The 62,810-nt window shown below is 43.8% G+C and overlaps 4 protein-coding genes across 5 annotated transcripts; 2 read left to right on the top strand and 2 right to left on the bottom strand.

Annotated features, from left to right (window-relative positions):
• The first annotated feature begins 25,354 nt into the window (after nucleotides 1-25,354).
• On the top strand, nucleotides 25,355-28,904 carry LOC103127902 (ubiquitin-conjugating enzyme E2 E1). Its single transcript, XM_060184030.1, has 3 exons — nucleotides 25,355-25,516; nucleotides 26,800-26,947; nucleotides 28,124-28,904. The coding sequence occupies exons 1-3, from the start codon at nucleotides 25,370-25,372 to the stop codon at nucleotides 28,219-28,221; spliced, it is 393 nt and encodes a 130-aa protein (XP_060040013.1). The 5' UTR covers nucleotides 25,355-25,369; the 3' UTR covers nucleotides 28,222-28,904.
• LOC103127901 (cytochrome c oxidase subunit 6B1-like) lies at nucleotides 25,975-26,393 on the bottom strand. The gene has a single exon (XM_007538791.3). It carries the CDS (start codon nucleotides 26,391-26,393, stop codon nucleotides 26,133-26,135), a length of 261 nt encoding a protein of 86 aa, XP_007538853.2. The 3' UTR covers nucleotides 25,975-26,132.
• Nucleotides 26,212-49,111, bottom strand: NKIRAS1 (NFKB inhibitor interacting Ras like 1). 2 transcript variants are annotated; one of them, XM_060184029.1, is made up of 3 exons: nucleotides 48,911-49,106; nucleotides 36,082-36,323; nucleotides 26,212-26,481 (listed from the first exon to the last, which is right to left on the bottom strand). In XM_060184029.1, the coding sequence occupies exons 1-3, from the start codon at nucleotides 49,002-49,004 to the stop codon at nucleotides 26,443-26,445; spliced, it is 375 nt and encodes a 124-aa protein (XP_060040012.1). In that variant the 5' UTR covers nucleotides 49,005-49,106; the 3' UTR covers nucleotides 26,212-26,442. The 2 variants fall into 2 exon arrangements, with proteins under 2 accessions (XP_060040012.1, XP_007538852.2); XM_007538790.3 differs by lacking the exon at nucleotides 26,212-26,481 and adding an exon at nucleotides 28,912-31,140 and having other exon boundaries at nucleotides 48,911-49,111.
• An 8,776-nt stretch (nucleotides 49,112-57,887) lies between these two features.
• Nucleotides 57,888-59,683, top strand: RPL15 (ribosomal protein L15). Its single transcript, XM_016195102.2, has 3 exons — nucleotides 57,888-58,070; nucleotides 58,826-58,962; nucleotides 59,321-59,683. Exons 1-3 carry the CDS (start codon nucleotides 57,899-57,901, stop codon nucleotides 59,624-59,626), a joined length of 615 nt encoding a protein of 204 aa, XP_016050588.1. The 5' UTR covers nucleotides 57,888-57,898; the 3' UTR covers nucleotides 59,627-59,683.
• The last annotated feature ends 3,127 nt before the right edge of the window (nucleotides 59,684-62,810 follow it).

The raw sequence follows: 62,810 nt of genomic DNA on the forward strand, positions 1-62,810 counted from the left end.
TTATGCAAGCTGTCCATTTTTATGGTTCAGTTCAGTGAGATGTATATAGGATAGCATTCTGGAGACTGAAGTTGAACTGGAATTTTACACACTGTTCTGATTTCCAAATACACTGTGTTTTGGTTATTATGGTTCTATAAAATAAACTTTAATGTCTTTGAATGCAATGCAAAACATTTCATATAACTGAAATATATAAACATGAAAGCCTTCTTTCATGGAAACAAATCCACTACTTTGTAGTGGAATTATTTTCTTAATACTGTTGCTAAGGATCATTAACTGTTAAGACAGCAAACTTAGGGGCCAGGCAGTGGCGTACCTGGTTAAGCGCACACATTACAGTGCGCAAGGATTGGGGTTCAAGCCCCTGGTCCCCACCTGCAGGGGGTAAGCTTCACGAGTAGTGAAGCAAGTCTGCAGGTGTCTCTCTGTCTCTCTTCCACACTATTTCCCTCTCCCCTCATAATATCTCTGTCTCTCTATTCAAAATAAATAAAGATAAAAAAAAAAAAAGACAGCAAACTTAAGGTTTCCTACTAAATTCCTGATTTTGCCCTTCCTCCTTTTTCTCACATTAATGTCCATTAAAATCAATGCATGTGTGAGAGTGTGTGTGTGTGTGTATTCCCAAAATACTTCTCACTATACCACTGTAGAACTAATTCCTGCAAAATGATAAAAAATCACACTGGTTTTATCTCTGTGTTCTGACAGATTAGGAGGGAAAGGATTTTATAATTAGGAGAAGATAGTTAGAAGTAAGAGAATATGAAGGTTAGGATTAAGGTCATCAAAAACTGTTTTTAAAAAAGGCAAGACCCGGGAGTCAGGTGGTAGCGCAGTGGGTTAACGCAAAAGCGCATGAACTGGTGAGTACCCATTCATTGGGGAAACTGACGATCCTTCCTAGCCGACTGAATCCACATGGATCACAGTCCCTTTCAAAGCCAGCGACAAGCAGCTCCTGACAGCTTTCAAGCTGTTGGTCCTGCTCTTCCAGTCCTCCAACTTAATGTTGAGGAGCTGTCCTTTGCCAAACGCGTTCTTATTGGTCAGTTGGCGATACAGCATCAGGCAGATGTCATTCCATCACTGGGGAGCCAGAGACGACCCGAACTGCCCCTGCGGCTACAGACAGACTATGACCCACATAGTCAACGACTGCCACCTCTCCAGATTCAAAGGAGGTCTCGAAACTTTACATCAGGCTCAACCTGACGCTGTTGACTGGCTACGGAAGAAGGGCAGACGCTAGAAGAAGAAGAAGAAGAACCCTGGTTCGAGCCCCCGGCTCCCCCACCTGCAGGGGAGTCGCTTCACAGGCAGTGAAGCAGGTCTGCAGGTGTCTTCTCTTCCCCTCTCCATTTCTCTCTGTCCTATCCAACAACGACGACATCAATAACAACAACAGTAATAACTACAACAGTAAAAACAAGGGCAACAAAAGGGAATAAATAAATAGATAAATATTTTTTTTAAATATACCCAGAAGATGGCTTAGTCGTGGTATGCATGCATAAGGCCCTGGTTTTGATCCCCGACACTGCTTTTTCCTTTTTAATTGATTAATTAATTTTTTATGTGAGGGACTTGTATCTCTTCAGGCTGGTCAGGTCTTGTTTGTGATTTGGAAGTTCTTATTTTATTTATTTACTTATTTTCCCTTTACCAGAGCTCTGGTGGTTCAGGGGATTGAACCTGGGACTTTGGAGCCTCAGGCATGACAGTCTGTTTGCATAACCATTATGGTATCTACCCTACCTGGTTTGAAAATTCTACGTGGACTTTCTGCACAGAGATACTGCTTTGAGTGTGTGTGCATCTCAGGAATGAGCTTTGCCCACCTAATTGGGAGGGAGGGAGGGAGGGAGGGAACCTGAGGACAGTCACCTGAACCCCAGCTCCAGACCAGACTTCATGAAAGCTGCTGTACCACATAGGACCGGGGGCTTGAGACGTTAACTATAGTAGGTAGTAGCAGTTTCTGGAGTTTGACACACCATTGCCTATTATGAGGCTTGATTTTAATTTGTCTTTTTTATATTTGTTTTCCCTTTTGTTGTCCTTATTTTTTATTGTTGTAGTTATTTTTGTTGTTGTTGATGTCGTCGTTGTTAGGACAGAGAAAAATGGAGAGAGGGGAAGACAGAGGGGAAGAGAAGACACCTGCAGACCTGCTTCACTGCCTGTGAAGCGACTCCCCGGCAGGTAGGGAACCAGGGGCTCGAACAGGGATCCTTACACCAGTCCTTGCGCTTGGCGCCATGTGCGCTTAACCCACTGCGCCACCGCCCGAATCCCTAATTTGTCTTTCAAGAACATCAAAAGCAAAACCACTGTCCAGGCTTAGGGAGAAAGCATAATGTTTATGTAGAACTACTTTCATATCTGAGGCGCTGAGCTCCCAGGTTCAGTCCCTAGCTGATATTACCACAGACCAGGGCTGAGCAGTACTCTGGTAAAAATTAATAATTAACTCACTGTCACCATCCATTGATGTTTTACCAAAAGGGGGGGGGAGATCCTTTAGTTATGTCTTTACTTACTTATGAAAGAAAGAGGTTGAGAGAAACAAAAAAGCAGAGCAGTGTTCCACTCTGGTACATAGTGGTGCCAGGGGCTGAGACTGGCCTCTAGGGCCTCATTTACAGAAGTCCTGTGCTCTAACCATCAAGGATAGCTTAGAACAAGGGACAGTACATACAGGATAAGTTGAAATCTGTGAAAACATTACTGGGGTCAGAAAAATACACAGTGATCTTGTGTGATTGATAGGTTTTTTTTGTTTTGTTTTTGCCACCAGGTTATCACTGGGTCTCAGTGCCACACTATGAATCTACCACTCCCTGTGGCTCCTCCCCCTCCCCTTTTCTCTACTGTGCTTGATAGGACAGAGAAATTGGATAGGACAGAGAAATTGGATCGGGGGGGTGGGGAGATAGGGAGAGAGAAAGACAGTTGCAGACTTGCTTCACTGCTCATGAAGCAGCCCCTACAGGTGGGGAGCTGGGGGCTGAAGTCCTTCCACATGGTGATGTGTGTGCACCACTGCCCGGCCCTGTGATAGACTTCTGTTCCTGAGACTCTGAGACCCCAAGTTCCATCCCTAGCACCTTCGTGTGTCTGTGTGGGAGTGAGCACTGCTCAGATGAAAGAAAGGTAGAGAGGGAACACGATACTTTGATTCTTTTAAGTTCTGTACTGTATGTAAATACTGATGAGTATGTTGCTGAAGCTGTTCCTTTGGGGGAACTTACTTTAAATATTTGTCTTCCTTTCCCTCCATGTTATCTCCCAGGTGAAAGAAAGGGAGCTCTTCATGGTTGCAGATGTGTAGTCAGACACAGGGTTGCCCACGTGAGATTATTTTGGGTCTAATTCTAAGCCACCCTCACATCCATTCCATATTGTAGATTTTGGCTTGTGCTGTCGTGAAGCATTCAGATTTATTTTATATTCTTTAAAAGGGCATTAGGCTTTATTTTATTCCTCACCCTCAACTGTCAGGGCCACTGAGATTTTGCTTTTACTTCCGTTTTGAGAAGGCAGTTCCCTGGAGCCACGTTCTGGGTGTAGGTTTTTCACAGAGCAGTGTGACTCTGACACCATTCCTGCTCATGGGGTAAGGGGCAGCCTGTGCTCCCAGACGGAAACTCAAGAGGCTGTATGTCGTAGCTTTGTGGGTGGGAGCACCTTTCCCAGCTTAGTTCTGTCCCAGTGAGGTTTCTGTGTTGTCTCAGCCTCTGCCGTCACACCTGCTTCTCCTCCCGCAGCACTGCTCGCTGCACCTGAGTAGCTGTGGTTCTTGCTAAGGAAATCTTCATTGCTTTGGTTTTTATCTTCCCAGCAGTCTTTTTGCTGTTATGCTTCATGACTTTCTGAGGGACTCACTGTTAGTCAACAAAACACTAAATTGTTTAAATGGTGACTGCTTTTGGCTAACAATTCTGGTAGAGTCAAATGCAGCTAGTGGCCAGGAAGCACTGGATTTTAACAACTACCCCAGTGATTTGTTAGTACTCATTTTAACTCTTGTAGATGTGGTGTTGCATGTGTGTGTGTGTTAAAAGATTAGTGTGACACAACACAGGGAAGTGTGACACAACCAGATAAATTGATTTAAATTTTTTTATTATCTTTATTTGCTTATTGGATAGTAAGAGACAGCCAGAAATTGAGAGGGAAGGGGGAGATAGACAGGGAGAGAGACAGAGAGACACCTGCAGCACTGCTTTACCACTTGCAAAGCTTTCCCCCTGCAGGTGGGGCCTGGGGGCCCGAACCCGGGTCCTTGCACATTGTGACATGTGTGCTCAACCAGGTGCGCCACCACTTGGCTCCCAGATAAATTGATTTAAAAGTATTTACTTTGCTGACATGTATTTCCTTCCATTCTGGCTCTACTTTTATATATGAGAAGTCATAACCGTTTATATAATGCTCTTAAAAGATTAGACTGTGGTCCGGGAGGTGGCACAGTGAATAAAGCACTGAATTCTCAAGCATGAGGTCCCGAGTTCAACCCCTGGGAGCACATGTACCAGAGTGATATCTGGTTCTTACTCTGTCTGCCTAGCTTTCTCATGAATAAATAAATAAATTCTAAAAATAAAAGATTAAACCATATAACTTATTCTGTGATTTTTATTTAGTAATAAGAGAGGCAGGAGGAGAGGGAACCAAAGCATCACTCTGGTTTAATAGCCCAGTATTTTATTCACTGCACCACCTCCCAGAACACTGAACCTTATAACTTGTCGAAGTGAACCTGAACATACCTGAAATAATAAGCAAACTATATTTTCAAGTATCTGCATATAGCAGCAAACAAATCAGTTAAGTGTATAACTAATGCGGAATACATTTTTTAACTAAAACCAGGGTACATTGATCATTTGTTACTGTATTAAGCACACGGGTGGGTGTGTGTGTGTGTGTGTGTGTGTGTGTGTGTGTGTGTATTATGGTACCAGAGGAAATGCTGGTGCTGTGTTGTGTCTCTGTATTTGAATGGAAATATAGCCCAGAGCAGTGAAATTATACTTGTGAGTCTGAGGAGAGAAGGAGACACACACACACACACACACACACACACACACAATGTGTGCATCATTACATATTTAGCAAATAATGACTTAAGTAAATAAATACTACGCTGTGCATGAAAAGGTGTTGAGTGTTTCAGGAGGTGGCACAGTGGATATAGAATTGGACTCTCAAGCATGAGGTCCTAAGTTCAATTCCCAGTAGCACATGTACCAGAGTGATGTCTGGCTCTTTCTTTCTCTCCTCCTATCTTTCTCGTGAATAAATAAATAAATTCTTAAAAAAAAAAAGTGTTGGAATGTTTCCTTAATTCTTCTGGAAGACTGAGTAGGCCGGCGACAGCTTAGATTCCTTACTGCTGGCTGAGAATTGAACATAGACATCTTATTTGTGTTGTGATAATGTATTCAAAGAATAGAAACAGCTGTGTGTCCACTGTGAAAAGGAGAGCGAAAGACAACCACAGACCTGCTTTGCAGCTTGAGAAGTGTCCTCCCTACGGGTAGGGAATTTGCCTCGAACCCAGATCCTTGCATGGGTCCTTGCACATAGTATCACGTGCGCTTGACTGGGTGTGCCACCTCCTGGCCCCAACCATGGTTGCTTAACCTGCTTTGTTCAAGGAAGTCTCAATATATGTAGTTTTCTATTTATGAATATGTTGATGTTCTCAGTGTTTGAGCTTCGTACGTCTCAGAATCAGTGACAATCTTGCACGTGACACCAGTAGACAGTGCAAAAAGCTATTGGAGTCTAAATTGCTTAGTAGGCATTTTAGGTCTTAAGTGATCTGTTCTCGGTTAATCTTTACAATTCTGTCTTCAGCTACATTATTGCAGAAAATAACTCTGTCTCCAGAAGGTCTCCATTTTGAACACCCCCCCCCCCAACAAAAACCACTTAGTTTTCTAAGCACAACTTAGATAACATCATACTTCCCAGTTCTCCTTGGAACACATTTTTTAATTTGCTTTTCCCCTTTTGTTGCCCTTTTTTTAATTGTTCTTGTAGTTATCGTTGTTGTTGTTGCTGTCGTTGTCGTTGTTGGATAGGCCAGAGAGAAATGGAGAGAGGAGGGGAAGACAGAGAGGAGGAGAGAAAGACAGACACCTGCAGACCTGCTTCACCGCTTGTGAAGTGACTCCCCTGCAGGTGGGGAGCTGGGGGCTCAAACCGGGATCCTTAGGCCGGTCCTTGCGCTTGGCGCCACGTGTGCTTAGCCCTCTGCGCCACCGCCCGACCCCCTAGAATACATTTGTTTGCCATATCTGCTCTTGTTTCATTTAATCCATTTTTACAGCAATGGGGCGTTGACCATAGTAATCCCATTGTGCCCGGAACAACTTTTTTCATCCTTTTCCTTTCAGGGAGAGACAGGCAGGGCGAGAGACAGAGGAAGAAGCATGATAGCACTGCCCTGCCATCCACACAGCTTCCTCTGGTTCCTGAGGCCCTTGTGTGGTGCTGGGGCTCAGACCTGGCCTGCCTGAAGTGCTTGCCCTGCTGAATTAGCTGTCTCCTGACTGCTGTTGTGTATTTTTGTTAGCATTACTTCACACTGTATTCTAAGCGATTCGTGCTCTCAAAGGTTCTCCAGGTGGACACCTAGAACTTGAACCCAGGTCTTTGTACATGGTAATGATGGTACTCTACCAGTGCACCATTGCCTGGCCTCTTGCTGGCCCCTGCTCCCCTCACTGCCCAGAAATGAGCAAGAGAAATGGACCAGAATAGTAGGAGAGTACTATTTTTGGTCACATTCACTCTTTTCTTCCCCTACTTTTTTTCTTTTATATTTATTTATTCCCTTTTGTTGCCCTTGTTTTTATTGTTGTAGTTATTATTGTTGTTGTTGTTATTGATGTCATCGTTGTTGGCTAGGACAGAGAGAAATGGAGAGGAGAGGGGGAGAGAAAGACAGACACCTGCAGACCTGCCTCACCACCTGTGAAGCGACTCCCCTGCAGGTGGGGAGCCAGGGGCTCGAACCGGGATCCTTACGCCAGTCTTTGCGCTTCGCGCCACGTGTGCTTAACCTGCTGTGCTACCGCCCGACTCCCTTTTTTTTCTTTTTAAAATAATTATCTGAGTGTTTTCTCTTTGCCACATTTTTATTTCATTTTTTTTAAATAACTGGTTTACGAGATGCAGGTTAAGAGGCGCACAGCTCCACAGCACCGCCAGAGCGCAGTGGCCTCATTCCCTCTGCTGGAAACTGCAGTGTCCTCTCAAGGTCATGGATATGGGTTGATTATTATTTCTGTGTTGATCTATCTATATATTTTTTAACCTTGTTTTTTATTTCATTGTGAATTGTATTCTGGCACTCTGGACATCATGTTTTTGTTTTTATTTTCCCCCCTATAAACACCTCTGTAACTTCTAATTGACCATCTTCTAGTTTGTTTTGATCTTTTGTTTGCCATGTGAAAGAACCCATATGATCTGTTACTAGGGGCCTTTAATGTTGGCGTATTGGAGTCTTTGCTCTGAGTTTTTCATATCCCCCAAAGGAAATTGCAGGGTAAGGGTCAGACTGTTCTGGGAGCTGTGGAAGAAATAAGATCTCATTGTCTACCACGTGTAAGCTCTTCCATTCTAGAACATGTGCCCTCATCCATATTTATGTCCCCTGGTGCAGACGCCCTTGGTTTTAAGCTCTCCAGAAAGTAAACCTCAGACGGGCAAGATTTCTACACTCTATAACAAATCACTGCAAATTTAGCAGCCCAAACAGCACATGTGTGCACGAGTCAGGAGTCAGCACACAGTTTGATTGACTTTTCCGACCAAGGTCATATAGTTGTGACACAGAATGCAATTCCTTACAACATAAGACTGGGCAGAGCTCTCAAGTCACTGCTATGTAGCCGTCTTCAAAGGCAGCTCACATCATAAACCTGCTCTTTCAAGGCCAGCTGAGGCTTTCTCCAGTCAGCTAAGACTGGGCCTTCTGCAACATTTTTTAAAATGTTTATTTATTCCTTTTTGCCCCCCCCCCCTTTTAAAAATATTTATTCCTTTTGTTGCCCCTATTCTTTTTTATTGTTGTAGCTATTATTGGTGTCATCGTTTCTGGATAGGACAGAGAAATGGAGAGAGGAGGGGAAGACAGAGAGGGGGAAAGATAGACACCTGCAGACCTGCTTCACCGCCTGTGAAGCGACCCCCCTGCAGGTGGGGAGCTGGGGGCTCGAACTGGGATCCTTAGGTTGGTCCTTGGGCTTTGCGCCACGTGCGCTTTAACCCATTGCGCTACCGCCTAACTCCCCGGTGCCCTTGTTTTATTGTTATAGTTATAGGACAGAGAGAAATGGAGAGAGGAGGGGAAGACAGAGAGGGGGAGAGAGAGAAGGACACCTGCAGACCTGCTTCACTGCCTGTGAAGCGACTCCCCTGCAGGTGGGGAGCCGGGGACTCGAACCGGAATCCTTACGCCGGTCCTTGCACTTTGCATCACCTGTGCTTAACCCGCTGTGCTACTGCCCGACTCCCACAACGTTTTCTAAATAAAGCATAACCTGACCTGAGGAGTTGCATCACATCAGTTTTAACTTGTCACAGCTCCACACTCCATGTGGAAGTTGTACTGCCCATCTGAAGGTTCTATCAAAGGGTCTTGGAATTTGACTGCTTCTTCAACACACTGTTAATTCTTAGTTTAAAGCCTTTCTTTGATTCACCTCAGTTCCCAGAGGTGCCACAGATTCCTCTGTCTTTAGTGGGTCCAGTCCATAGGGTCGGGACCAGTAGACTCCATCTTGGTTTTGATTCACCTCAGTTCCCACAAACTCCTCTGTCTTTAGTGGGTCCAGTCCATAGGGTCGGGACCAGTAGACTCCATCTTGGTTTTGATTCACCTCAGTTCCCACAAACTCCTCTGTCTTTAGTGGGTCCAGTCCATACGGTCGGGACCAGTAGACTCCATCTTGGTTTTCTTCACACTCCATTTAGAATTCAGTTTCTTGGGCATATCAAGCTCTTCCCCCATCCCCAACTTCCAAAACTTTGTTGATAATTTTCTGTTGTTGACATCTGTGTTGTTTTATACGTCCACTAACATGACAAAGGAGGGGAGAGGGAGAGAGAACGAGAACCAGAGGATCAGTCTGGCACATGTGATGCCAGGCATTAAACTTGGGTCTCATGCTTGTAATAAGTCCAACGCCTTATTCTCAGTGCCACTTCCCAGGCCACTGCATGCATTAATTTAAAAAAAATTCTTTTAAATTTATTTTATTCCCTTTTGTTGCCCTTGTTTTATTGTTGTAGTTATTATTGATGTCATTGTTGTTGGATAGGACAGAGAGAAATGGAGAGAGGAGGGGAAGACAGAGGGGGAGAGAAAGACACCTGCAGACCTGCTTCACCACTTGTGAAGCAACCCCCCTGCAGGTGGGGAGCTGGAGGCTCGAACCGGGATCCTTATGCCGGTCCTTGTGCTTTGCGCCACGTGCGCTTAACCTGCTGCGCTACTGCCTGACTCCCTCTGGGATAAACTTTTATCTGCTTGGGTGCAGTTACTATGTAGCTACATACACTCAAGTTCACTCTAAGTCTTTCATTTAGATCATCAGTGAAGATTACCTTAGCTAACTAATGAGCTTTGGGAGTTGTAGGTCTGCCATATAGGCTCTCAGTTCTCCTTGTGTCATTTCATAACCATCTTGCTTTTGCATCATGCTGCTGGAGTAAACTTTAGTTCCTGTGATTTAAAATGTTGTAGGATTTGCCATCTCTGGTGGATTGTAGTCTGTCAGCTCTATGTCTAGAAGCATGGTTCAAAGAGAGGTTTAGGAAAGCCTGCCTGGGTTAGAGAGGAGGAGAGGCAAGAGAGAAGAGAGTCCATTCAGTCTGGGCATTTCCAGATTTTCAAATGAAATGTCAGTGGAAGCTTTTATCGTAGGGTAAGATCCATTCTTTTTTCTTTTTTTCTTTATATTTTATTTTATTTTTTTCTTTTCTTATTTTTTTTTTATTGGGGAATTAATGTTTTACATTCAACAGTAAGTACAATAGTTTGTACATGCATAACATTCCCCAGTTTCCCATATAACAATACAACCCCCACTAGGTCCTCTGAATCCTTCCTGGACCTGTATTCTCCCCACCCACCTACCCCAGAGTCTTTTACTTTGGTGCAATATGCCAATTCTATTTCAGGTTCTACTTGTGTTTTCTTTTCTGATCTTGTTTTTCAACTTCGGCCTGAGAGTGAGATCATCCCATTTTCATCCTTCTGTTTCTGACTTATTTCACTCAACATGATTTTTTCAAGGTCCATCCAAGATCGGCTGAAAATGGTGAAGTCACCATTTTTTACAGCTGAGTAGTATTCCATTGTGTATATAGACCACAACTTGCTCAGCCACTCATCTGTTGTTGGACACCTGGTTTGCTTCCAGGTTTTGGCTATTACAAATTGTGCTGCCAAGAACATATGTGTACACAGATCTTTTTGGATGAATATGTTGGGTTCTTTAGGATAGATCCCCAGGAGGGGAATTGCAGGGTCATAGGGTAGGTCCATTTCTAGCCTTCTGAGAGTTCTCCAGACTGTTCTCCACAGAGGTTGGACCAATTTACATTCCCACCAGCAGTGCAGGAGGGTTCCTTTGACCCCACACCCTCTCCAGCATTTGCTGCCTTTACCTTTTCTGATGTATAGCATTCTCAAAGGAGTGAAGTGGCATCTCATTGTTGTCTTTATTTGCATTTCTCTGACAATCAGAGACTTGGAGCATTTTTTCATGTGTTTCTCGGCCTTTTGGATCTCTTCTGTGGTGAATATTCTGTCCAAGTCCTCCCCCCATTTTTGGATGGGGTTATTTGTTGTCTTGTTGTAGAGTCTGGCAAGCTCTTTATATATGTTAGTTATTAAACTTATCTGATGTATGGCATGTAAAGATCTTCTCCCATTCTGTGAGGGGTCTCTTGGTTTGGGTAGTGGTTTCTTTTGCTGTGAAGAAGCTTTTGAATTTGATGTAGTCCCATAGGTTTATACTTGCCTTAGTCTTCTTTGTAATTGGATTCATTTCATAGAAGATGTCTTTAAAATTTATGCGGAAAAGAGTTCTGCCAATGTTTTCTTCTAAGTATCTGATAGTTTCTGGTCTAACATTCAAGTCCTTGATCCACTTGGAATTTACTTTTGTATTTGGTGAAATACAGTGGTTCAGTTTCATTCTTCTGCATGTTTCAACCCATTGTTTCCAACACCATTTGTTGAAGAGACTCTGCTTTTCCCATGTAATAGTCTGAGCCCCTTTGTCAAAGATTAGATGTCTGTAGATGTGGGGGCTCAAGATCCATTCTTTTAAAGATCACAGGAAACCTGCACCATGTGGAGTCAGAGGCAGCTCCCATGAGGCTGCACTTTGGGAAGAGGAGCTACATTCATTTCCTGTGGAAGATTGTTTTATGTCTACAACCGAAGATACAGTAAATCAATGTGCCACTGCTGTGTGTAGACTCTTACAGGCAGGAATGAGCTTGTCAGAAGTCCCCCCTCTGGGCCTTAGCAACTCAGTTCTAAACAATAATACGTGAAAATTAGGCTTAAATAGCCCAACTGAGTATAATGTTTTGTGTTTTCCCAAACTGCTGACTTTGTAGCCAGAAACTCTACTTGACCAGGGTAGCCGCAGTTAATTTCTCTGTTGCTTTCCCTACTGCATGGGGTTAGGCTCCTCAACCCTTTGTTCTCTAGGATAGAAATAATTTATTAGTCTTAAGGGTTAGAGATTAGCTCACGTGGCAAAAGGCATGCACCTCAGCACCAAGGGAGGCTGCATGCAGGGCAGCGTGTGCTGTGATGCCATCTCTTGACCAGAAATGAGTGGCAGAATCACACGTGAAACCTGGCACCACAAGGGGCAGGTATGAGAGCTCACTCACTGGAGTGCGCGTCTTACCGCCATTATTATAGAAGGTCGAACTGATTGTTTTATTTTCACTAGTCCAGTCATTTAGATCTGTTTAAAGAAAAAAAAATTCCCTGGGTCTCACCCTGCAGCTAGAACCACTGTTAGAACTTTGGTTTTATGGTATATCTTCTAAAAATGCGGTGATTTTGTATGCTGTCCTGGTTCCTGCTGTATTCAATCAAGAATACATGATGGGTGTCCTTAAGCCGGGTTCATTATGCAGACCTCGCCTCATTAAAAAGCTGCACGATAATATGCTGCTCTGATCTTGTAATAGAATTTATTTTTCCTCTTACCGATAATTTAGCTCATTGCAGGTTCCCCCCCCCCCATCATTCTTACAGTCTTTAAATGTATTTTATGCTATATCCGTGTGCTTATGTCCACTTATTTCCTTAGGCTTCCCTTTTCTGAGAAGCAGTATGTCTGGGTCAGTACAGTTAACACAGAAGATGTTCAGTCTCGAACATTTTTGCCATCTTGATAGGTAAAAGATATCTCAGCATTTTACTTGTATTTCTTTGAGTCTGAAGGACATTAAAAGATAGTTTGCTGGCCACATGGGCTTCTTCTGAGAAATGCTTGTGCACTTTATCCATTCTTAACATAGTCAACATAGTAGTGTACACTTGAAGCTTTTTGAAAGTCAAGATATTAACCCTTAATCATGGACTCCAATTATCCCCCCTCTGTACCTTTTATAAACTATTTATGAGGCCCTGCTCTTACAGTTTTAGTTTCTAGACTGTGTGGCCACACTACCACTTAGAAATTTTCAGCTTTTAAATTATTTATTTTATTACATATGAGAGAAAGTGTCACTAGGCCCAGAGAGGAGGAGGTGAAGAAGCCAGACTACCACTCTGGTGTGCCATGCAGTGCCCGGGGGAAACCAGGCAACTTAGGCATGCAGGCCCACTGTGCTGCTCGACTAAGTAAGATCCCTCCCCAGTGGTGGAATTTTCACTTGTGTATTTTTACTGTATTAAAAGACGACTAGACTTTTGTTTCTACTTCTGCATTCAGTCTGTTGTCCTATTGCCTGTTGTCCTATTGCACCTCTAGAGTAGCAGGAAAGCCTTCAGTACAAATGTGAGGGAACTAGATAAATATGTTTTCAGTTTATGGAAATTTTTGTTGATGTGTGGGCTCCTGAACGGGTCTTGTTAGAATTGCATATCTAGCCTTTCCCCGGTGGTAGAGATACCAGCTTTATCTGAAGTCGCCCTTATTCTCAAAGCCACGAGTTCAGTACTAAGCAGAGTTGTAGGGACTCGTGGAGTGTTCACTCAAGAGCCAGAAAGACTGTTAGGATTCAGAGACTGGCTAGAAAGTTCCAGGCTGATTAGGTAGTGCAGGAAAGTGTTCTGAAATTCCTTCATGCATGATCAGTCATATAACATCCAAGCTGGAAGACTTTGCAGAGCAAAAAGGAGCAGGAAACATTCGGAGTCGCTATGTAGCCTGGGAGTGTGCGGTGGATGAAGTGTCGGGCTCTCACTCCGAGGCCCTAAGCTTGGTCTCCAGCATCACATGTTGCCAGAGTGATGCTCTGATTTTTCTCCTTGGTGTAGATATATAATTTAAAGAAATATTACAATGATGAAATGTGTTGCCAAACAAAATAGTGATAGGATTTATGCAACGCAGTTGACAGAACACAGAAGCAAGATAGATGGTTTTGGCAGCTTCCCTCCATCCTGTGGTTTCTTACACCTTTGCAGTGGCCATGCTGCCCCAGCCTGGCTGAGATTGGCAGCAGTTTCAGTGGTGGCTGCACTGGAAGGGGAAAGTGAATGGGAGCTCCTGAGCTGGGATCACTTCATGCAGACGTTTGGTACCCTGTAGATGGCTTTCCTGTGACACTGTTGCTTTTAAAAACCAGTGTAGTGGGTGTGTGTTACCTTCACCTTCTTTCCTCAGAAAGTCTGAACAGCATATTCTGTGTCACCCCTACCACTACCGCCCAAAAAACAACAAAAATCCTGTCTCGTTAAACAGTCCATCACCCTGTAGAAGAGCTAGTGGTACTTGGTGGAGGTTCTGTGGACTGATTACAGTTCAGAGAGCCAGAGACAGAACTGTTTACTCGGCAGCTTTCCCTCAAGAATAGAACTTGAAAGGGAAGGGGACAAAGCATTGAAAAGATACTTAGGCACCCCACCATCACCACCACACTGTGTGTTTTTTGTTTTGTTTTTTTTAATGTGCTGATATGCTAGGAAAGTGCAAATAAATAATCAGAACTCACCAATTAACCCTGAAACATCCATCCTGGTTCTGGAATATTTTAGTAGTAGAGGAGTAATCACAATATCCCAAGTACTTGATTCTGCTCTGACTCTGTTTTTCTAACTCGAGCAAATTAGTGCTTTGCCAGGCTCATGAGATGGATTTAAGACTAGTGCCCACAGCATTAGAGGCAGCTTCTGGGGCTGTGGTGCCTTGTCATCTGATGAGTGAGCAGGTTACATACAGACACACCCCTAACATCTCTTTAACTTGAGTATTAAAGTTACTTTTGAGACAAAAGGTATGCTGATCTTTAATCTTTTTTTTTTTTTTTAATTGAAGAGAGAGAAGTCAAGAAGAAAAGGGGATATAGAGAGGGAAAGAGACAGATATCCGCAGCCCTGCTTCACCATTCTGGAAGCTTTCCCCCTGCAGGTGGAGACCAGGGGCTTGAACCTCCCTCCCCTCCCTTCCTTCTTTTCTCCCTCCCTCCCTCCCTCCCTCTGCCTCCAGGGTTATTGCTGGGGCTTGGTGCTTGCACCAGGAATCCACTGCTCCTGGAGGCCATTTTTTCCCTTTTGTTGCCCTTGTTTTATCGTTGTTGTGGTTATTATTGTTGTTGTTGGATAGGATAGAGAGAAATGGGGGGAGGGAGAGACAGACACCTGCAGACCTGCTTCTCCACTCTGAAGTGACTCCCCTGCACGTGGGGAGCTGGGGGCTTGAACCAGGATCCTTATGACAGTCCTTGCACTTCGTGCCACGTGTGCTTAACCCCCTGCGCTGCCACCCGCCCCTAAACCCAGCTCATTCTTATGGGTCTCTGCCCATTTTATTTTTGGCCGCAGATGTGGGACTTGTTTGCTACCTTGCCCGTGTGTGTTCATTTCACCTTGTCCTTAGAGGCAGAGTGTGATAGCTGCAGAGCAGGATGGCTCCAGAGCGTGTGATGGCTCCAGAGAGTGGCGGCTCCAGAGAGTGGTGGCTCCAGAGAGTGGTGGCTCCAGAGAGTGGTGGCTCCAGAGAGTGGTGGCTTCAGAGAGTGATGGCTCCAGAGAGTGATGGCTCCAGAGAGTGATGGCTCCAGAGAGTGGTGGCTCCAGAGAGAGAGTGGTGGCTCCAGAGAGAGAGTGGTGGCTCCAGAGAGTGGTGGCTCCAGAGAGTGGTGGCTCCAGAGAGTGGTGGCTCCAGAGAGTGATGGCTCCAGAGAGTGATGGCTCCAGAGAGTGGTGGCTCCAGAGCGTGATGGCTCCAGAGAGTGGTTGCTCCAGAGAGTGATGGCTCCAGAGAGTGGTGGCTCCAGAGCGTGATGGCTCCGTAGCACCAGAGCTCCCTTTACTGCCTAGAGGCTGAGTTGCACACACGGCAGGGCAGCACACTACCCAAGTGAGCTGTTTGCTGGTCTCCTTACCCCACTTCTGTACTGATGGACCAGACGCAACAGCATGACCCTTGGCCTAAAAGTTATGTCTACAGGACATTAGCTTGAATCGAACATCTCAGTGAGACACTTGAATCCTGTGCCTTTGTGTGAAAAGACCTCTCAGGAATTTGGTCTGTGGGAGTGCTCACCAAGCCACAAGACTGTGAAATTTTCTTTAAGATTTAATTTATTGCATACGAGTGAGAGTTTCACATGCTTGGTATAGAGAGACAAGGCCAAGCATCACTCTAGCGAAGATGCAGTTCCAAGCATCAAACCAGGAACCTCGAGCATGGAAGTCAAGTTATTTTCCCAGCTGCAGTTCTACAAGACTGTTGTCACAGGCAGATAATTTCACATGTCCTCAAAATATGTGTCAGCACACCCCACACACCAGTTTTTCAATTTCTCGAGTTCATTCTGACACTCAGTTCTAGCTTACAAAAGCCTGCTCTTTCATGAAGATGGATGCTGAGGACAAGGTTTTTTTTTTGTTTGTTTTTTAATTTATTTCTTTATTGGGGAATTAATGTTTTACATTCAACAGTAAATACAATAGTTTGTACATGCATAACATTCCCCAGATTCCCATATAACAATACAATCCCCACTAGGTCCTCTGTCATCCTTCTTGGACCTGTATTCTTCCCACCCACCCACCCCAGAGTCTTTTACTTTGGTGTAATACTCCAATTCCATTTCAGGTTCTACTTGTGTTTTCTTTTCTGATCTTGTTTTTCAACTTCGGCCTGAGAGTGAGATCATCCCATATTCATCCTTCTGTTTCTGACTTATTTCACTCAACATGATTTTGTCAAGGTCCATCCAAGATCAGCTGAAAACGGTGAAGTCACCATTTTTTACAGCTGAGTAGTATTCCATTGTGTATATATACCACAACTTGCTCAGCCACTCATCTGTTGTTGGACACCTGGGTTGCTTCCAGGTTTTGGCTATTACAAATTGTGCTGCCAAGAACATATGTGTACACAGATCTTTTTGGATGGATGTGTTGGGTTCCTTAGGATATATCCCCAGGAGAGGAATTGCAGGGTCATAGGGTAGGTCCATTTCTAGCCTTCTGAGAGTTCTCCAGACTGTTCTCCACAGAGGTTGGACCAATTTACATTCCCACCAGCAGTGCAGGAGGGTTCCTTTGACCCCACACCCTCTCCAGCATTTGCTGCTGTTCCCTTTTCTGATGTATGACATTCTCACAGGAGTGAAGTGGTAACTCATTGTTGTCTTTATTTGCATTTCTCTGACAATCAGAGACTTGGAGCATTTTTTCATGTGTTTCTCGGCCTTTTGGATCTCTTCTGTGGTGAATATTCTGTCCAAGTCCTCCCCCCATTTTTGGATGGGGTTATTTGTTGTCTAGTTGTTGAGTCTAGCAAGCTCTTTATATATGTTGGTTATTAAACTCTTATCTGATGTATGGCATGTAAAGATCTTCTCCCATTCTGTGAGGGGTCTCTTGGTTTGGGTAGTAGTTTCTTGTGCTGTGAAGAAGCTTTTGAATTTGATGTAGTCCCATAGGTTTATACTTGCCTTAGTCTGCTTTGTAATTGGGTTTGTTTCATTGAAAATGTCTTTAAAATTTATGCGGAAAAGAGTTCTGCCAATATTTTCCTCTAAGTATTTGATAGTTTGTGGTCTAACATCCAAGTCCTTGATCCACTTGGAATTTACTTTTGTATTTGGTGAAATACAGTGGTTCAGTTTCATTCTTCTGCATGTTTCAACCCATTGTTTCCAACACCATTTGTTGAAGAAACTCTGCTTTCCCCATGTAATAGTGTGGGCCCCTTTGTCAAAGATTAGATGTCCATAGCTGTGGGGCCTCATTTCTGGGCTCTCAATTCTATTCCACTGGTCAGTGTGTCTATTCATGTTCCAGTACCAAGCAGTTTTGATGACAATGGCCCTATAATACAGTTTGAGATCTGGAAGTGTGATGCCTCCAGTTCTGTTCTTTTTTCTCAAGATTGTTTTGGCAATTCTAGGTCTTTTCTGGTTGTAGCATTTGTTCTATTCTCCTAAAAAATGTGCTTGGGATCTTGATGGGGATAGCATTAAATTTGTAGATGGCTCTGGGTGATATATTCATTTTGATGATGTTAATTCTTCCAACCCATGAACATGGAATATCTTTCCACTTCTTTGTGTCTTTTTTGATTTCTTTGAGTAATGACTCATAATTTTCAGTATACAAGTCTTTCACTTCTTTGGTTAGGTTTATTCCTAGATATTTTATTGTTTTTGTTGCTATAGTAAAAGGAACTGATTTCTGGATTTCAATTTCTTCTAACTTAGTGTTTGTATAGAGGAATGCCACTGACTTTTGAATGTTATTTTGTAGCCTGACACCATACTGTATTGCCTGATGATTTCCAAAAGTTTCTTGCTGGAGTCCTTAGGTTTTTCCATATATACTATCATGTCATCTGCAAATAAGGAGAGTTTGATTTCTTCTCTCCCAATTTGTATCCCTTGAATTCCTTGCTCCTGCCTGATTGCTATGGCAAGAACTTCCAACACTATGTTGAATAGTAATGTTGATAGTGGGCAGCCCTGTCTGGTACCTGATCTGAGGGGAAATGCTTCCAGTTTTTCACCATTGAGTATGATGTTGGCTGTAGGTTTGCTATATATAGACTCCACTATCTTCAGGAATTTTCCATCTATTCCCATTTTTTGTAGTGTTTTGATCATAAAGGGATGTTGTATTTTGTCAAAGGCTTTCTCTGCATCTATTGATATGACCATGTGGTTTTTGGTCTTGCTTTTGTTAATGTGGTGGATCACATTGATTGATTTACGTATATTAAACCAACCTTGCATGCCTGGGATAAACCCCACTTGGTCATGATGAGCAATCTTTTTGATATACTGCTGTATCCAGTTGGCTAGAATTTTGTTCAATATTTTCGCATCTATGTTCATCAGAGATATTGGTCTGTAGTTTTCTTTTTTTGTTTGTGTCCCTGTCTGCTTTTGGTCTCAGGGTGATGTTGGCTTCATAGAAACTGGCAGGGAGTATTCCAGTGCCTTCAATCTTCTGGAAGACTTAAAAGTAGAGGTATTAGTTCTTCTTTGAAGGTTTTGTAGAATTCATTTGTAAAACCATCTGGTCCAGGACTTTTATTTTTGGGGAGATTTTTGATAACTGTTTCAATTTCATTAGCTGTGATGGGCCTGTTCATGTTATCGACTTCCTCTTTACTTAGTTTTGGAAGTTGGTAGGTATCTAGGAAATCATTCATTTCTTCCAGGTTCTCTTCCGATGATTTACTGGGTTCCTGTGGTCATTCTAGTCCTGTCTTATTTCGGTCCCAGGTGGTCTCCTTTGGTATTCCTAGTTGAACCGGGAGAGAAGAGGAGAGGAGAGGAGAGAGCTCCGCCTCTGGAAGTCGAATCTCCCCTGTGGTTTAGTATGGTGTGGAGAACTGAACCTGGGACCTCAGCACCTCAGGCATGAGAGATTCTATCAGCAACAAGACAGTTTTACTTTGTGGTTCATGTGTTCATTGGTTAGCACTTTTAATTCCCTCTATCGTTTCTTTTGCATTCACAATTTGTCAGTTGCAAGAGAGTACCACTGTTGAGCTGCTTTCCTTAGTAAACTTGTCTCAGGGAAAGGAAGGCATGTCTCTGGAGCAGTCAGGACACATAAAATATTTATGTACTGACTTGACTTGACTTTCTTAGTATCTTAATTTACTTATTGGATAGAGACAGCTAGAAATTGAGAGGGAAGGGAGTGATAGAGAGGGAGAGAGACACCCGCAGCCCTGCTTCACCACTTGTGAAGCTTTCTCCTGTAGGTGGGGGCCGGGGCCTTGAAGCCTGGTCCTTGTGCAATGTGGCAGGTATGCCACACCCAGCCCGTGTGTCGACTTTAAGTTTGCTGTCTCGAATGTGTGCAGTTCGTGGCACCCCAGAACAATTCCATCAAAGATCTCCATAACAGGTCGAAGTGTGAAATACCATTATTTCACACTGAGTTATCGAGGTGTAACACAAGAGACTCAAAGTTCTGTTGGGAAAATGGCACAGAGAGCTGGTCAAGCCAGAGTTGACACAGACTTTGCATTGTAGTGTGTGTGAAGCAGTAAACAATCCTTGAGTCAGTCTAGATGGCCTTGTTTTAGCTTTTCAGTCTCAGCTACATGTAAAGATTGTGTTAAATTTCAACATCTTCAAATATTTTCCATCTGTCCTTAACTTCAGCCCCCCACCTCCAAATTCAAAACCTTCCATGATTTTAATCACTTCAATCATTTAGATTGTACACCATTCTAAACTGTACATCAGTGTTTGAAAGGTGCGTTTCTTTTTTTAATAGTGATTTATTAATAGGAGTGTAAACACCATTCCCACCACCAAAAGACTGTCCTACCACCACCACCACCCTGCCCACCCCATGAAGCCGAACATACACCCTCACCCTTAACCCAGGGCTTTTACTTTGGTGCCCTACTCCAAATTCAGTCAAATCCTGCTTTGAGTTTCCCTCTCAAAAGGTGTGTTTCTTATATAGAACCCAAAATACCTTTTGTCAAAGGGAGGAAACAGACAAGCTGGTCAAGGTATACTCAACTGACCGGAGGGTAAACCTTGTTAGTCATTTTATAGAAAGATGGTGAGTACATAGACCTTTGCCTGAACAACCACACATAAAGATTCTCTTATTTCCTGTACTCCTTGATAGTGGCCCACTGAGTCATAAACTTTTGCCCTCATCTCATTCATTCCCAGCCACCATGGCTCTATCCACCCATCTTCTCGAGTGTACAAATCTTTTACTCTACGCTTCAGAGAACAGCATAGACTTCATGATGGACTCCCTTCAGTTGCTGCTTAAACTGAGCAGTAATACTTGGTCTTCCCAGTGAATTTATCACGCCTTTCCTAGCAATCACCCCTGGTTGCACACAGGTTAGGGATCTCAACTGTATCTTCAATCACAGGGTTCCTGTGATTGCTGTTTCGACTTCATTTGGTATTATATGACTTAGTGTTTTCCTCATAATTCACCATTTAGTCTCTGTTTTTTGAGGTATGGCAAACTGTAGTTCAGTTTTTCCTATTAATTTTGCTTTTGCTTTTGTTGTATACTCCTTAATCCCTTTAAGATTTTTTTTTTTTTTTTTTTTGCTGAACATTCATACATGTTTACACTCAAACAAAAAAAATTATTACAAACATCTTGATTAGGATCTCTGGCTATACCACAGGTGGCAAGCTGTAAAATGTTAGTTTATGTCCTAAATTTGTACTACTTTGACTATACCAATAGTTTTTGTTTTCCCAGAACACTGCTGCTCAGCTATGGCTTTTGGTGGTACTTGGGGATTGGGACCTTCCTCAGGCATGAAAAGCTTTTTGAATAACCATCATGCTCGCTCCCCAGCCCTGTTACCAGTGGCTTTTATTGATTGATTTTATTTAATTTTTTTCCCTTTTGTTGTTTTATTGTTGTAATTATTATTGTTGTTGTCATTGTTGGATAGGACAGAGAGAAATGGAGAGAGGAGGGGAAGACAGAGAGGGGGAGAGAAAGACAAGACACCTGCAGACCTGCTTCACTGCCTGTGAAGCGACTCCCTTGCAGGTGGGGAGCTGGGGGCTTGAACCTGGGATCCTTTCGCCAGTCCTTGTGCTTTTCGCTTAACCCGCTGTGCTACCACCCGACTCCCACCAGTGATTTTTAATTGCAAAGCACCTGCTTGAAGAAGCTTTTCCAGCATAGGTTCTTGGGTCTTCCTCCGGATATGCTGAAGTTATTAGGCCAGGAATTGTTTAATGAAAACCACCCATGGAATTTAGGAGACAACAATGTTCTTAGAATCATAAAAGCTAGTTTTAGAGGCATATTGTTAAGCCATCTTGATCTCTCTTCCCCATCCTAAGAGGCCAGCAGAATTGGTCCATTGCTAACACATCCATCACCTCTGAAGTTAGACTGACTTTACTGTTAGGTTTCTTGGGGTTGATTTCTTAGTGTCACCAGACTGTGAGGAAAACAGTCCTCACTGACTTTGGTCGCAGCTTGGAATGCTGCCAGAAGTAAGATAAAAGAAGGCCATGTTTTTATATGCAGCCTCTCAGTGCTGTGTTCATTTTGTTTCAGTCCATTTTACTGCAGCCTCGTAAATAGGGTCATAGCTGTATCAGCTTTAGTCTTTAAGTTTCTGCCAGCACATATGCTGGACACCAACAGGTTTGCAACCTGTAGAAAGGAAGTTTTTATTTATTTGTTTATTCCCTTTTGTTGCCCTTGTTTTATTGTTGTAGTTATTATTGTTGTTGTTATTGATGTCGTTGTTGTTGGATAGGACAGAGAGAAATGGAGAGAGGAGGGGAAGACAGAGGGGGAGAGAAAGACACCTGCAGACCTGCTTCACCACCTGTGAAGCGACTCCCCTGCAGGTGGGGAGCTGGGGGCTCAAACCAGGATCCTTAAGCCTGTCCTTGCGCCTTGCGCCACATGTGCTTAACTTGCGCTACCACCCAACTCCCAAAAAGGAAGTTAAGCAAACTTTAGATGACAAAGGACTAGTTGTCATCTTAGGATATGGCATGGTAACAATCAGGGTGGCATTGTCACATGAGGTCACTCCTGTTCCTAGAAGGCTAATTAAGAGCTTTCCCTGCATTCCTACGTTGTGAAATTTACTTGACCTTTTGTCTGTTTATTACCAGAGCACTTCTCAGCTCTTTTTTTTTGGAGGTGCAGGGGGTTGAACCTGGGACTTTAGAGCCTCAGGCATGAAAAGTCTCTTTGTATAACCATTATGCTGTCTATCCCCACCCTTACACAATCTTTTAAAAGCCAGAGATGGTTTCTGAATGATTTCATAGTATAGACGATGTTAATGGCATTTAGACGTACATACACACGTGTGTGTGTGTGTAGTCTCAAGCATATCCATCACAAGGACCATTTGATCGTATTACTTGTGGAATAGTGATTGCTCAGCTTACTTCTGTTTGGTTATTGGGAGATCAGTGGCTTATAGTACACGATCTTTTTTTTAATTGTTGGGGCTTGGTGCCTGTGTGATGATCCACTTAACCTGGTGTCCTTTTCCCCCCTTATCCCTTCCACTACCCCTCCCCCATTTTTTATAGAAACTGAGAGAAATTGAGGGGAGGAGACAGGGACAGTGAGACACCTGCTTTACTATTGGTGAAGCTCCCCTTATAGGTGTAGACCAGGGGCCTGAACCCTGGTCCTTGGTGATTTGTGTGCTACCTGGCCCCTGTGATTGTTTAATTGGTGATTCCATGATTGATTGATTGATTCCTCCCTCCCTCCCCCAGGGTTATCGCTGGGCCTGGTGCCTCCCTCCCCCAGGGTTATTGCTGGGCCTGGTGCCTGCACTGCTCCCACTGCGCCCAGAGGCCATTCTTCCCATTTTGTTACCCTTGTTTTTATTGTTGCCATTGCTGCTATTGTCGGATGGGACAGAGAGAAATCAAGAGGGGGGAGAGAAAGATAGACAGCTGCAGATCTGTTTCACTACTTGTGAATCAACACCCCCACACACACACCTCACCCACCTGCAGGTGGGGAGCCATGGGCTTGAACCTAGACTCTTGTGAGGGTCCTTGTGCTCACGACTATGTGAGCTTAACCAGCACTGTGCTGCCATCTGGCCTCTGTGGTTGCTTGATTTAACAAGAGACTATGGTGGGCTTGTAGCTCCAGAGGTTCTCTTCCCATGTCCTCTGACTTCTAGTCATCAATTTTTTTTTAAAGATCATTTATTTCACAAGAGAAAGACTGGAATATCATTAACTTTCACAGTATGGGATTAAACTCCTGTTTCCAAATCCAGTGGTTTTTTAAAAATTAAAACACTCCTATGTTGTAGTACCTCTTAGTAACTTGTTCAAGGTCACACGGCTCAATATCTGTGCTCTTTTTCCTTCGTGGTCATATTGGTCAACAGTGTTCTTCCTACTAACTAACTTTCTTCCAACCCCCTTACTACGTTTTCTTGAGTTCTTTCTGATTTTATTTTGTAGGCACACTCCTCTAACTTCTTCCATATTGAGAGTTGGGGGGCATTCATGAAAATGTAAGGCCTAGGCAGACAAGGTTCTCACTCTTCCACCCCACTTCTCTTGAAGTAACTGAACCTCATTTAAACCAGTTAGTGAAAGGTATCTTACTGACAAGGATTTTATTTTATTTTTGTTGTTTATTTTGGTTAGAAACAGAAGTTGAGAGGGAAGGGGGAGACAGACATGCCTGTGTTACTGCTTCACTGCTCCAGAAGAACAAAAGCAGTTTTCCTTTCTCTAGTAAAGACTTTTATTTGGCTGACACATCATTAGTCTTGAAACAACTGTTTGGAAAGACTGAAGTAAAAATATGGAAACTTGCTATTCTATATAAGTAGCCATGTTATTGTGGAAAGGCTTTTTTTTTTTTTTTTTTTTTTGCCTCCAGGGTTATTGCTGGGGCTCAGTGAATCCTCTGCTCCTGTAGGCTATTTTTTCCCCTTTTGTTGCCTTTGTTGTTTTATCATTGTTGTGGTTATTATCGTTGTTGTTGCTGTCCTTGTTGGAAAGGACAGAGAGAAATGGAGGGGGAAGAGAAAGACACCTGTAGACCTGCTTCAGCGCCTGTAAAGCGACTCCCCTGCAGGTGGGGAGCCTGGTGCTTGAACTGGGATCCTTACGCCGGTCCTTGTGCTTCGTGCCACCTGCGCTTAACCCGCTGAGCTACTGCCTGCCCCCACCCCCACCCTTTTTGAGTACTGCTCGTCTCTGGCTTATGGTGGTACAGAGGATTGAACCTGGGACTTGAGCGCCTCAGGCTTGAGAATCTCTGAATAACCATTGTAGTTTATCATTGTTGCTATTATTGTTATTGCTGTTGTTATTGTTGGATAGGACAGAGAGAAATGGAGACAGGAGGGGAAAACAGAGGGGGGGAGAGAAAGACAGACACCTGCAGACCTGCTTCACTGCCTGTGAAGCGACTCCCCTGCAGGTGGGGAGCCGGGGGCTCAAACCAGCCGGTCCTTGTGCTTTGCGCCACATGCACTTAACCCGTTGCGCTACTGCCCAGCCCCCACGGCTTTTTTTTTAAACCTGTAATCAAAACCATATCCCCAGTTAATCTTTTTTTTTTTCTTTTAATGCTAAACTAAACTTAAACTTCTTCATAGGCGTCAAAACTTAGAAAACCTGGTTATAGAGCTTAAATTGAATTATTTGCAGTGAAGCACGTGCCAGTATTCTCCTACACAATATGGTCTGTATTGTAAAAAGTATTACGTATTGTTTTCCTTTGTAAGAGTCTTACTAATCAGTGAGTCAAAATGAACCTTTGTCCATACACATGATGTAGCTCTAGGCAAAAACTGTTATAAATTATCATTACTGTGATGTAACTGTATGTGCCGAGGTGTTTTTTGCCATAGCTAAGTAGGCTTAGAATGGTTACAACTTTTTGGCTCTGGATTATGTTTGTGCAGGGGATTGAACCTGGGACTTTGAGCCTCAGGCATGAGAGTCTCTTTGCATAACCATCTTGCTGTCTACCCTCCGCACAACATTCTTTTCTTGTTGTGTTTAAGTGACCTAAGGTTGATGGGTTTCTTATAGTTCTCCATCATATTGTATCTGAACTATAATTCTGTCTTATGGAGAGACTCCCCACCCCTCTAATATATTGTCAAAAACCTTAGATGTTGCCACCATTTGCTTATCTTTTGATATGTTATTTTGCAGTGCTGGTCCCAAAGGTGATAACATCTATGAGTGGAGATCAACCATCCTAGGGCCTCCAGGATCTGTCTATGAGGGTGGTGTATTTTTCCTTGACATCACTTTTACACCAGAATATCCATTCAAGCCTCCAAAGGTAAGAAATTCCTATAAGAGACTTGATTTTTTAATTAAACTTTTAATCAGAATGGATTCTTACCACATTGAAATTAATGTACATTAAGTATTCTTTGAGCAGTTAAATGATTAGGGAATCAGAACTCCTCTTTCCAGGCCTTGGGTCTAGCCCTTTACTGTCGTGTTCAAACCCTTAGCATCTAGGATAGACCAGAATGGCCCATTCCGTATAACTATCAGCAGTCTAATTCATTCACACTAGCAGAAGGAAAAACTCTTCTTAGGACTGGGGTTTAGAATATAAATATGGGAGAGATCTACAGTTGCTACAGCAAGAAGTAACTGAAAAAAAAAAGTAGTTAAGTTATAGATAATTTTTACTTTGGATGATTCATTGTATTACAAATAAGATTTAGGATACTGAACAAAATGCTCATAGTTGATGTTGGTTTCATTGCTGCAGTCCTTACCTGTTTCTTTTTCTATTCTTTTCTTTTCTTTCCTTTCCTTTTCCAACAAGTATTTATTAGGTGAGCTGTGGTTCAGGATCCCAGGATGGGGATCACCATGTGCCCAGATCCCCCTTCACCACCTGGGAAAAGGATAGAGGTCAGGACAGGTTGAGTAGAGCAAGTTCAGATCTTCCCCGGGAATGTGCCTTCTGCCCGTTGGTTGTCCCAGTTGGATAACCAGGATATGGGGCAGAGGGACTTGTATACACGCTGGTACCACTGGCACACAGAGACATCACCCCCTTTAGCTGTCATTGCCTTCTCACAGCGATGGAAATCCAAGTAGTTCTGCCAGCAGTTCTTGGTTTGGTTCTGGTTGGGGAAACAGCTGTCAAATGGGGCAGTCTTACAATTCTTGATTTTGGTCTTGATGTCATCTTCCATGGTGCTGACTAAAGTCAGTCCTGATGTGCTTCGCAGCTCAATGTAACCCTCAGCCCCTTACCTGTTTCTGATACCTCACCTGAAGGATCTCGTGTTAATAGTTTTTTTTTAAAAAAAAAAAAAGAAAGAAAATAAAATATATCTTTTTTTTAAGGGGTGTGGTTATTTCTTGACACACATTTTGTCTTTATCCACTAAACTATGATATATCTCAGTTGTACTTTGAGCCCATGTACTACTACCAACAAACACAAGAGGTCAGCAGTTAGCTATCAAAACTGCTGTAGATGAATGCAAGAAATGTCATGCTCTGTACCATATTTTAAGTGAAGGTGATGGTCCCTGAGGTAATCATAAAAGTATTAATGTTTCACAGCTTAAATTTTAACACCCTTTTGTGTTTTAGGTTACCTTCCGAACAAGAATCTACCACTGTAATATAAACAGCCAGGGAGTTATCTGTCTGGACATTCTGAAAGACAACTGGAGTCCAGCTCTGACTATTTCTAAAGTTCTCCTCTCCATCTGCTCACTCCTCACAGACTGCAACCCTGGTAAGGCTCATACGTTTTTCACAGAAAGTCTATTTGGAGGTAGTAGCTTATTTTTCTCATTACTTCAAGGAACAAAATAAGGGACCGGGTGGTGGCACACCTGCTTGAGCGCACTTTACAGTGCACAGGGACCAGGGTTCGAGCCCCCCGTCCCTACTACAGGGGAAAAGCTTTGAGAGTGGTGAAGCAGTGCTGCAGGGGCCTCTCTCCCTCTCTGTCATCCCCTTCCCTCTTGATTTCTGGACGTCTACCCACTATTAAAGATGATTAAAAAGATTCTTTTAAAGCAAAAAAAAAAAAATCACTTTTTAGAAAGAGTGTTGCAGCTATGCTGTAGGAACAGGCTGCTTTAAAACTGAAGACAGACCTAGGTTTTTACATTTTCACTCTTCCTTTTGCAGATGTCCTTCCTTTTTTTTTTTTCTTCTTTCTTTCTTTATTCCCTTTTGTTGCCCTTGTTTTTGTTATTGTAGTTGTTGGTGTTATTGATGTCATCGTTGTTGGATAGGACAGAGAAAAATGGAGAGGAGGGGAAGACAGGGGGAGAGAAAGATATACACCTGCAGACCTGCTTCACCGCCTGTGAAGCGACTCCCCTGCAGGTGGGGAGCCGGGGGTTGGAACCGGGATCCTTACGCCAGTCCTTGCGCTTTGCGCCATGTGCCATGTTCCAGATGTCTGTTTTCTTAAACCACATACCTAAACATCTCACCTCACTTGAGCCTAGTGGTTCACCGGGTACTTGTCCAACCTGCACAGACATCACCCCTCCCAGCCGTTAGTTTTGCAAGTTGTATTTAATAGACTGAGGTGTGTTAAGTTTTTTCTTCTCCTTCTTCTTTGTATTAATAAAGGGAAATTATTTAGTTTATATCCAGAAAGTTTAAGTTTTCGTGATGTACTATTAAGGTTGTCGGAGAAGTTGTGAGGCATTCTTTTTGCATAGAAAATATGTCATGGGTTTTTCCAACAAGCCAATAAATCAGGAGACCAAATTTCTAATACTAGAAGTCCTCCAGTTGTGTGCTATTTGTTAGAGAGATGTTAAATTTTCTCCCCGTATTTTGATTTTTTTGAAAGTCAGCTTTGATCACAAATCGTTCTACACTTCTTTGCAAAGTTGTCTAAGTTATTTGCTGAAATGTCTGCAAAGTAATCTCCATTCTTCTCTTCCAGCCGACCCCTTGGTGGGAAGTATTGCCACTCAGTATATGACCAACAGAGCAGAACATGACAGAATGGCCAGACAGTGGACCAAGAGATACGCTACATAAACGGGGTTTCCACAATTCCTACATTATTTGTCTGTCACAGAGAGAGCTGCTTATGATTTTGAAGGGATGGGGGAGGGTGGGAGTTGATAAAGAGTAGGGTATTTCTATAACAGATATTATTCAGTCTTATTTCCTAAGATTTTGTTGTAACTTAAGGTATCTTGCTACAGTAGACAGAATTGGTGATAGCAACTTTTAAACTCATTAGTTTGCGATATTAGCTGAAATGTAGTGCACAGAGGAAGCACAGTTGGGCTCAGTTGCTTGTAGTCTGTACATTTAAAACAATTTGATTTCATACAGGTTACAGACATTGCCATTTATATGAAGTCCTTGTAAGACCACATTGTTTTATGAATCAGATTTATTTTCCCTTTTTAGAGGGGAATTGGTAACAGTTTTTAGAGACTGTCATCATATATATATATATATATATATGATGGACACCTGGCTATGAAACACCGTATAGGAATGAGTAGTTGTGTATTTTATTTTATATGCCTGTCTACTTTATTGTGAAAGATTAGAGGTTTGAATCAGAACTTGTGGAAACCTGTAGTAAAATACCTTAAGCTGTTAACTGTAAGGCGTGGAATAGGAGTTACTCAGTGGATTGGGTCTATGTTGTAGACGACTTAAGTCTGCATTTGTTACTGTGCTAATAAACAAAATTAAAACAACCACCCAGTATTTCTGCGTACATTTTCTTTTAATACTTGATCTATTTTTGCTACTAAAACCAACCATTATTAGAAATAATGCAGACTATAAATTACAATATTCTTATCTCTTCGAAGCACTTAATTTACAATCAGTTTGTTATTATTCAGTAGCCTTGATTGAAACAGAAGAGATAAAAAACAAAGATGAATTGCTTCATTTTAAAAGCATCTTCTAACTTGCTGTCATGACAAGCACATGAGAAAGGTTCTCTATTAGATATGTTAGCTACCGCCAAGTTGGCCTCTAATATGGCTTCTAGAAGGGTACATATGCTATAAGCCAGAAGTTCTATTTCTTTGTATTTACTCCACCTAAAAAAAACACAAAACCTTGAAACAATTAAAAGGAATACTGAATTGTGTGTATGAACAGATCTAAGTTGTATTCAATAAGAAAAGAGAAAGCAGAAAGGTATTTGTTAAACAGGACTAAGGGTTTATCTCAGCGGTAACACATGCCTTCCAGGTGGCCACAAGTTATATCTAACATCCAGAAATAATTTTCTCTCTTCCTCAACAGTAGTTCTTAGTTTGAACTAATTAAGCGTAGACTTAAGAAATATCTGATGTGAAGACCCTGATTGCAAGATTAAATATCACCAACTCACTCTATTGCTTAGATGTTACCAAAATCTTCAGAGAACCAGAACAAATCCAGATGTCTTTATTTATTTATTTTCCCCTTTGTTGCCCTTGTTTTTTTATTATTATTATAGTTATTGTTATTAATGTCATCATTGTTGGATAGGACAGAGAGAAATGGAGAGAGGAGGGGAAGACAGAGAAAGGGAGAGAAAGACAGATACCTGCAGACCTGCTTCACCGCCGTCTGTGAAGCGACTCTCCTGCAGGTGAGGAACTGGGGCTCGAACTGGATCCTTAAGCTGGTGCTTGCGCTTTGTGCCACGTGCGTTTAACCCGCTGTGCTACTGCCCAAGTCCCTCAGATCTCTTTAAGATAATAGTAATATTTATATGTACATTTATTCCACATGATACATATCCAGAAACTATTCGTGAATGTATATTTCTTGTAGAAAATGGACACCCATTACTGTCCTAGAGTGCTCTAAAGAATACAGCTAGATTGGGGCCAGGCAGTGGCGCACTTGGTTAAGCACGCATGTTACAGTGCGCAAGGACCCAGGTTCAAGCCCTTAGTCCCCACCTGCAGGGGCAAAGCTTCACAAGTGGTGAAGCAGGGCTGTAGGTGTCTCTCTGTCTCTCTTTCTCTCCATCTTCCTCTCTCAATTTCTGTCTCTATATAATAATAAATAAACATTTAAAAAAAAGGAATACAGCTGGATTTATACAGCCTTTCTATACTACTACTTCAGAGCATGCTGAAGGAAATTTGTATAAAGCTAAGTCACAGATTTTGTTCTATTTAGTAAAATCCCCACAAGATAAATTTTAGCCCACTTTATATTGATAGTACCCAGTGTGCTCAGAGTCCAGTTTGGATACACATGAGTGTCATTTTAAAACTTTAGACATTAGATTATCAACTTTAAAACAACATTTTGAAGCTTTTCCAGCCAGAGAGGGCATTCACATACCACCCAAAGTCTATTTTACTTTTTTGAGACACGCAACATAACAAGGTTGTTTAATTTCAAACAAGAGTGCAAATGTATTACTTCATATTAGTCAACAGCAACAAACTGGGTGGGGATAGATAGCATAATGGCTATGCAAAAAGACTATCATTCCTGAGGCTCCAAAGTCCCATGCTCAATCCCCCACACAACTATAAGCCAGAATAGATCAGTGCTCTGGCAAAAATAAACAAATAAATAATAACAACAATAATAAACTTAATCCAAATAACTTAAAATGTGTTAAATTACTGTGCAGGGGTTTCCGAAGGAACAAAATTAAAAATAGCCTATTATAAGTATGTTCACAGGACAGACAACTTAAAGGCAATCACTAACAACTAGCATTATTCATTTTTAGTTCTCAGAGCTAGAATTCCCTCTGTTTTTTCTTCCAGGTAAAGGAAAGCTCGACTTGCTTTGGGGCTGGGAAAGTTTGCTGGCTAATAAAGTGAATGGTTCTATCAATGTTTTCCGATCTGTAACCGTCACCTCCCAGAGTCGCACTTTCTCACTTTTTGCCCATTGCTGTGCCACTTCAGCGTCCACTTGTCTTTGTTCAGAAAGGTCGATTTTGTTTCCTAGTACAACAATTGCTACCTGAAAAGAAAAGAAAAGAAAAGAAAATGGATAAAAGATCATACTCTGCTACCATGAGTTCCTAGGACAGATGAAGAAGTTAGAGAAGTGTCCCTCTTAACAAACTCCTCCAGTATGACCTGAACAAGATAAAAGACATTCATCTCCTTAATGTTCCAAATGCTCTACAGGTTGCCAACTATGAAATGTATTTCATACCAGGTTATGTGACTCAACTAAGATCTAAAAGAATGACAAATTTGGGAAATTTATATCTATGCTATTAATGGTTTGAAATTTGTGTTTTAGCTTAATTGCACCTGCTCTGGGGTGAAACTTGCAAAATGTACTTAAAAATACAAAACAACTAGAGCTGTGAAGGTGTTTAGAACTTAGGTTTCATGAAATAGGCATCTGCTTTTACCTGTTGACGTTGTTGCTGGCCACAGTGCTAAATGCTTGTTGCGCACATGGGTGGTAGGGCCTTCCACACTAAGCACAGACAGTCTCCCTTCAACCCCCATGCTTGCGGCACACCCGGCCCTGTGTCACAAGGCGTCTGAGGAGCAGCATCCACGGGGAAATTTTCTTGAAGTTGGGCTCCCCACATTCTTACTTGAAGAACAGCCCCAGAGCTCTGGTTTTCTTGGCAAGTCTTTTTACTTCATCTCTCAGCAGGTGTTAGCATCCCTGTCACTCACTCAGATTTTCATCCTCAGGTATACTCCCCCCAAATAATCCAAATAACTGAGAGAGGTCTCCTCCCCAACTGGAAAGACTGTCCACTTTGCTCAAGATTGTAAGGAAAACTTACACACTCCTCATCCCTGCTGTGATGTGCCCTCATCTTTTTCCTTCCACTTTATTGCTTACAGTAAGGTTGTTGAACATCCTCAGCTAGCTAGAACCTCACCCAGCCCTGCAGCTGCACATCACTTGTGGGTATATTAGATGTCCTTTTTGTTCCTTAAACTCCTTTCAATGGCATCCCTACAATCCCCCACAACTAGGCTAATGCTAAGTCTGTACTGTCTACTACCTGTTCCACCCACTACCCCTTACTGTCCAGACCAGACTTGACTCATGGCCATCTCCACAAAGATTCTGTCTTCCTGACATCAGCCATTTTGTTTCATGAACACAGTCCAATTTGAGCTACACTGTTTTATTTCAGTTCCAGAAGTTCCATTACTGCTTCATGCCTGGCACCTCACCTGCAGCAGTCTTAAACACAAGAGATCTATAATCCAGGACTTCAAGGCTCTGCTGTAAAAATGAGAAAGACAATTGGAGCTGATGCTGAACAAGATTTTGAGGCTGCCAAGACAGCTCACCTGGAAGGGTACCTGCTTTGCCAAGTGTGGGGCACAGCTTTGAGCCCCACTCAACAGAACTGGGGGAGTTTCAGTACTATGGTGTGTTCCCCCCTCTATCTCACTTTATTTGAAAAAGTTTGCTTCAAATAGGGAAGCCCCGGTGGCGACTCCAAAAACAGAAAAGTCTCATTCAAAAAAAGGAAAATGAAACTACTGAGCTACCATTTTCACTGAGATTAACATCCAAACAAATACTGTTGCGATGATTAGAGAAACAAGCATTTTCATACCACAGCGAAGATAATTTGACCATATAATTTAACCTTTAGCCCAGAAACCTCATTTCTGTTGACTGGTTTTGCACTGTAAGATATAGATGTATACTGGGTTGTCAGCAAAGTCATGACATTTCTATGCAAAAAAACGCCTTTTCCAGCAACCCGTATATATGTATAAACCTGAAAACAATGTGTGAGACTGCTCACTGTAGCAAATAACTGGAAATAACCCAGATGTCCATTAATCTAGGAACTGGTTAAGTATGATAACTCTTATGTTCACATAATGCACTTAAAAGAGAAAAAGAAAAAGGATCTGGTACTGATCATGGAAAGGACTCCAAGAGATGACAACATGAAAAATACAAAATATAGAACAGCATAACAGCTTGATGAAAAGGGTAGGGGAGGAGTTGGGGAGATTAGCACAACAGTTATGCAAAAAGACTTCCTGAGACACTAGCGGTCCCAGGTTCAATACACTGGGCTGAGCAGTGTACTGGAAAAAAGGGGGGTCAGGCAGTGACACACACTACAGTGCACAAGGACCCAGGTTTAAGCCCCTGGTCCCCAGTGGTGAAGCAGGGCTGCAGGTGTCTCTCCTCCCCTGTCAATTTCTCTCTGTCTCTATTCATTAATAATTAAAAAAAAAAAAATTTAAAGGGAAGGGGTGGGGTATAGTATAATGGTTATGCAAAAAGACCTTCATGCCTGAGGCTCTCAAGTCCCAGGTTCAATCCCCCAGTACCACCATAAGCCAGAGCTGAGCAGTGCTCTGGTACAAAAAAAAAAAAAAAAAGGGAAAGGAAACGGGAGAATAAATTTTCATATCTGAAAGGTTGGGGGGATGGGAGCTAAGGATTTGCATCTATGAGATTCTAAGCTCAATTACTCATTACATTATGTTGGAGTGATGACCTGGCTTCTTTTTGTTGAGAAAAAAATATCTTCATGAGACAAAGGCATATCAGACAGACCACAGCAGTACAAAGGATTGAACCTGTGACTTCTGGGGCCTCAGATATGAATGGCCCATTCTCTACCTCTATTTCCTGACTCTTGGTCTCAATATATGAGCCTTAAAATAGAAAAGAGAACAGTAAAGATAATCCTCCCATGTGAATAAAGTAAAATATTTAAAAAGTATGCTTGACATACAGTAATTTGATAGCCAAGGACAGGGGTGGGCACTACTTTAATCTTTGTATAATTTTTACTTTTGAATCATGTGAACAACAGCTATTTGCTTTTGCTTTTTTTTTTTTTTTTCTGGTATTGGGACCTCATGCATATACAATTTCACTACTGAGACTTTTCATTCTCTTCTTATCTCAGATACAGACGGAAAGAGGGAAAGACACCACAGCACCACCTCACTCCCCATTTGAGGGGCTCTGCCCAGTGCATGATGTTCCCAGGTAGTGCTGGAGTTCAAACCCACGGCTTTCTGCATGGTAAGGCATATGCTCTGCCAGGTGAGCTATTTTTTTCCCCTTTCCCATGGGAATTATCCCTGGGGCTCAGTGTCTGCCTGTCTGGGTATTTATGCATGGTGATGTGCATACTCCACCATGCTTGTCATCACCTGGCCCCTACTTACTTATTTGGGAAAAAGGGCAGGGGTGATAACATAACAGTTACACAAAGAAATTCTTATTCCTGGGAATGTTATCCATGTACAAACGATTGTATTTACTGTTGAATGTAAAACATTAATTCCCCAATAAAGAAATAAATTTTTAAAAAAAAAAGGGCAACAAAAATGGGGAAAAAATGGCCTCCAGGAGCAGTGGATTTGTGGAGCAGGCACCGAGCCCAGCAATAACCCTGGAGGTTACTAAATTCTGAGATTACTTGCTAATAAATTATGTTAAAAGCTTAAGAAAAAAAAGAAATTCTTATTCCTGTGGTCTGGGAGATGTCACAGCAGATAAAGCACTGGACTCTTAGGGGTGAGGCCCTGAGTTCAATCTCCGACAGCACATGTACCAGAGTGATGTCTGGTTCTTTCTCTATCTCCTCCTTTTTCTAATGAATAAATAAATAAATAAATAAATAAATAAATAAATAAATAAAAGCTTTAAAAAAGAAAGGAAGAAAGAAATTCTTATTCCTGAAGCTTTACTATCTATTTAGGTTCAATTCCTAGCAGCACTATAAAGCAGAGCTGAGCAGGGCTCTGGTAAAAAGATGAAAGAAAAAATGTGTGTGTATTAAATTGGTTTGGGACCATTTATGTGCATAAAACCAATGTCTTTTTAATCTGCCAATTTTATTTTTACCAATAGGCACTTGCTAAATAGATAGCTTCTTAGACTTTGTGCGAACTACTTATGTGTGTGACGGGGGTGTTCCCACAGGACTTTGATGTGGCTGTGAAATTATACTTCTGAAATCTTTTTTTTTTTAATTATCTTTATTTATTGACTAGAGACGGCCAGAAATTGAGAGGGAAGGGGGAAACAGTGAGGGGGAGTGACAGAGAAACACCTGCAGCCCTGCTTCACCACTTGCAAAGCTTTCCCCCTGTAGGTGGGGACCAGGGGCTCGAACCTGGGTCCTTATGCATTGTAACGTGTGTGCTCAGTCAGTTGCTCCACCATGTGACCCCTCCATGAAATCTTTATTCATGAGAAATGATAGAAGAGAGAGAGAGAAAGAACCAGACATCACTCTGGTACATGTGCTGCTGGGGATTGAACTCAGGACCTCATGCTTGAGAGTCCTAAGTCTTACACACTGCTACCTCCTGGACCATGAAATAAAATATTTTTTAAAAAGTTAAAGGAAGGGAGTCAGGCCTTAGTGAAGCAGGTTAAGCGCACATGGCAAAGCACAAGGATGTCAAAAGATCCGGGTTCGAGACCCCGTCTCCCCACCTGCAGGGGAGTCGATTCACAGGCGGTGAAGCGGGTCTGCAGGTGTCTGTCTTTCTCTCTCTCTCTCTGTCTTCCCCTCCTCTCTCCATTTCTCTCTGTCCTATCCAACAATGACATCAACAACAATATGAACTACAACAATAAAACAATAAGGGCAACAAAAGGAAATAAATATAAAAAACTTTTTAAAAAAAAGTTAAAGGAGTGGTCTGGGAGGTGGTGCAATGGATAAAGCATTGGATTCTCAAGTATGAGGTCCCGAGTTCAATCCCCAGCAGCACATGTACCAGAGTGTTACCTGGTTCTTTCTCTCTCTCCTCCTATCTTTTTCATTAAAGTAAATAAATAAAATATTAAAAAAAAAGTTAAAGGAAAAATGGTGGGGAGCACAGCTATTGTGAATACAATCTATGCTTTTAAAGCATAACCCAAGTCCACGTGCAATTTAAATATAATTCATAGTTGGCTTTCTTAACGTAACACGCTTACCTCTTTTTTGTCTTTGAACTTGTCGATTTCTTTCTTCAGAAGCTCCACTCTTTGAAAGGATTCAAGGTTATTCACACTGTACACAAGGACAAAACCGTCAGCAAACGAGAAGTAGTGCCTTGGCAGCTCCACACCCTCCTGCAGGCCTCTGGTGTCGTAAAGGTGTAACTGCTCCTTCACTCCCCGATCCGTCTCCACTGAAGCCATATACACATCTTCCATTGTTTCACAGTCTTCCATTCCTAGGATTCACAAGAAAGCACTCTTTGGAAAACTCGGTACCATCTGTAAAGTACCTTCTTGTCTTTTAGAAACAGGCTTTGTGGGTGGCGATATAGCATAGTGGTTATGCAAAGAGACGTTCATGCCTGAGGCGCTCAAGTCCCAGGTTCAGTCCTCCACACCGCCCTAAGCCAGAGTTGAGCAGTGCTCTGGTAAAAAAGAAACAGGCTTTGAGAAGTGGCTCAAAGTGCAGCAGGGGTTTTATGCCTAAGGCACAAAGTTCAATCCCAGGTACTTCATCCACGTGAGGACCATGCTTTGGCCTCTCTCTTTCATAAAATACAATTAATCTTTGCAACAAGATGCTAAAACAAGGAAGTGGTTTGCTAGGTTCCCTACTTACTATAGTACATGTAAGAGTCCTATTTCCTAGTTCACCTGGTAGAATGCTAGGCTTCATGCCTGCAGTTCCTGGCTCCATCTCTGACACTGCCTGTGCTGCAGTGATACTCTAACTTGTCTTTCTGCCTCATGTGAAATTCTCGCATTAATAAATAAAATAATCTTTAAAAAAAGAAATCTGGGCTGGACTTCCGGAGGCGGAGCTACTAGCAGCAGATCGCTTTCTGTCATCTCCTCTCTCCCGGATCAACTAGGAACACCAAAGGAGACCACCCGGGACCGAAACAAGACAGGACTAGAATGACCACAGGAACCCAGTAAATCACCCGTGAGTACAAACACATGTGGCTGGTGACAGAGAGGAGAGAAGGGCCTAAGGAGAGATTAAGTGACTGCTAACAGTCCAGCAGTTTATCAGTGGAGACACCACCTGCAGTCTGCTCCACCAAGGAGACAGCTTAAGGGAGGAGAGGACTCCCCAGAGACTCACCAAGTGCAGCTCTGAGTCTCCATTGCTACTACCCTCAGAATCTGGAGCAGCGACAGGGAGGGACACCAGGGGACAGAGATCTAACCAGGAAACTCAGAAGACCTATACCTAGGTGGCATAGCTGAGGGGCTGTGAAAGTCTCTTTGCATAACCACTGGATTATCTCTGCCACACCCTGCTTTATCTCTTGGTCAGGAGTCAGTGATTAAGCTAAGAAGCCTATTGATAGTTTAAAAGCCCTCAGGCTCCCAGAGCCTACAGGGAAGGGAAAAAAAAAAAAAAGAAAGAGGCTTTTAAACCACTCAGGGATTGAAATAACTGTTAACTTCCACCACTGTGAACGCTTTAATTAATTTACTTAGACACAAGTCAATCAAGGCAATAGTGATCAATAATTTGAAAAGTACTGATAAAGGGAACTCATAACATAATATATAAAATGGTTAAAACAACAAGAAAAAATATTGGAGACTCGAACCAGGACAAGAGTCCAGCTAAGAGTCCTCCAGAGGGTGAAGCACAAAATAATGAGTTCAACATCCAAACATTAGCTAAGGAAATAATAACAGGAGTAAAGAATTCGAAAAAATTGTAATCAGAAATGCAGGAACAACAAATGAGAATATGGAAGAAAATACTAATTATCTCATGGTTATTAGAGAGCTGAAAGCTGAAATCGCTGAGCTAAGAAGGCAACTAGCTGAACAAGCTAAAACAGTATCAGAGCAGGGAAACAAAATAGATGAACTCCAGAAAACAGTAGAGGGCAGAGAGACTAGAATAAATGAGGCTGAAGAAAGAATTAGCAAGATTGAGGATGAATTAGAGACAACTAAAAAAGAAGTAAGAGATTAAGAGATGCTGAAAACAACAACAGAGTCCTATGGGATGACTTCAAAAGAAACAATATACGCATTATTGGCATACCAGAGGAAGAAACAGAAGGAGAGGAAGAAAGCATTTTCCAGGCCATAGTAGCTGAAAACTTCTCTAGTCCAGACAACATCAAAAACATAAAGACTCAAGAAGCCCAGAGGGTCCCAAACAGAATTAACCCAAACCTAAAGACACCAAGACATGTCATACTTAGAATGGAAAGGAATAAGGATAAAGAAAGGATCCTGAAGGCTGCAAGAGAAAAACAAAGAGTCACCTACAAAGGAAAACCCATAAGATTAGCAGCAGACTTCTCCATACAAACACTACAGGCCAGAAGAGAATGGCAAGATATCTATCGAGTGCTCAGTGAGAAAGGCTTTCAGCCAAGAATACTATATCCTGCTAGACTGTCATTCAGACTAGAGGGAGGCATCAAAACCTTCTCAGACAAGCAACAGTTGAAGGAATCAACCATCACCAAGCCTGCCCTGAAAGAAGTTCTGAAAGGTCTCCTATAAACAACCAGACCACCACAAATAGGACATATATCAAAACACTCTAAAACTCTACAAGAATGGCATTAAAATATCTTCAATCTTTGATATCAATAAATGTCAATGGCCTGAATTCACCTATTAAAAGACACAGAGTAGGAAGATGGATCAGAAAACACAACCCAACAATATGTTGTCTACAGGAAACTCACCTAACTCAACAAGACAAACACAGACTTAAAGTGAAAGATGGAAAACTATCATACAAGCCAATGGCCCACAAAAAAGGGCTGGAACAGCTATTCTCATATCTGACATGATAGACTTTAAAATACATAAGATTTAAAAAGATAGGAATGGACACTACTTAATGGTCAGAGGATCAGTCAATCAAGAGGACTTAACAATTATTAACATCTATGCACCCAATGTGAAGCCATCTAAATACATCAAACTTCTACTGAAAGCTACAGCAATATATTAACAGTAACACAATCATAGTAGGGGACTTCAACACCCCACTCTCTCAACTTGACAGATCATCCAGGAAGAAAATCAATAAAGACATAAGGGAGCTAAATGAAGAGAGAGATAAACTAGAACCATTGGACATTTTCAGAGTCATTCATCCCAAGAAACTGGAATACACATTTTACTCCAATCCACATGGGTCATTCTCAAGGATAGACCATATATTAGGCCACAAAGACAGCATCAGCCAATTCAAGAGCATTGAAATCATCCCAAGCATCTTCTCAGACCACAGTGGAATGAAACTAACACTTAACAATCAACAAAAGATTAGTAACAGTGCCAAAATGTGGAAGCTCAACAGTACACTTCTTAACAACTTCTGGGTCAAAGAGGAAATCAAGGAAGAAATCAAAATGTTTCAAGAGTTCAATGAAAATGAAGACACAAGCTATCAAAATATTTGGGACACAGCTAAAGCAGTCCTAAGAGGGAAGTTCATAGCTATACAAGCACACATTAGGAAACAAGACAAAGCACAAATAAACAGCCTGATTGCACATCTTAAAGACCTAGATGAAGAACAACAAAGGAACCCTAAAGCAACGAGAAGGTCAGAAATCACTAAAGTTAGGGCAGAAATAAATAACATTGGGATAGGAAAACCATACAAAAGATCAACGAAAGTAAATGTTGGTTCTTCGAAAGAGTAAACAAAATCGACAAACCTTTAGCCAGACTCACAAAACAAAAAAGGGAGAAGACCCAAATAAATCGGATAGTAAATGAAAGAGGAGATATCACAACAGACACTGCAGAAATTCAACATATCATGCAAGGCTTCTATGAACAACTATATGCCACCAAGCTAGAGAACCTGGAAGAAATGGACAATTTCCTAGATACCTACCAACTTCCAAAACTAAGTAAAGAGGAAGTGGAGAACATGAACAGGCCCATCACAGCTAATGAAATTGAAACAGTTATCAAAAATCTCCCCAAAAATAAAAGTCCTGGACCAGATGGTTTTACAAATGAATTCTACAAAACCTTCAAAGAAGAACTAATACCTCTACTTTTAAAAGTTTTCCAGAAGATTGAAGGCACTGGAATACTCCCTGCCAGCTTCTATGAAGCCAACATCACCCTGAGACCAAAAGCAGACAGGGACACAACCAAAAAAGAAAACTACAAACCAATATCTCTGATGAACATAGATGCGAAAATATTAAACAAAATTCTAGCCAACTGGATACAGCAGTATATCAAAAAGATTGCTCATCATGACCAAGTGGGGTTTATCCCAGACATGCAAGGTTGGTTTAATATACGTAAATCAATCAATGTGATCCACCGCATCAACAAAAGCAAGACCAAAAACCACATGGTCATATCAATAGATGCAGAGAAAGCCTTTGACAAAATACAACATCCCTTTATGATCAAAACACTACAAAAAATGGGAATAGATGGAAAATTCCTCAAGATAGTGGAGTCTATATATAGCAAACCTACAGCCAACATCATACTCAATGGTGAAAAACTGGAAGCATTTCCCCTCAGATCAGGTACTAGACAGGGCTGCCCACTATCACCATTACTATTCAACCTAGTGTTGGAAGTTCTTGCCATAGCAATCAGGCAGGAGCAAGGAATTAAAGGCATACAGATTGGAAGAGAAGAAGTCAAACTCTCCTTATTTGCAGATGACACGATAGTATACATGGAAAAACCTAAGGACTCCAGCAAGAAGCTTTTGGAAATCATCAGGCAATACAGGAAGGTGTCAGGCTATAAAATTAACATTCAAAAGTCAGTGGCATTCCTCTATGCAAACACTAAGAAGAAATTGAAATCCAGAAATCAGTTCCTTTTTCTATAGCAACAAAAACAATAAAATATCTAGGAATAAACCTAACCAAAGAAGTGAAAGACTTGTATACTGAAAATTATGAGTCACTACTCAAAGAAATCGAAAAAGACACAAAGAAGTGGAAAGATATTCCATGTTCATGGGTTGGAAGAATTAACATCATCAAAATGAATATATCACCCAGAGCCATCTACAAATTTAATGCTATCCCCATCAAGATCCCAAGCACATTTTTTTAGGAGAATAGAACAAATGCTACAAATGTTTATCTGGAACCAGAAAAGACCTAGAATTGCCAAAACAATCTTGAGAAAAAAGAACAGAACCGGAGACATCACACTCCCAGATCTCAAACTGTATTATAGGGCCATTGTCATCAAAACTGCTTGTTACTGGAACATGAACAGACACACTGGCCAGTGGAATAGAATTGAGAGCCCAGAAATGAGGCCCCACAGCTATGGACATCTAATCTTTGACAAAGGGGCCCACACTATTACATGGGGAAAGCAGAGTCTCTTCAACAAATGGTGTTGGAAACAATGGGTTGAAACATGCAGAAGAATGAAACTGAATCACTGTATTTCACTAAATACAAAAGTATATTCCAAGTGGATCAAGGACTTGGATGTTAGACCACAAACTATCAAATACTTAGAGGAAAATATTGGCAGAACTCTTTTCCGCATAAATTTTAAAGACATTTTCAATGAAACGAACCCAATTACAAAGCAGACTAAGGCAACTATAAACCTATGGGACTACATCAAATTCAAAAGCTTCTTCACAGCACAAGAAACCACTACCCAAACCAAGAGACCCCTCACAGAATGGGAGAAGATCTTTACATGCCATACATCAGATAAGAGTTTAATAACCAATATATATAAAGAGCTTGCCAGACTCAACAACAAGTCAACAAATAACCCCATCCAAAAATGGGGGGAGGACTTAGACAGAATATTCACCACAGAAGAGATCCAAAAGGCCGAGAAACACATGAAAAAGTGCTCCAAGTCTCTGATTGTCAGAGAAATACAAATCAAGACAACAATGAGATATCACTTCACTCCTGTGAGAATGTCATACATCAGAAAAGGTAACAGCAGCAAATGCTGGAGAGGGTGTGGGGTCAAAGGAACCCTCCTGCACTGCTGGTGGGAATGTCAATTGGTCCAACCTCTGTGGAGAACAGTCTGGAGAACTCTCAGAAGGCTAGAAATGCACCTACCCTATGACCCTGCAATTCCCCTCCTGGGGATATTTCCTAAGGAACCCAACACATCCATCCAAAAAGATCTGTGTACACATATGTTCTTGGCGGCACAATTTGTAATAGCCAAAACCTGGAAGCAAACCAGGTGTCCAACAACAGATGAGTGGCTGAGCAAGTTGTGGTATATATACACAATGGAATACTACTCAGCTGTAAAAAATGGTGACTTCACCGTTTTCAGCCGATCTTGGATGGACCTTGACAAAATCATGTTGAGTGAAATAAGTCAGAAACAGAAGGATGAATATGGGATGATCTCACTCTCAGGCCGAAGTTGAAAAATAAGACCAGAAAAGAAAACACAAATTGAATCTGAAATGGAATTGGAGTATTACACCAAAGTAAAAGACTCTGGGGTGGGTGGGTGGGTGGGGAGAATACAGGTCCATGAAAAATGATGAATGAAATAGTGGGGGTTATATTGTTAAATGGGAATCTGGGGAATGTTATGCATGTTCAGACTATTGTATTTACTGTTGAATGTAATTCAATTAATTAATTCATTCATTAATTCCCCAATAGAGAAATAAATTATTTTTAAAAAATGGGGGGCTAACTAACATATGGAAGAGATGCACTGAGCATCTCTAGAGTTCCCATGCTTTCTCTGGGAATTCCTCTATCTCTGAATCACCACATGTTCAACAACCTTAGGGTAGTGAACCTAAGAACACTTAAGTATTTCACTAAATAAGAACACTCCCTAAATGATCCTTTTATGCTGGTCCTTGTGCTTTGAGCCACATGCGTTTAACCCACTGCGCTACCGCCCGACTCTCTAAATGGTCCTTTTATTATTTATTTATTTATTTATTTTTATTTTTTTATTTAAGAAAGGATTAATTAACAAAACCATAGGGTAGGAGGGGTACAACTCCACACATTTCCCACCGCCCAATCTCCATATCCCACCCCCTCCCCAGTAGCTTTCCCTAAATGGTCCTTTTAATATGCATTTTACTTTGGTCCATTTTTTGCAAGTCTTGCCTCATTAACTAGTCTGTATTGCATGGTAAGAATTTAATAATGATTTGCTAAAAAGATTGACAATTTTCATTTTACGGCAGAACCACGGTAACTTCATTGCTCTGGGACAACTGTTTTTTTCTTGGAGGGCTGGGGGGTAGAAGGAGAGAAGGAGAGGGAAGCATCACAGCACAGAGCCTTCAGCATCTCCCAGGTGGTGCTGGGGCTCAAACTTGGGCCCATTATGTGCCAAGGCACAAGGTTGTCCTGTTGGTGATCATTTCTCCTTTGGTTAATTCTGCTTCTGTTTCTGTCTGTGTCATCATGCCAGGTTCCCCTGCATTCCTTAATGCTGTGGTCTATTTACATAATCATTGTTTTATCTGAGATCTGCCCTGCCTGCAGGGCATTGGTTTAATCCCCACTGGTTAGTTCCCCACTGGTTTAATCCCCACTGGTTCGTGCTCTTTTTCCACTCTGCCCCTCTCCTAATCACTTCCTTTTTTCCACCCTACCACTTCCGTCTCAGAAAATATTTAAAAGCAGAACAATAATTGCAGCAGGGTATTGATTGTGTGTTCCTGAAAAACAAAAAACAAACAAAACCTCCCTACTGCTTCTCTACCCCCCACTTGCTCTCTCCGAATATCTTGTTTGCTGTCTGCTTTCAGTTGTGTTTTGTAAGAGAGTAATTTGAATGACAGAATTTTTGTATGACCCACTTTGCTCTTAGTATTCTGAAATTTAATTGACTTTACAAAAAAAAAAATTGCTGGATGCAGCCATGATTTCTGGAGACGTCCAGAAACAGTCCAAAAAATCTGGTTTTTTTTTTCCTTTTGATTTTTTTTTTTACGTCTTGGTATAAATGTGAAATGTTTAATCCTGAAAAACTGTACGAGTATGGGCAGGGTAGATAGCGCAATGGTTATGCTAATGATTCTCAACCATGGTTCTTCTGTTTACCTTTCCACATTTCATTGAGCTTAAACTGTTTAAACAACCTTAAAACCATACTATAAAGGACTTCCAAAATTATAAAGGTACTTAAACCAATTATAATAACTGAGTTATCATTTATAGTAAACTTCTAACTTGTTACAAGTTTTGTTTCACAAGTAAGTGAATTACAGCTGTCAAGTCTTCACATGAAAAAGCATCTGCTCATAGAGAATCCCCGGAAATCCATTTGGACCTCTGTCCTCTGACATCACCCACAAGATGGGATGACTACAATGCATCCCCTGAAACCAATGACGTGACCTGGCACAACCTAAAGAAACTGATTCACAGACTCCAAAGCTCACTCTCTACAGAAAAGTGGAATTCCGGTGGCTGACCTTCCCCATCGAGATAGACATGCAGCGTTTCAACCCCTCATTTCTTCTCCTGATCGTCAACATTGAACTGACACTTCTATTGGACTTACTGTTATACCTCTTGGACACTTTACACAACTTTACAACAGCTTTCCTTTATGCTGCTCGGTTTCTCAAAGACTTGCTGCAGCAGTCCATGGACTTTGCAGGTTGCTGCCTTGGTACTCTATAGGCTACGCCCCCTTGCCTGCAGGCCTTGTCCCCAGAGTCAGGAAACCCCCCTCCTTACTAGGCCCTGCCCCCAGAGGCAGGAAACGCCCCCAAAGGCAAGAGATGCCCACAGAGGCAAGAAACGCCCTTTTGCCTGATAGGCCCTGCCCTTTGAGGCAGGAAACGCCCCTTCAGGCCTCTCCTTGGCATCACACTGGTTCTTGCTGCTCTCTTTCTTGTCCCTTCCTGTCTTGTGCCAGTTCTTTTAAAAACCCCTGCACGATATAGGTTTCTGTTCACCCCTACACAGTTATTCCCCTAACAGATATGGAGTTGACCCATTTATATATGGCCATTAAGTAAGAGGGAGATGTTGGGAAATTGTGAGGATGTGGTTGAGCTTGGCAGGGCTTGAACCTGACGGGTGTGTCAGTCCTGTTAGTCTCTCTCTCTACCCTCTATACCGAGAGGCTGAGTAAGGAGGGACAGTAGTACCCCAAAGGTGTGCCTCCTATCAGTCTCCCTGTGTCACAAAGCGCCCCGCATTCCTGATATTATGGCCATTAGATAAAAAGAAAGGGGGAAATGTTGGTCATCATTTCTCCTTTGGCTAATTCTGCTTCTAAGACCCCTTCTGTTTCTATCTGTATTGGTCATCACGTCAGGTTCCCCTGCACTGCTTAATGTTGTGGTCTATTTACATAATCATTGTTTTGTCTGAGACCCACCCTGCCTGCAGGGCATTGGTTTAATCCCCACTGGTTAGAACCTTTGCAACAGCTGGAGACCTGCCCTGCCTTAGGGCATTGGTTTAATCCCCACTGGTTAGATGGAAGCTTGCTCTCTCCACCCACTCTCCTACCTATTTCCTGTTCCGACCTGCCACTCCCACCTCTGAAGATATAAAAATGCAGATCAATAAAAGCACATTGGATCACGTTCCCACTCAGCCAGGAGTTCCTGGTCATCTCTCTCCCACCTGCAAAGCTAGCCCAGCATTGTCCTGCCCAGGAAGCTATCTCCTTGGCCCAGCAATTTGAATTTTAAAAAGTACTAAAGAGGAGGTTGGAGGAGATAGCATAATGATTATGCAAAAATAATTTCACGTGTGAGGGTACGAAGTCCCAGATTAAATTGACAACACCACCATAAACCAGAGCTAAGGAATACTCTGGTTAAAAAAAAGCACTGGAGAGGAATATGATAAGATAGGCAGTGATGGCACTGGAAACCACTCTATTATTGTTGTTATACAGAGACAGAGACATTGAGTGGGATGGGCAATAAAGAGGGAGAGAAAAACGAGGTACCTGTAATACTGCTCCACCGCTCTGGAAGTTTTTTCCCTGAAAGTATGGACTAGGGACTTGAGCCTGGGTTCTTGCACACTGTAACGTGTGCTCAACCAGCTGTGCCACCACCTGGGCCCCTATGTTCTTTTTCCACTTTCCCCCTTAGACCAGAACACTGCATATCTCTGCTGTATGGTGGAGATTGAACCTGGAACTTTGCATCCTCAGGCATGAAAAGTCATTTTGTATGACCACTATGTTATATCTCTCCCACACATTTTCACAGTTACTAAGTATGCTATGTACCAAGGTAAAAATCATATGGAGGAGAGCCTATACCAACCAAACATACATTAAACATTCTGAACACTTCCTAAACAACCTAAATTACAGGATGATTTCTGATAGCTCAACATACTAGAGCATAGTTTGCGTGTCTGAGGACCTGAAGGTCCCAGCTTCAATCTGCACCAGCACCATAAGCCAGAGCTGAGCAGTGCTCTGGTCTCTGTATATCTCTTTCTGACTCAAAAATCTTTTTTTTTTCTTAGATTTTTTTTTTTTTTTTTTTTACCAGAGTACTGATCAACTCTGGTTTATGGTGGTACAGGGGTTGAACCTGGGATTCTGGAGCCTCAGGCATGAGAGTCTGTTTGCATAACCATTATGCTATCTACCCCTGCCCTTTCCTTAGATTTTTAAAAATATTTATTTATTTATTCCCTTTTGGTGCCCTTGTTGTTTATCGTTGTTATTATTGTCATTGCTGTCATTGTTGCTGGATAGGACAGAGAGAAATGGAGAGAGGAGGGGAAGACATAGGGGGGAGAGAAAGACAGATATCTGCAGACCTGCTTCACCGCCTGTGAAGTGACCCCCCTGCAGGTGGGGAGCCAGGGGCTCAAACCAGGATCAAGCCAGTCCTTGCACTTTGTGCCACCTGTGCTTAACCCACTGCACTACCGCCTGACTCCCTCAAAAATCTTAAAGACAGAATAAAAATGCAAATGAGGCAGATGAGTGTGATACAGTAGGAAAAGTTCACTGATGTGTTTCAGACTCTAAACTGAAATAAATCCCACGTAGTCACCATTTGCTGAAACTTACTCACAATGCACCAGGTCAGCTCAGACCAGGGTAAGCCAGAGCTGAGGGTGCTCTGGTAAAAAATAAAAGCGATAATCTGGGTGGCAAAAGAAAAAAAAAATACAACCTGTCCAATGGTATATCTGAAAGATTAAAGTTTTATAATATCTTTTGACTGAAACAATATATCACAACAGATCGAATACAAAAGCAAGAAGGTCAAATCCAGCTTCCTTATACTAGACATTAAATTTTTGAAAACTTCTTATAAAACTCCTTGAAAATATACTTTTTATAAAAATATCATTTTGGCATATAAGTTTATTGTTAAAAAATATGTATCTTAGCTTTCTTTAAAGTTTTATTTACTTGTGAGAAAAATGGGGGGGGGCAGCAAACAAGAGCACCACTGTGGCACATCTGATGTTGGGAATCAAACTTGGGGCCTCATGCTTGACAGTTAAAAACTTTTAAAAAAAATTTTTGATAGCACAGTGGCACACCTGGTTGAGCTCACATGTTACAATGTGCAAGGACATGGGTTCAAGCCTCTGGTCCCCACCTGCGGGGGGGTGGGTTGCTCAAATAGTGAAACTGTGCTGCAAGTGTCTTTCTCTCTGTGGTCTGTCTCCCTACTCCTCAGCTCCTGTCTCTACCAAATAAATAAACAAATAAACAAACAAATGTAAACTGACGTAGCAGGGCTGGGGAGACAGCGAATTGGTTATGCAAAAGACTTCCATGCTTGAGGCTCTTCAGTCCCAGATTCAATCTCTAGCACCATAAACTAGATCTAGCAATGCTCTGGAAATAAACAGAAAATAAATATTATAATCTATAGAGCAGGTAGCCAAGAACATGGCACAGTGGATAAAATGTTGGATACTCAAGCATTAAGTTCCAAATTCAATCCCCAGCATTGCATGTGTCAGAGTAATGCTCTGGTTCTCTCAATCTTTCATTGAACAAATGTCTTTAAAAAATCTATACAGCAGTACTGGAAAATAATTTTTGAATTTAGAGTAAGAGATTATTCAGTATATTTCTGTCAGTGATTCTACAACTCCTGGTCATTCCTTATTGACTCCTTTTCTATGCCTTATGCTGGTCCTTGCGCTTTGTGGCACCTGCGCTTAACCCGATGCGCTACCGCCCGACTCCCCTGAATCCTTTTCTATTCCTTATGTAAATCAAAGGAAACCACATATATCACAATGAGACACAGATTGTCTCCACTTGCTTTCTTAACTGCTCTAACTTATAACTCTTGGAATTATCCTAACAGAAGACTTTTCTCTCTCTGGATCTCAATATCAAAATTAAATTTTTTAAATTATAGAGACAAATTGAGAGGAGAGAGGAGGGCGATCGAGAGGGAGAGAGACAGAGAGACACCTGCAGCCCTGCTTCAGCACTTGTGAAGCTTTCCCCCTGCAGGTGGGGACCAGTGGCTCAAACCTTGGTTCTTGTGCGCTGTAATATGTGCGCTTAACCATGTGCACCACCACCTGGCCCGTTTTCTTTTTTCTCCTTTACACATGCCCCTCTCAATTCTTTTCTTTTTTTTCTTTATAACCAGGGCACTGTTCAGCTCTGACTTATGGTGGTGCAGGGGATTGAACCTGGGACTTTGGAGCCTCAGGCATGAGAGTCTATTTGCATAACCATTATGCTGTCTACCCTCTGCTCTACCCCTCTCAATTCTTAATGTCTTCTTTGATCCCTTTTGTCCCCGTCAGATTACACCTCGTTTCATTTCAGTGTGCCATCACCCATCTTTAGGTTAGTAAGCAACAAGAGCCCAACAGTTCCCAGAACTCAGAGGAAAACCAAATCAAAATAATCTTACCAACAGTATGATTCCCATAAAGGAGCTGCTCCAAAATTGCTGTTTTCCCAACAGATAGCAGCCCGCAGACGACAACCTTGCAGCCTTTCCCCATCTTCTCTCAAAATATCACTGTGAAGAAACAGAAGATCTTTGAAGTTGTATACTGTTGAAATCAACCTTTTTTCCCCTTTCCATGCTTTGGAATTTAATAAGCATAGACAGTTAACATTTTTAAAGCTGAAAAAGGGATATATAGAAGACAGGATCTCCTTCCAAACCTTATTCTCTACCATTAGCCAGAGCTAAGCTTATGACTGTTTGTATGTATGTGTCCCTCTCTTTAAAAGCAAACACACACACACACACACACACAGACACACACACATCCCCTGTTATCCCCACTCCCCATCACTCATTTCCCAATATCATGACTCCTGGACTGTTCCTTCATTGAGATAGACACAGACAGACAGACCCCATAGTTCATAACGCCGCCCAAATAGTGCCAGAGCTCAAGCCTGTGCTGTGATCAGGGCAAGGCATGTACCCTGCCAGGCGAGCTCTCTCTCTGACCCGTAATGAAAACACTGTACACAAAATATTTCAATATTAACTGTAACTCCAGAAGTCCAAATCAAATCCTTGATCTTTCAATTCTTGAAAGACTGCCTACTTATTTACCTGCAATAATAAACATTTCACTAAAAATTTGAGATACAAAGATAAAAACTTTGGATAAAGAATGGACATGACTTCTTATATGACTTAAAAGTAAACATTAAGTGGGGCTGGGAGGTAGCGCACCTGTTCGAAAACGTGTTACAAAATGCAAGGACCCATGTCGAGCCCTCAGTCTCCACCTGCAGGGGGAAAGCGTTGCAAATGGTAGTGTTGCAGGTGTCTCCCTGTCTCCCCCTGCCCTCTCAATTTCTGGATATCTCTATCCAGTAAATAAAGATAATAAAAAGTAAAGAGTTTTTAATAAATATATAAACATTAAGTAGTCTGGGAGGTGGTGTAATGGATAAAGCATTGGACTCTCAAGCATGAGCTCCCGAGTTCAACTCCTGGCAGCACATGTACTAGAGTGATATCTGGTTCTTTCCTATCTTTCTCATAAATAAATAAATAAATAAATCCTAAAAAAATAAAAGTAAACATTAATGCTGTTAGTGACAGCTTTTAGGACAATGAAAAATGGGCTTCTGGTTTTCATACTTGTTGCTAATGTTTCGGAGGCTCCAGCAGACCGGGCTAGCTTTGCGGGGGTAGAGAGAGACTCGCGGACACACAGCTGGGCTGAGAAGCAGCAGTTTAATCTTTATTCACGAATGGGAAAACCACCACACCATGTGCTTCCCTATCATTCTTTCTCCACCGCTGCTGCTGGGACTCTGCACGTCCTTAGCATACGGGGCGGGCGGGGAGAAAGAGGGCGCGAAACTAGCAAGGGCCAAACCATTTCTCTCAGAGGTAGGGGAAAGGGGGCCAAACCAACACGAAGAATGCCAACACATACTATTTAATCCTTGGGACAGTCTTAGACATACTATTTAATACTTTTTTTAATTGGGGGATTGATGGTTTACAATCAACAGTAACATACAGTAGCTTGCACATGTATAACATTTCTCAGTTTTCCACATAACAATTCAACTCCCTCTAAGTCCTCCTCTGCCATCATGTTCCAGGACCTGAACCCTCCCCCCCCCCAACCAGAGTCTTTCACTTTGGTGCAATATTTTTTTTCCTGAAATTTCTTTATTGATGTTCGCGAGCAAAATCAAACCACCATCCGCTGCAAGGAAGCAAAAGATTTTATTAACGAGGTCAGAGTTTGAATCCGGGCATCTCATGTGCTCTGGTTCTCTCCCTCTCTCTCATTCATAAATAATTTTTTTTTTTTGGTGGGGGGAAGGATACCACAATTCTTTGAAATCAGAAAACTATTCCATGGAAGTTCAAATAAAAAATGCTAGGTAGCAGGCAGGTAGAGGCACACCTGGCTGAGAGCACACACTGCAGTGAGCAAGGACCTGGGTTTTGAGCCCCTGGTTCCCTCCTGCAGGGGTAAAGTTTCATAGGCAGTGAAGCAGTGCTGCAGGTGTCTCTGTCCTTCTCTATCCCCCAAATTCCCTCTCAATTTATCTGTGCTTCTATCCAAAATACGTAAATAAAAAAATATTTTAAAAAAATTGCTAGGGCTAGGGGTTCAATCCTCTGTACCACCATAAGCCAAGATGAACAGTACTCAGTTGGTTTTTTTTTTTTTTTAAAGGGTGGGGGCGGCAGCACAGCAGGTTAAGCGCAGGTGGTGCAAAGTGCAAGGACCAGAGTAAGGATCCAGGTTCGAGCCCTCGGCTCCCTACCTGCAGGGGAGTTGCTTCACAGGCGATGAAGCAGGTTTTCAGGTGTCTTTCTTCTCTCCTCTCTGTCTTCCCTTTCTCCATTTCTCTCTGTCCTATCCAACAAGAACGACATCAGTAACAACAATAATACTACAACAATAAAACAAGGGCAACAAAGGGGAAAATAAATTTCAAAAAATGTTTTTAAAAATGCTAGGTGTCCTGTGTTCGTATAGTAACGAGAACGTGACAGGTCAAAGTATAGCATAAACCACGCTGTTGTGGTGGCAAACTAGTACTTGCATTTGCATATGTGTGCTGTACACCATTACTGCTTTTTTCTTTAACCAACAAAGAAAACAATGTGAACTTCTTATAAGCTTCCTCTATCTTTTCAAAGTCTGTACTTATTTATTTAAGAAAGGATAAATTAACAAAACCATAGGGTAGGAGGGGTACAACTCCACACAATTCCCACCACCCACTCTCCATATCCCACCCCCTCCCGATAGCTTTCCCATTCTCTATCCCTCTGGGAGCATGGACCCAGGGTCACTGTGGGGTGCAGAAGGTGGAAGGTCTGGCTTCTGTAATTGCTTCCCTGCTGAACATGGGCATTGACAGGTCGGTCCCTACTCCCAGTCTGCCTCTCTCTTTCCCTAGTAGGATGGGTCTCTGGGGAAGCTGAGCTCCAGGACATATTGGTGGGGTCTTCAGTCCAGGGAAGCCTGGCCGGCATCTTGATGACATCTGGAACCTGGTGACTGAAAAGAGAGTTAACATACGAAGCCAAACAAATTGTTGAGCAATCATGGACCCAAAGCTTGGAATAGTGGAGAGGAAGTGTTAGGGGGGTACTCACTGCAAACTCTAGTGTACTTCTGCTTTCAGGTATATATTTTGCAGTAGTGTATGGATACGTGTGCACATAAGCTCTCTCTCACAGAAACTGGTGTATATCTAGGTTTTGGGACTTTGTTAGAAAGTCTGTACTTTTTAAAAAGCTTGTTATGAGAGAGAGCGAAAAGAGGACCAAAGCATCACTCTGGCACATTCTCAGGACCTCATGCTTGTAATTCCAGTGTTGTAGTCAGTCACTGGGCTGCAAAATCTGTCATTTTTTTAATGCCCCAAATAAGCCTCAACACTAATTGGCTGGCAGGAAAAAAAAAAAGTACCATTATTGCAGTGCAGTAGAAATAGCCTAGCACAGGGGCTGGGTTGAGCACATGCTATGATGCACAAGGACCTTAGTTTTCGCCCCCAGTCCCCACCTGCAGGGGGGAAACTTCACAAGTGGCGAAGCAGTGCTGCAGGTGTCTCTTACCCTCTCTATCCCTCCTTTCCCTCTTGATTTCTGTCTCTATCCAATAAATAAAGATAATAATAATAATAAAAAGAAATAGCCTAGCACTTGTTTCTGGAGTAACACAGCACATTTCACCAGCAGATAACTCATCACTTAGAGGCTACAACTATTATTTTCTAGTTGACATACTTGGAATCCTTCTACATCTTCCAAAATTATTTTTTATATTTTATTGAGTCCCTTTTGTTGCCCTTGTTTTATTGTTGTAGTCATTATTGTTGTTATTGCTGTCGTTGTTGGATAGGACAGAGAGAAATGGAGAGGGGAGGGATGACAGAGAGGGGGAGAGAAAGACTGACACCTGCATCCTTAAGCTGGTCCTTACATTTTGAGCCACATGCACTTAACCCACTGCGCTACCGCCCGACTCCCCCCAAAATATTTATTACTTGCTTCCAAAAGAACTACTTCTGTTAAAGTACTTTGTATTTTAAGTGTAATAGGGAAATTTTCAACTTTTACTTATAAGGGTAAAGCTTAATGTAACATTGATCATCTATGTATGTCATTTCCTGTGCCAGCAACTATGGCCTATTTTAAAAGGTTTTCCACACATAACCTCTGAATTTATTTATTTATTTTTCTTTGTTTTATTGGCCTCAGGCATCTTTCTTTTAATTTTAATTTTTTTAAATTTATTTCTTTATTGGGGAATTAATGTTTTACATTCAACAGTAAATACAATAGTTTGTACATGCATAACATTCCCCAGTTTCCCATTTAACAATACAACCCCCACTATGTCATTTATCATCCTTCATGGACCTGTATTCTCCCCACCCACCCACCCCAGTCTTTTACTTTGGTGCAATACACCAATGCCATTTCAGGTTTTTGGATGGATGTGTTGGGTTCCTTAGGATATATCCCCAGGAGAGGAATTGCAGGGTCATAGGGTAGGTCCATTTCTAGCCTTCTGAGAGTTCTTCAGACTGTTCTCCACACATAACCTCTGAGTTTATGATTAATTTAATGTCATCTCACTTATCATAGGATTTTACTCTCTATACTGTGGTCTACAGTAAGTTATGATACCACTGAATCTTTCTTTCAAAAGATTAAGAATTTTTTTCATTTATTCCCTTTTGTTGCCCTTGTTGCTTTATTATTATAGTTATTATTGTTGTTGTTGTCATCGTTGTTGGATAGGACAGAGAGAAATGAAGAGAGGAGAAGACAGAGAAGGGGAAAGACACCTGCAGACCTGCTTCACCACCTGTGAAGCGACTCCCCTGCAGGTGGGGAGCCAGGGGCTTGAACCGGGATCCTTACGCCGGTCCTTGTGCTCTAGGTGCCACCTGTGCTCAACCTGCTGTGCTACCGCCCCCGACTCCCTCAAAAGATTTTTAATGGTGGTAGTTAAAATTTAAAATTGTCACCTAAGCAGATGTGATGAGAGGGAGAAAGATAAGTCTGCCAGAGGATAAGAGAAATGATAGGGGGTCGGGTGATAGTGTCTAAGTCTCTAAAAGGAAGTCTTACTGACAATTTCACTAATCTTTTTCTTTTCCGGAGCACTGCTCAGATCTGCTTTATGATGGTGCTGGGGACTGAACCAGGGACCTTGTAGAGACTCAAACACGGAAGTCTTTTTATATAACCATTATGCTGTCTCTCCAGCCCCAACATTTTATTTATTTATTTTTAAGATTTTACTTGTTCAACCATTTGTTTGGCTGCGTATGTTAATTCTCTTTTCAGCCATCAGGTTCCAGATGCCATCAGGACGCTGGCCAGGCTTCCCTGAAGACCCCACCAATGCGTCTTGGAGCTCCGCTTCCCCGGAGACCCATCCTACTAGGGAAAGAGAGAGACAGGCTGGGAGTATGGACCGACCTGTCAATGCCCATGTTCAGCGGGGAAGCAATTACAGAAGCCAGACTTTTCACCTTCTGCAACCCACACCCTGGGTCTATGCTCCCAGAGGGATGGGAAATGGGAAAACTATTGGGGAGGGGATGGGATATGGAGATTGGGTGGTGGGAATTGTGTGGAGTTGTACTCCTCCAATCCTACGGTTTTGTTAATGTCTCCTTTCTTAAATAGTTACGCAATAAAATATTTTATTTATTAATAATAAGGACAGGAGAGAGAGAGAGAGAGACAAGACACACCATTCTAGTATCTAGGCTGCCTGGGATTGAACTCATAATCCCATGCTTGAGAGTCCAATGCTTTCCCAACATTTTATTATAGTCAGTTCTGAGACAAAAAACCTGTGCCTTTTTTTTTTTTTTTAAAGAATTTATTTATTCATGAGAAAGATAGGAAGAGAAAGAACCAGACATCACTCTGGTACATGTGCTTCCGGGGATCGAACTCCGGACTTCATGGTTGAGAATCCAATGCCTTATCCACTGGGCCACCTCCTGGACCACAACCCGTGCTGTTTTTAGCTAATATATTTTCTCTGTTAATACTATCAACAAGAAACTGCTTCCACTTTCCCCCCTCACCCTCTTAGCCCCAAACCTGCAATCCAAATGACTCTTTAAGTACATACGTATATTGGGGCCAGGTGGTGGCGTACCTAGTTGAGTGCGCACATCACAGTGCACAAGGACCTGGGTTCAAGCCCCTGGTCCCCACCTGCAGGGGGAAAGCTCTACAAAGGATGACGCAGGGCTGCAGGTGTCTCTTCATCTTTATTTCTCCCTTACCTTTCAATTTCTGTCTCTATCTAGTAACTTGTCAATATTTCCATTTTATAAATGAGTGATTTCCACTATGAAAAAAACCTTCAGTTCTAAGACTATTCACTACAACAAGCAAATTAAATTATCACTGTCATAAAGAAGAATGGTAAAAATTTTAAAAGAAAGTATATATGTGTATCAACCGCAAGGGCCAAACAAGGACACAGCGGGCTGCAGGCAGTTACCATAGGTGAGAGGACCTAGGTTCAAGTCCGGGTCCCCCTCTGCTTCTGGAGCCGTCTCTCCCCCCTCGACTTCCGTCTCCATCTCGTAAATAAATAGTTGCAAAGTGTGACTGCATGAAGCCCACCCTCGCTCAGCATCTGCCAGTGTGAGAACTTCAGGCCGGCGCCTCGGTCCTCCCTTCCCCGGCCAGGGCCAGTCCTCACACCTCCAGGCGCCTTCTCCGCACGCCTTTCCCCGCCACCGGTCATCAGAGTTCCACCGAAAACTGTGACACCTCTTCCTCGATTCCAGGAACTTTACTGAGCGAATGGCAAAGACAAGGAAGCCTTTCCTCGTCCTTCCCACGCCGAGAGGCCGAGGTCTCCGTACGGACTGAGCTTCACAGACCTGGGCGCCCCTTGGCCCCTTAAGGAAGCCGGAGCGTCTGCGCCCCTCGGCCCTGCGGGAGGCTGCGTGCGTGCCGGGGCCTCGCCACTCTGCGTCTGGCGGCGAGGACCAAAAACCGGAGGTAAATGAACCGCTTCCACTGCATTACAAAGAGAAAAAGGCGACTGCCTGAGGCTCCGGAGTCCCCGGTTCAGTCCGCACGGCAGTAAGCCAGGCTGAGCAGGGCTCTGGGCAAAACAAAGCAAACAACAACGGGGAGAGAGGAGCTCCAAGTGCCCATGGCTGAAAGGTGAACACACCCACTACAGGCGGGGAGAGTTTCAGGAAGAAAGCGCGGTCACAACAAGCAAATGCTCCGGACACGCGACAAAAACCAAGCACGGCAGAGGGCCCCCGCCCCAGCCCTCCCCCAGACGCCCCTCCCCCCCGCCCCAGCCCTCCCCCAGACGCCCCTCCCCCCCGCCCCAGCCCTCCCCCAGACGCCCCCCCCCCCGCCCCAGCCCTCCCCCAGACGCCCCTCCCCCCCGCCCCAGCCCTCCCCCAGACGCCCCCCCCGCCCCAGCCCTCCCCCAGACGCCCCTCCCCCCCGCCCCAGCCCTCCCCCAGACGCCCCTCCCCCCCGCCCCAGCCCTCCCCCAGACGCCCCCCCCCCGCCCCAGCCCTCCCCCAGACGCCCCCCCGCCCCAGCCCTCCCCCAGACGCCCCTCTGCCCCAGCCCTCCCCCAGACGCCCCCCCCCGCCCCAGCCCTCCCCCAGACGCCCCCCTCGGCCCAGACGTCCCTCCCGCCCCAGCCCTCCCCCAGACGCCCCAGCCCTCCCCCAGACGCCCCCCGCCCCAGCCCTCCCCCAGACGCCCCCCCGCCCCAGCCCTCCCCCAGACGCCCCCCGCCCCAGCCCTCCCCCAGACGCCCCTCCGCCCCAGCCCTCCCCCAGACGCCCCCCCGCCCCAGCCCTCCCCCAGACGCCCCCCGCCCCAGCCCTCCCCCAGACGTCCCTCCCGCCCCAGCCCTCCCCCAGACGCTCTCCCGCCCCCGCGCGGTTCTGGTGCGCCCTGCCCGCTTCCCGGCGGGGAGGCCGCGGGGGTCCTGCGGCCCGACCCGAGTCGCCACCGCAAAGCTGCTCGGAGCCGGGGCCTGCGGGAGCGAGCGCGGACACTGCGGGGTCGCGGGTCGCGGCGCGGGTCTGTCGGACACTTCGGGGCCGGTGGTCGCCCCGCCGGGAGGAGACCAGCGCGAGACTGCCGCGTACCCATCCCGACACAGACCTGGACACCTGCTCAGACCCCGGGAACAGCGCGCGGCAGCCCAGCTGGGCTCGCGTCCCGCCCCGACCAGCCGCCACGCCGCTGCAGAGTCCAGGCCGCCGATGCCCCGCGGCCGCCAGCAGCAAAATCCCGATCCTGCGACGCAGGGGCGGCGCGAGCCGGAGGGGGCTGGGCCCGATCGCCGCAAAGCCCCGCCCACCGGCGCTGCCGGAACTACAAATCCCATGAGGCCACGGGAGCAGCACTTCCCACCGGAAAGAGGCTTGCCGAGGTGGGGGAGGAGCCCAAAAGGGATTGTGGGAAGAGGGCTCTTTCCTTTCTGTGTGGCGGCAGCCATCAGGTGAGCTGTGTCGCGGGTGTTCCTAACTCCATCCTCCGCTTATCTCCCTTCTCCTCGGCCATCCGGGCTCGCGGACACTGCGATTTTGGAGCGCCTCCTGCCTCCTGTGCGGTGCGAGTTCGATTGGGGTGCGGGCCAGAGCAGGCGCGGAGAGGCGGCTCCCGGCCTTGGGGTGGAGGGCATGTCATGGCGGTGCGCGTTAGAGTCGGGCCTGGAGCCAGAGAGAATGGGGGGCCGGCAGACGGGGCGGGCGAAGCGCGTCTCCCTCGACAGTCGGCCGCGGTGGCGGCGAGGTCTGCCGGCCGCCCGGCCCTTTGCAAACAGCCCTTTCCTGAGGCTTCCCTGAGGGCGAGTAAGGCGGGCGGAGTCTGACGCGGGGCCTGGACTGACTGCGCCTGTCCGCAGGGTGAGCCAAGATGGGCGCGTACAAGTACATCCAGGAGCTGTGGAGGAAGAAGCAGTCGGACGTGATGCGCTTCCTGCTCCGCGTGCGCTGCTGGCAGTACCGTCAGCTGTCGGCGCTGCACAGGGCGCCGCGCCCCACGCGGCCGGACAAAGCCCGCAGGCTGGGCTACAAGGCGAAGCAAGGTGCGCGCGCGAGGGCTGCTCGGGCGGGACGGCGCGGGGGGCTGGGGGAGGGGGAGGGCGAGGCCTCGCGCCCCTCAGCGCGGGCTAGGCGGGCGGGCCTGCTTCCCCTCAGCGCGGGCTAGGCGGGGGCGGGCCTGCTTCCCCTCAGCGCGGGCTAGGCGGGCGGGCCTGCTTCCCCTCAGCGCGCGCTAGGCGGGCGGGCCTGCTTCCCCTCAACTCAGCGCGGGCTAGGCGGGCGGGCCTGCTTCCCCTCAGCGCGGGCTAGGCGGGCGGGCCTGCTTCCCCTCAGCGCGGGCTAGGCGGGGGCGGGCCTGCTTCCCCTCAGCGCGGGCTAGGCGGGCGGGCCTGCTTCCCCTCAGCGCGCGCTAGGCGGGCGGGCCTGCTTCCCCTCAACTCAGCGCGGGCTAGGCGGGCGGGCCTGCTTCCCCTCAGTGCGGGCTAGGCGGGCGGGCCTGCTTCCCCTCAGCGCGGGCTAGGTCTGGAAGGAGCTGTGCCCGCGACGAGATGTGCCCAGGCCAGGAGGCGGGGTGGCGGTGACAGGAAAGTCGGGTACCTGAGGCTCTGGGTCGCAGTCTCAGCCCCACCTCACCAGAGCTGAGGTGTGCGCGGAAGCTCGTGTATGCCGAGCGCGTCTGAGCGCGGCTAGCGGGAGGATGAGGTAGTGTGAGGAAGAGCTCTCCCTGCCTGACAGACTAAGGTTTGGGGGGAGGGCCAAGGTACTCCCGTCGCATCTAAAGCCGCCGGGACTCTTCAAGGTTACGTCATATATCGGATTCGTGTCCGCCGCGGTGGCCGCAAACGCCCTGTTCCCAAGGGTGCGACCTACGGCAAGCCGGTCCATCATGGCGTCAACCAGCTGAAGTTCGCGCGGAGCCTTCAGTCTGTTGCTGAGGTGAGTGGGTGTTGCTCTCTTGTTGGGTCGCCGGTGGGGAGTGTGACCTTCCTGATAGTCGACCTACACCCAGTCAGGCCCTTTTGTTGACGAAATGGAGCCCGTGGCATTTGACTTTTGGTAGCGTTGGTGTGCAAGTCTGCGCTGCCAGTGTGTGTGTATGCATTCTGCGAGTGTGTGGGGCTGGTGAATAGGGCCTGTCTTCACGGCCTGCAAGACTGCGGCCAGGAGTCCTGTGGAGACTGTGCCTTCTTCGCTCACTTGTCTGGTGGCGAACTCGAGTTAGGTTTTTGCTTCCCAGGTGGCTGCTGTGGGGAAATGTGGAAGGCTGACTTTGGGCCTTTTCTTCCCGATTTAGGAGCGAGCTGGACGCCACTGTGGGGCTCTGAGAGTGCTGAATTCTTACTGGGTGGGCGAAGATTCCACATACAAGTTTTTTGAGGTCATCCTCATTGATCCATTCCATAAAGCGATCAGAAGAAATCCCGACACCCAGTGGATCACCAAACCTGTCCACAAGCACAGGGAGATGCGGGGGCTGACATCCGCAGGCCGCAAGAGCCGTGGCCTTGGAAAGGGCCACAAGTTCCACCACACCATTGGTGGTTCTCGCCGCGCAGCTTGGAGAAGGCGCAATACTCTCCAGCTCCACCGTTACCGCTAATAAGTATTGTTTGTAAAAAAATAAAAAACTTAACCTAATAAACAATTTAGGACAGTCCTGTCTGCTTAAAGGTGTTCTTTAATTGTTAAAAGTTAGTCTGTTTTCTGAATGCATTGTCAAATTATGAAAGTTAAAAGTGCAATAGTATTTGGAAACTTTCAGTGGTGTTTATCTTGTTTCTAATAAGATATACCTTTTGTCTTTTGTTAGGGAGTTACGTCAGTGTTTAAGATGCTGTTTGGTATGATAGATGTAACATTCTAAGGAGTGCAGAAACTAGCCCTGTAGATTTGTTGGTGCATGTGATGAAACCTAAAGTTTTCTTAGAGTGATGCAGTTTTCTGCTGGTTTACCCTTAGGTGGCTTTTTGTGGGAGGTTACTTGGTGAGGACAGATAACTTCAATTAGGTTTTGCTTGGAGATTTGTTTTTTTTTTTTTTTTTTACAAGGATTTGCATCTTTAGATATAGCTCAAATACTCCATTTATTGCTTATGAAAGTTTTAAAGTGACGGATAGAGGGTTCTAATCTCAGTACCCTTGGAATCATAAAAGGTGAAAGCTCCTGGCTCAGTGCTATGACTTCACAGGATATGGAAAGTCCTAGCTTTGGTGCAAACTGGTATTTATACTGGTGTTTGTTGAAATTCCAGGGGATTTTAGTATAGAACGAGATTTTAGTATAGAACGAGATTATGGATTGTAAACTGATGATGTGAGACAAAAATTTCTTAGGCCAGTCCCCAATAGGGTCCTTTCTCATTAGGTTATGAAAATGGTCGTGTAGGTGTTTCCAGTCACACTGTTTTAAGTGTTGTGTGCAGTTATTACTAAATCCAAGTACCAAAAACCCTACCACTCCACAAATTAGCCAGACCATCAACTGTCCAGTTTAACATTGAGTTGGATTCTGTTTTTTGGGAAAATTTGTAGGAAGTAGGTATTTACCAAGTCTTCACCAACCCTGGGGTTGTTAGTTTAAGAAAGTCATCTTTTTTTTTTTTTGGAAAGTTCAACTGCTAGGTGTCCATAAAACATTTTCCCCCCTCTAGGGGTCTTAATGACTTATAATGTCCAGAAAACCTGTTGTGGGTTCATACAATTTAAGACCTAAATTTCTTTTCACTCAGTTTCTTAAACCATATATTTTGATTGTGTGTAGAGGTTGTTCAGCTAAAGGAATAAATGTCTTCTTAAACTAAAGTGGGCCTTCTGTTATCTTTCATCTTCTAGTGAGTGGTAATAGTGTCTTATTGGGGGAGGGGGAACTGGGTCCTTCCCAATTGCATTGATGCAGGTCCCTGTTTCCTTCAGAAACCACAGTACCAAAAACTCACCATAGCACTTGTGTGTTGGTGTTTTAAGTCCTAGTTGCAGGCACCCTCCTCTCCTGAGTGAGCTCTCCAGCCCCTCCCTGACCGAAATGGTGGCTAGGGAGATAACTGGTGGAGCTTTGGACTTTGCTGTCTGAGGTTCCTGGTTTGATCCCAGCACTGCAATGTGCTGCTCTGACATGTCTTTAATGTGAAGCTCAGAAATAATTAAGAGTGCAATGTGTAGTAGCCCCTCAAGTTTCTGTTTGAGAACTTGGATTTTTTTCTGCTTTTAAGACATTTTACTTGTTTTTTCAATGACAAGTGCTTTGAAGCTCTGGCTTACGGTGATCAGGGGAATTTGCTGCAGCCTGAAAGTTCTTAAGATTTTATTAATAGATAGGAAGGGGAAAAAAGAACCAGACGTCACTCTGGTACATGAGCTGCTGGGTATTGAACTTGGAGAGTCCAATGCTTTGTCCACTGTGCCACCTTCTGGACCACTGAAAGTTTTTGTATAACAGGTATGCTATCTCCCCTACTCCTAACTTTTTTTTTTTTTTTTTTTACTCCTAACTTCTGTATGCTAATTTGAGGAGGAGGGTTCATGCTAAAGCTCGGAAGTTTTTATTTTTTTTGGCTTTGTACAGAACTGAATAAAGTGAGTCTCTGAGAAGTCTGATTTGCCTTGATGTGGGAAGGGTGGAGATGGCTGTAACCAGGGATGTACATGTTCAGTCCTGTGCTGGCTTTGGCCTGCCTGGAATGCAGGGACATAGGGGCAACTCACAGGGTGGTCATTTCCAGGCAGGGGTTGCCTGCTGGGTTCGGAGGGCCTTCTGTATCACATCTTCCCACTGGACATCTGCTATCTCCTGAGCCCAAGCAGGAACCCCTGGTGGAGGAAAACTTAGGCCAGCCATGGTCTGTTACACCAGCTCTACATGTTCTGGCTCCATGGGGATGGAGCTTTGGCTGTTCAAGGCTGTAGCACCCTCATATCTTCCTCACTTTATTTAAAAAAAATTTTTTTTTATATTTATTTTCCCTTGTCCTTGATGTTTTTTTATTGTTGTAGTTATTATTGTTGTTATTCATACTTTCTAATGGTGGGTCTGGATGTGATCCTGGATGTCAGCGACCACGTCTCCATCCCCCATCAGTGCCAGTTATATACCTCTTGTTCAGGATCTTGATTCAGAGGCTGCTATTAAGTAGCTGGCTGGGCCTGGCCCTGTTTCCTCCTACTCTTCCTCGGGTTCCTCACTACTCCAATCCCCAGTGCCTTCAGTCGAGCCCAGGTGTGGTCCGAGGTCCTCAGTTTGGGGAAGATACACTCAGGGCCCATGGTGTCTCCACCTACAACTACTGCTGCCATCCGGGCACTCTGAGCCCACAGCCAAACCTGGAAGATCCTAATCTATTTACCCTGTCTCCACACAGCAGCTTAGGAAAGGACCCTGTCTATTATACCACTTGTGTGCTGAAAACTAAAAACCGTCTAGCTTCATGATCTTCACCTGCTGTCAACATGTGGCCCCTCAATGTTACCTTGCTGGATGATCTTACCCCTGTCTCCTTGGTGTCATTTAATGTTGGAACATTAAATGACACCTTAGACTTCCCCTCACTACCCGGCAAGTTGCTGTTTTTTTTTTTCTATTTCTAATTTTTTTTCCCCTTTTGTTGCCCTTTTTTACATTTATTTATTTTCCCTTTTGTTGCCCCCCCTTTTTTTTTTGTTGCCCTTGTTTTTTATTGTAGTTGTTATTGATGCCAGTGTTGTTAGGACAGAGAGAAATGGAGAGAGGAGGGGAACAAGGGGGAAGAGAAAGACACCTGCAGACCTGCTTCACTGCCTGTGAAGTGACT

The sequence above is a fragment of the Erinaceus europaeus genome, unplaced genomic scaffold, assembly GCF_950295315.1.
Source record: "Erinaceus europaeus unplaced genomic scaffold, mEriEur2.1 scaffold_695, whole genome shotgun sequence".
NCBI lineage: Eukaryota > Metazoa > Chordata > Mammalia > Eulipotyphla > Erinaceidae > Erinaceus > Erinaceus europaeus.

Bases quoted from the DNA above. Each gene is read 5' to 3' on its own strand.
- LOC103127902 (XM_060184030.1), top strand. From the start codon at position 25,370: ATGTTATTTTGCAGTGCTGGTCCCAAAGGTGATAACATCTATGAGTGG. The intron at 25,517-26,799 runs GTAAGAAATTCC...TTTGTGTTTTAG, and splicing joins ATCCATTCAAGCCTCCAAAG to GTTACCTTCCGAACAAGAAT. The intron at 26,948-28,123 runs GTAAGGCTCATA...CTTCTCTTCCAG, and splicing joins CCTCACAGACTGCAACCCTG to CCGACCCCTTGGTGGGAAGT.
- LOC103127901 (XM_007538791.3), bottom strand. From the start codon at position 26,393: ATGGAAGATGACATCAAGACCAAAATCAAGAATTGTAAGACTGCCCCA.
- NKIRAS1 (XM_007538790.3), bottom strand. From the start codon at position 49,004: ATGGGGAAAGGCTGCAAGGTTGTCGTCTGCGGGCTGCTATCTGTTGGG. The intron at 36,324-48,910 runs GTAAGATTATTT...TGTGAATCCTAG, and splicing joins TTATGGGAATCATACTGTTG to GAATGGAAGACTGTGAAACA. The intron at 31,141-36,081 runs GTAAGCGTGTTA...TTTTCTTTTCAG, and splicing joins AGTTCAAAGACAAAAAAGAG to GTAGCAATTGTTGTACTAGG.
- RPL15 (XM_016195102.2), top strand. From the start codon at position 57,899: ATGGGCGCGTACAAGTACATCCAGGAGCTGTGGAGGAAGAAGCAGTCG. The intron at 58,071-58,825 runs GTGCGCGCGCGA...GGACTCTTCAAG, and splicing joins GGGCTACAAGGCGAAGCAAG to GTTACGTCATATATCGGATT. The intron at 58,963-59,320 runs GTGAGTGGGTGT...TTCCCGATTTAG, and splicing joins GCCTTCAGTCTGTTGCTGAG to GAGCGAGCTGGACGCCACTG.